The following is a 72,089-nucleotide window of genomic DNA, read 5'->3' on the forward strand; positions in this document are numbered from 1 at the left end:
GCAGCATATGACTTTTCTGAAAAAATCTTATGGCTCAAGCAAAATTTCCTCAGAAAAGGTATAATTCAATTAAAAATTAAAATTTTTTTCCATACTAATAAAACTCCAAAGAACATCTGACAGAAAATACAGAAATGTATTTTAATTACATGATTTTTAAAAAAATGTAAAACAGAGCGGTCTCTGTGACCTCACGTCCCATGATATGTCCTTCTTTCTCACCTCTTCTGTTACGGGTTAAAGTAAAACAACGATTTTTACAAATTTAAAACACTTAATTAAAACACAAACATTTACGTGTGGAAAAAGCTTGCCAAAACGAGACTAGTTCACGCGGCGAGCGAGCAATCAGCACTGAACGAAAATATGAAATTGAATAATACTTGGGACTCTGTACGCTGCACTGTACCTATTGATACATAAAGTTAATTGTTACTTTTAATTGTTTCATAAAACAATTAAAAAAATCAATTGCAATTATTTTAATTGTGAAAAACGATTAACGTACATTAATTCAATTAAATTAATTGCAAAGTGCAATTAATAGTTTAATTGCAATTACTTTTTTAATCAATTAACTAGGCAATTGAAAAAATAATTGATTAATGCCCAACACTGCCTTGAGGAGCAAAGATGTTTGATGTTCGGCCCTATGCTGGAAAAAGCTACACAAAGTTCTTGATCCTCTTTAGAGATGATCTCTTGCTGTTTTTTTATAAGTGTGAGGGTTAAAAAGCTGAGTTCGAAAAGATATGTAGTTGAAAATGGTAGCAGCACATCAATAGCAAGGCAAGAGATAATGGGATACTCATTCTTAACCAACAACCGAAATTCGTCCAGAGACACTTCGCTCAACCCAAGTTTAAGAGTACGGTCGCTATGAGGTCCATAAATTATTCTCGCGCCTTCAAAGAATGGTCTTTAACTGATGCATCCGCAGATGAAGAGAATGGATCGTGAATCCAGTCATACTGTTCTATGTCAGTATTCTTGAAATAGTGCTTAAACTTGTCCTGAAGTAAGACTGAATGCTCTGCCACCACATTCAGCAGCTTTTCTTCCACGACAGTTTCTTCGCATACCATGTTGATGGTCCGTTTGAACACATCCAATGAGCCACGATCTACTTCCTCTCTCCACAGCTGAATTTTTGATTTGAACCCGTTTAGCTTGTCCATATATGTAACCCAAATTCTCTCCTTGTCCTTGCATTTTCCGATTAATTTGTTAAGGTGTTCAAAACTGTCAGCCATTAAGGCTAGTTTTCCCAGTCAATATTTGTCTTGCAACAAACTGGCGTACTGCATTTTGTTTTTCAAAATCAAAAACTGTCGTACCTCGTCCCTCAATTCGAAAATTATTGATATTACCTTACCATATGAAAGCCATCAGCGAATCTTTGAATGAAGAAGTAGGGAGTGGTGATCTGCACCCAATTCTTCACAAAGTATACGGAGAAAAGGCGAGAATTAAGCGGCTTCGATTTTACAAAATTCACGATTTTCACGACTTCAGCCAAAGCTGACTTCAGCTCATCTGGTAAGATCTTTGCCATGAGAGCTTCAAGATGATGGAAACAGTATATGGTTTTAATTTCTAGTTTGCTAAGTCTCAGAACCGAGCTTTGAGAAACTATGATAAAATTAAATTTGTATCGGAACCGGAAAAGAGGAAAACAAAAGTTAAAGCTATGGCTAAAATTCTGGGTAGGAGTGCACGATCCCTGCCTGGGGGAAAGGGCGATAATCCAGTTTGCGAAAGATTAGAAAACATTCTGTATAATTAGTTGATTTCGTGGAAATTAGAATGCGTTTTCAAAAGCTGAAAGCAATAGGATCACAAGAAGTTAAAAGAGGTGAGGCAGCAAATCCCGCCTATCCCCTTCTTGGGTATGTCTTATTGCACAAGATCGATAGGGTGAATTGAGAAGTTACAGAACGATACAAACGCTATTTGGTCGTAACTTTAAAATAAAATACATCAAGGCTCTTTCTTTTTATATAACTACGAAAATACTACGGCACACCGGGTTCCTTGTCGCGGCGCACCAGTGTGCCGCGGCACACCGGTTGCGAAGCCCTGTTCTATTGCAAGCAGAAAAATCCTTCATTTCTCAACTGACAAAAATTAATACAATAAAATTTTCTGTAAGAAAAAAGACTACAGTCGACTGGCGCCTTTTGGAGCGGCGCACCGGGCGTTTGCCCAAATGCCCGCATAGCCAGTCCGACCCCGCTTTCTATATTTTTTCGTAATTTAGTCAGTGCAGGGGGTGAGATCCGACCCCAAATTTCTGGCATCTAGCAAAATCCCAGCTTTTTTGACAATGCATTTTCGTTTCTACCAAAAATTTTAAAATGTTTTTTTTTTCTAAGATAATAAGATTTTGATAAACATAGAAATATGCAACTTTAACTTAATAACTATAGTCTTTCCATCCCTTATATTACACTGTAAAGAAATGAAAAAAAAAAAATTAAGTCGTGTATTTATTATTGAACATAAGTTGCAATAAAAATGTTTTTCTACTTTCACAAGCATTTATTAACTTGTATCATTTTTGTATATACCCCCCCCTCCCCAACGAATTAAAATACAACTTCAAATTTAAATGATAAAATGGAAATATTTTAAAATATGTCTAACTAGTTTTATTTATATTATGAAAAAAATCAGCAAAATATTAATTTCAAATTCGTTAAAAATATATATATGTTGCAATTGGTGCTCCAAATAGTTTTTAAATCTGATGAAAAACTTTGAGGGATGTTTGCTTTTATTTCTTGCTTGAAAATAATTGAATTATAGTCTACATGAAATCCGAACTTAAAGCCGTCAAACTGACAGCTATACTGTTCTGTACACATGGTGGAGAAGAAGTTCTCGAAAGCTAATTACACTGTTAAAACTACAGGTTGCATTCGGCACCTTTCAGGGGTGAAACGCTTGTTCACCAGCGGCACCTAATGCGGAGCCGAAATTGCACCTCTAACTAGGGTGAAAAACAGGCACCTTTTAAAAAATAGGCAGCCGGGGTGAAAAGAATGAACCTTCGGAGAGAGAAATGGCACCCTTACTGTAGATCCTCCCCCCCTCCCCCGTATTGTGTGCGTTTTTGAATACAGTTGTGTATTTTTCTTTTTTTAATAGTTTTGTTTTGATTCATGATAGTCTACGTTTTGCACACTTTTCACATTGCATGAATTCAGTACTGGAAATGATTAAAACTTGTAATTACAGCATTTGACCATATTTCAGAGTTTTCAACATAGTTAAGAAGTGCTCATTTGCTTTAATTCATGTGATCGTTCTCTACATCAGTGTTTCTCAACCTCTTTTGACCCACGGGTCGGTAAAAACAAATAAAAAACATTGCGGACCTGTGAAATTTTTATCCTTTTCTTAAAAATAAATAAAATAAATAATAATAATTATAATAACTCTCGGGGCGGTAAAAAACTTGTGAAAAAATTCTGCGTACTGATGAGTTTTTTTTTGTTTTTTTTTTGTTTTACAAAGTAATATTAAAAATGAATAAAACAATAAATATCTACAGACTTTATTTGGTATCAAAGAGTTGTCACAAATATATTTAAAGTTAAAGACGAGTAATTATTTGAATAATCATAGTTAAGTTAATGATCATTTGTGAGAAATAACCGCACCGAAAGTAAAGTGTAGATGTACTTATGAATTATTTACATGAACAGCCAAAAATATTCTGGGATCTTAAAGTTACGGAAAAAACAAAATCGTTTTCCAAACGTTCAAAATTTCAATCAAAATAACAATAAAATAAAATGCGCATAAAATTTTTCGACAGTTAAAAAATTTAAAGAAATTCCTAACACTATCGAATGACCTCTAACAGGAAATGATTCAAACACTTGAACGAAAAAGCAAAAGAAAAAGATAGACGGAGAGAGATTTCTTTTTTATTTTTTGCGTTCGCTACACGAAGCACAAGAATCATTTTTATTTAGGTTCTCACTTGTTGATTATTGAAAATATCATTGCGGTTACTATTTCGGTGATTAAATGTTGCTTATCGAGTACTCAAGAAAATAATGATAGATACATTTAGTAGCGTTTTGAATGATGGAATTTTCACGACAGTAACGGTAACCTGAAAATAAACAACTAACGGTACTACGGTATCGCAACGGACTAACGGTAACTGAAAAGCATTAAACGTACTTTTAACTATGTTTGAAAGCCCTAAAAGCTACAAAGTGATCAAAAGCTGTACTTACTTGTTATTTTAAAGAATTATCCTACAAAAGTTGAGATTTAATCCAATAGTGTACTTCATTCAATGTGAAAGACGTAGAAGCCACGCGTAGTGCAACCTATCATTCGTCCGCCATATTGAAGTGGTTGAATGGTGAATGTATGCCGGAAGCGCATGCGCCAGCAAGTCATTTAGCGATTGCTTGCTGTTTTGGCACCCCTGTCTACGACTGTCTGCTACTTTCGCACCTCTGCTTTACTTCCTGGCCAGTATGGCACCCTTGGTCACCATGCTTTCACCTTAGGGGGAATATTTTCACTCGTCTGGAACCTTTGGTTATAACAGTGTAGTCATACCAATTTTTTACAAAATTTTGTAAACTATTTTTCCTTTAGGTTCACGAAAAAAATTCTTTAATTTTGGAACTTATTATTTTTTCTGCCCACACTTCATGTTTTAAGAATAATTGTACAATTGCAAAGAATTTAATTTTTTCGAGAGGTCTATAATAAATTTCTGGTTAACTATAATTTAAAAAATGCTATTGCTGTTCCAATTAAAGCAGACATCGGCACGTGTATATTAATAGTGGAATTTATTAATAGCGGACCACACGCGCTTATTATGTGTTGCTTTGCAACACGCTAAAAGCCTCATAGTTCGAAAGGGTCCATTTGAAACACCCTACGCGACAGTTGAAAGCAAATTATAAAAACGCACTTCACTATTTTTTATGGCTAACTCGCTAAGAAAAAAGACAGGTTTAAAATTGAGAGCAGATCTACATTGGTACATATGCGACTGGTCTGGAGCTGTTCTGGGGTGTTTTTGCTGTAACTGAGCAAATTAATCAGCGTGCCTATCCACGTGTACAACAGTTATTCCTTCTGATCAAAAGGAATTCCATTATCATTCCAATACATCTTGAGTTGATCTTGGAATTCGGCAGAACGTTAGTCTATTTAGTCGTTGGCGCTAGATTTTCTTCAAAAGCAATAGTCGCAGACATTTTCGACATCATTCTTCGCTGTTGCTTTACAATTTTGGTTGAGCTGAGCACTCGTGTATCCAACAAAAACCACAACCTCACACAAAGAGAATTTTTTTGAATAAACCTGACGTATTTGAGACATATGGTCTTTTTAAACGTCTGACTCATCCTATATACCAATTATGTGAATAAAGGAATCTGCCATCTATAATTCGCGAGTAGATTGGTGGTGGATTCAAGGCTCTATACGGGGAGCTGCCGCACTTGATTTTTCATTCTTTCTCTGAGAAACTCTTCTAAAAGCGAGGGCAGTTGAGGGGCTTATTCATATATCAGTTGCTCTCGGAAGTTATTATTTGATTCGAGAACAGTAGCAATACTGGCCTGGCAAAAAATTGCATACGACTGAACAGAACACTTTCGTTTTTTAGGGGTGTCCTAAAAGTTCGTAAAAACTTGCAAAAAAAAAAAAAAAAAAAAGCAATTTTACTTGCCAAGAAATTGCAACAACAACAAAAGATTTTCCAAAATGCCTTAAATGCCAAGTGTTTAACAACTTTTGGGATAACCAAGTAATAACCATTTTTTACTTCCTTTTACAAAAAAGGAAGTATTGTATTCGCGAAAAAAAAAATTCACTCAAAAATCGGCCTTAATTTCCATTTTGCTCACCCCCGAATGAATGTTGAGTTTTATTTTCGACCCGACCACACGTGGATAAGTGCCTAAGAACGTATCGACACCCGAAACATCCATTTTGACCATCCCCGAGGTTATTACAACGAGTTTTCTCGTGACGTCTGTATGTGCGTATGTATGTCACATAACTCAAGAACGGTATGTCTCAGAAAGTTAAAATTTGGTACGTAAACTTCTAGGGGGTCTAGTTGTGCACCTCCCCTTTCAGTTGCATTCGGGTGTTTCTAAAGGGGTCTTTTGCCCCTTTTTTGGGGGGAGATTATTGTTAATTTCGATGTTAACTCAAGTGATGTTATAATTTTGCAAACACTTGGCGATAGATCGCCAGTCTTTTGGTCGCCAAGTTTTGTCGCCAACTTGGCGATTTTTTTTAAAAATCTGGTTTCAATTTGGCCACTGTTGGTGATATTTAGAAAGTAAACTATTGAATCGCATTAAAATTGCCGGGAATGGAGAAATGGCATTAAATTGGAGTAAAAGGAAGTCATGTGATGCACACATCAGCTCGTTTCCTTTGAAGTTTAGATTCCCTAGAAAAAACGTCCTGAAATTGAAAGCAGTAATGTTTCACCGACATTTTTTTTTTCATTGTCACATAATTACATGGAAACGTAATTAAATTTTTTTTAAAAAAATCATTCTTGAACTATGTGCTACCTAAAATGTTCAAAAAGTATGATTATGAGATTACAACGATCCTTCTATTAAGAATAGAAGTCTTTCTTTCCACTGGAACTGCGTTTGAGTCACGACGTTTTGCAGACCTAGCGCGATCTAAAGCCCTCGATCGGCTTTAGCGCGATCCACCGATATGATATCCGTTTTTTCATGCAGCACGCCATTCGACGGATGCCATTACCTCGAGTTAATGTTTCTTTTTTATTTTTAACTAGTGGTACCCGCACGACTTTGCCCGCAGAAAATTAGAAGGTCTTTTGGTTCGCCTGTACATTTACAAATAAAGTATGGTAAATTTCTCGCCAATTGGCTTGCCGATGCTACGGTTCCACGTTATGATAACTTGGTAATTTACTCGTCCATCTTATGATAATTTTTCTCGGGAAAATGTTCTTAAAATTGGAATAGAAAGAGAACAAAATCGAATTTTCGAAAAATCGCTTCGAAGTGCACACCCCTAATGCTACAAACTAATTTTGTGCTAAATTTCATGAAAATCGGCCGAATGGTCTAGGCGCTATGCGCATCACAGAGATTCAGACATCCAGACAGAGAGACTTTCAGCTTTATTATTAGTAAAGTAAAGATTCTTTCTTGCCATTACCTAAGGGATTTGGAACCATTATACAATTTATGGGTAGTTTTAAGAAAAAGATTGAATTTTTAAAAGAAAAATTTTGCATTTCGGACACACACACAAAAAAAAAATGTAGATCATAATGCTTATACTTTTATGGGTATATGTAAGCAAAACAAAAGCAGGAATTCATGCAGAGTACATAGCATCTGTCAGAATAGAAAAATAACAACTATTGACAAAGATGTGTAGAAAAATATCAACTACGGCAAAAGCGCTAAACCGCCATCGTCGATCCGCCATATTGGATAGAAGCTCACATGGGAAATCAAGGTACTTTTCAGAATTTATTCTATATATGTTCAGGAACTAATCCCGGAAAATTCAGCTAATTATAAATTTGTGGTGCATCGACCCTATTTTAGGCCTAAATTTACGGGGCTATTAATCCTCATTAATATTATAAATGTGAGAGTGACTTTGTTTGTTACCTTTTTCCCGCCTTAACTACCCATCCGATCACCCTGAAATTTTTCACACACGTTGTCAGGGGATTCTTGGTTTATTGGGCATTTTAACGGAATAAAATGCATACGACTTTTTCTTTTTTCTGACGATGATTTTCGAGTATCGCACGAGATTTTTTTTTTTCTTCTTTTTCTCAAAGCATGGCTTTTTTTCGTGTACAGTAGATCCTCGTTTTAAGCGGGTTTATTTTACGCGGATTTGATCATACTCGGTTTAAGATTTGACACCTTTATTTTATTTTACGCAGACGAGTTTTGATGTTACGCGGATAAGACATTGCAAATAGACAAAATTTTTAATTATTTCAAAATCCAAACTTCTAAGATTGCAGATAAAACGTAATAAACAGCATTTTGAAGTGCTAATAAGCGAGCTTGGGCCACGGGGAACATTTTTGCGATTGGTTCCCGAGCTCTTTCCAGAAGTTAAGTTACTATACTCGCATAATTCAGAACTCACTGGACCTGTAAAAAAGTAAAAACCGAAACGGATAATATGATCTAAATTCATTAAGTTTCTAGCAATGTTTCATTCCAAGCCTAAGTTGCATGCAGCATTAGAATGTTTACTTGAAAATGTCAAGTTTTTTGAAAGTTATGATTTTTGAAGTGAGTAGGTTACTTTAAATCCCGGTTTAAAAACTAAATAAATAAATAAAAATTGAATGTTATGGACCTCTTTCAATTATTAACTAGTAGATATATGAATTAAATCCTATGTTCTAGCTTAAGATATTTTTTAATGAGCTTACGCCATAACAGGCATGTAAAATAATTTTTTTCCCAATATTTTTATTAATTAAAAACCTAATGTTGTAGTGCTCAATAATTACCATTATAATGTATTGTTCAGTTTGTGATTGTACCGATGTCATCCCTAACCATCCATTATTTAGTTAATTAATAGTCAAAAATTAAGAGAGCAATGTTGAGAAAAAGCAGGTTTGTTTCGAGGTTTTTAAAAACTCTTTTCAAGGCAAAAAAAAAAAAAAAAAAAAAGTTGCTCTGCAATTTATTTCTGAACAAAGATCTATGGTTTTACTTCTTTAATAGTCATGTTTTAATACAAAAAGTTAGTAGATCTTTGTTTCAAATATTCAATTGTTTAAAACTTTGTTTGATTTTTTTCATATTTTCTAATGTCTACTGCGAAACATTATGCAAGTTGCTCCTATCTCCTCCCCCCCCCTTGATGAACTGAAATGTCGGATTTTTGTCTATGTGAAAAAATGGTAATTCTAACGATAACACACTTGAGCGAGAATATTTTGTTTTCTCTGCATTAGCACCGTGTTAGCGGACAGACAACTTTTACAGAGTTTATCGACGATTGTAAACCAGTGTAGAAATTCTGTAAAAGTTGTTTTGCTGCTAGCAAAGTATTAATGCAGAGAAATAACCTATCACCTTTTGTTGACCTCAACCCCTGGCGACAACTCTGGACGCCCTTCTGTCAACAAGACCTTAGCATTTCCAAATTTGAATTCAATCAATTCTGCTTTACTAAAGATTTCATGTCAAAAAGGACATCAAACGGCAATTCAGCATTTTCTTTAAAAATATGTTAAATTGTGAAAAAAATATATATATATTGCTTTTAATGATAGGAAAAATTAAAGGTGGGTTAATAACTTTCTAAATATTACCCGACTAAGTACTGAAATGTACTTTTTTGTGTCTGCAAAATTTTACATTCCTGAAGCATAGATAAAATATCAAGCAGTAAAAGAGTACCGCCCTTAATCAGGGCTACAGGTGCGACATCGATGGCAAAACATCAGTGTTTCAAAACATCGATGTTAGAAATTAAAACATCGATACATCGACAAAAAACTTCGATGTTTCCAAACATCGATGTTTTAAAACATCGATCTTTTTATTAATGTATAATATACATTTTTGAATATACTACTCTAATTTAAGCAATACAAAAGAATACGTACCTGACGAATATATTGAAAATACTGAACCTCAAATCATGAATATAATTTAATAAGAATAATTTCGCAACATCTTGGTATTATAGCAGGACAAAAATTGATAATATAAGACAAGCACCGATTAATACAAACTAGTTATAGTAATAAGGAAATATTTTCAAACTTAATGATACTAAACGTAAATTTACATTTAAAAAAAAATCTAAGAAAAAATGTATCATAGTTCTTACTGTCAGTTGAATGATGAGAAAAAGTTGTGCTAATTATTTTAAAAATACAAAATTAGTTCTAGCAATTAATTTTAAGAGCAAGAAATATGTGTTATACTTTTAGTTAATAATTAAACACAAATCGTAAGTAATAAAGGGACGACTTGTTGGGGGAAGTCGATTAGTAACCTCGACTATTCTGCCGTGTGCAGGTAAAGGGCAGTAACTGCAAATTTTTCATTTTTTTTGCATTTTTGTCATCTATTGTACGTTATCTTTATTGTACAAACTCGCTTATTTGGTTTCCGCTGAAAAAAAGGCGCGAAAAAAGACGTCTAATGCCAACGTTTCCCTACTGTTAGTATTGAATCCAAAACGCGCTTCTTCAAATATCTCGAAACCTCATTTCTGCAGATACTGCCGTTTACCTGTACACGGCAGTGTTGGTGTTGAGTTTGGAGAAAAGAAGTTTGTTTACTTTGTCCCCCAGAAGCACATTTCTCTTTTCGCAAACTATCCCACCAGTCGGAGAAACATCTCTTTCCGATGGAACAGAAGTTGCCATCACTATCAAATTTTTTAAAGCAACCTTTTACCAGCTCGAAATTTTTAAAGTTATAATTTTCACCGCAGTAACGTATAGGATTTTCCTTTAGTTTAAGAACTGAAGCCTTGAAATAGAATGCAAGTTCTGGCACTAGACTACAGGGCCTGATTACCGCACAGGCCTACTAGGCCTGGGCATGGGGCAAGGACGGATACAAGGGAGGGGCGATGGGGGCGATCGCCCCCTCCTTGAGCCGAGAGTCAGGCAATGTTTCTTCATGTATATTTTCAATACTGAAGTTTCAAAACCGTAATTTTACATAATGTTCGATGGTGTTAGAAGAAAGGGGACTTTTTCCAGGAATTCTTCCGGAATTGAAGTCTTTAAAACGCACATCTCTTATTACTCTGGGGATAGAGACAGGAACTTTCCACAGGAATATTTTCAAAATTGAAGTTCCGAAATCTCAATTTTAGACGATAGATGATATTAGGGATAGGTGAACGAGGGGTTCAATGCACTGCTTTGAAAATTTTTAGAAATTGAAGTTCCAAAGAGTAAAGAGTGAAAAACAATCGCCCCCTCCTTGAACATTTTCTGGATCAGCCCTTGGCATGGGCCCCCCTCTTCGTAAGGGGCCCCAAATTACTTAAAGAATTATGCATATCATCACAACTATACAAAAAATACACACATTTTTAAAATAATAGCATTCAGGGGGCCTCAAAATTATTGTGGGCCTTGGGCCTCACTTTTAGTAAGTCGGGCTCTGCTAGACTACTAGTGTCAGGTTCTTCCAATTGCTTTGACCTCTTCCTCACTCTCTAGTTAATCTACTATCTTGTAATGATCCTCTCAAAAGTCATCCTCTACACAGAAAAATTGATCTTATAAAATGGGGGCAAAAAATTGATTTTTTTTTTGCAACTCCATAAGTAAACTTAATTACATAGCGAGAAAATTGGAGCAAATTTTATGATAATTTTCAATTAAAATGCAAAAACATCAACATCGAAAAAACATCGAAACCAAAACATCGATAGTCCAAAAACATCGAAAGTAAAACATCGATGTTAAAAACATTGATGTTTTAACAAAAACATGGATGTTTCCAAAACATCGACATCGATGTCGCACCCCTAATCAGGGCTGTTAAGCAAACTAAAAAGACTATTGTAAAGTCAAGTTTGTGTTACATCAGAAATGGAATAGCATTTAAATACAGGGTGTTTATAAAATCTGTCACTGATAAAGAAAAATCATAAAAATAAATTAAAAAAAAACCTCTTCTCGCTATAAACATAACTCTTATTTTGATTCTTATCTCAAAAAGTTTTTTCGCCATGATAACGTGTGTAATTTTTGTAGTTTTGAGAAAATGTAGACGATTTTCAACTTCATGCCAGGCACTATAACAGTCAGAGTTAACTTTCTGCGGGTTGAAGGTTTGGTCATTGCAGTCCTCATACGGCTATAAACAGTTAAAATCAAATTCGGATTGGCAATATGTGTTGAAATCAAAGGTTCTGGTGGGCTGACAATCAAAACCCTCCTCGTTGTGCTGCTAGGAGTTTTTTTTCTTCTTTCAGTTTTCAATGTTAGCGCCACCTGCGTGCCTTTAGCCAGTATTATAACAATGGAGGGAAACGTAATAAGATAAGGGTTTTAAGAAATGTAAAAATCTTTAAGTTTTCTTTTAAAAATAAATTCTCTGTATCAGTCAAAATTTGATAAACCCCCTGTATTTCAACTGAATTAAATATTTCGCCACGTAAATACTATTTTTTTATATAGATAAGTCATATCAATTATTTTTGCTAATGCCCTTTTTTTTCATTTGTAAGTCATTTTTAAATAGTCAGTTGAAACACTCAAAAACGGTGCTCACTTATTAAATTGTAATTAGTAGTACTTAGGGCAGTTGGATCAATGAATGAACATCTCCAATTCATTTTGAAAGGTGTGTCCCTTCCTCTAAGGGCAATGGTGCAGCCCCCTTAATGCTACGGTGCACCCCCCAATAACAAGAGAACCCTCGAAATGAGATTAACATTTTTTTTAATAAAATATCTCTCCCTAAAAATGTTAATGGCACAGTCTGCACCATGAACTCTCCCCCCCCCCCCCCCCACTTCACACGGACACCCTCGCTTTTTGAACAAGGTTCCAAAAGATTTTTCTTAAATGAATTAGCACTTGCAACTTTTTCCGATATTATTCCAAAACGAAAACAACTTTAAAGATTTATATTTCTCCACATGTCAGACGTCATCCTTTACTGCTTTGTTGAACCTTTTCTCAACTAGACCATAAAAATATAATCGTAAAAATCTATTCAATTTCTTGTTTCACATCTACGCAACTGAATAAAAATGATTACAAAATCATGTGCAAAATGCTACAATTTCAATAGGGTTAGCACGATTTTGCCAAAAATGAAATAAAACTGCAAAAGTAGTCGCATGGCAAACATGTATTTTTACCATCATTTGCCAAAGTGCCTAAAATAGATGTATTTTATTTAAGGGGATCGGGTGCATGTAATTTGTTTAGTAATTTTAACTCTAAATATTTTTATGTTTTTAATCTTAAATAATTCAATGCATGTGTGAAACAGTAATCAAAATAGTTTTAGTAGTATCAGTAGTTTTTACTCTGTTAAATAAAAGGCCTTTTTTAATGTGGAACAGAAAAAAAAAGGAAAATAGTTAAAAATAAAACACCTCACTGAATTTCTTTTGAACTATTAAACAACAGTCATAACTATTGAATATAAAATCCTTTCCTCTTAATGAGTTTTTCACAAAGAAATAATACTAGTTTGGATATGTTATCAGAATGATAGAAATTTGGAGATATAACATATGACTATGATCAGAAGGTAACATGAATAAGAAAATAAAAAAAGAAAACTTATACTGAATTTTAACTTTATTAAGCAGTAAGTTACTGAAGTTAAACCAGGGCTAAGGCAGAACTACACGCAATACCCGAAAGTCAGGGCTGCCCCTGCTGGTGAGCTGAATTTACTTTAGCCACCAGTTTATTGGCACTCTCTGCTTCAATGAGATAACATCTGCCTTCAGCTTAGATATTCACTATTCCAGACTGATGAGTTCTGATAAGAACGAAACTGCAGTCTCTGGATATGATACCCAGACTGTCGGTATATTGTGTGTACAACTTTATTAATGAAAATTGCACGTAAAATAGTTCAATCTCATCCAAATTCAGTTGAATTATCTACATCAGAACACATTTTTTTGTTTTCTTGCAAAAAGGGAGTTTCTACACTGGTGTCCAAAAGTTAAGCAAAAATCGTACAATGCGAGAAAAATCTTGCAAATTTTCGTAAAACTATGTAAAATTACTTACGAAGATTTATTGGTTGAAGAAGAAGCAGTATGTTTATGCAAAATATTATTGTCCATGACGTCATGCGTGAAACAGGTGCGATAAAACGGCTTAGAGACGCTCTCTAACGCTTTAGAGTTCAGGCGCGTTTCATGCCATTGCTGTATCAAGGAACATTGGTTTTGGTGAAACAGGATTAATAATGCACAAAGGTGCCGATTGGACCGAAGTATCTCATATTCTTAATGTGCCTCAGTGTGTATTCTCGCGACTGTGGCAAAGGTTTCAAAATACGGGAGAGGTTACCCGACGGCCAGTATCAGGTCGACCAAGAGTCACAACCACTCGCCAAGATCGATTTCTGGCAATTTCTGCGCGACGGCATAGGGACAGCTGCGCCAGAGAACAGGTCGACGCACAGTGCTGCCACAGGAATAGCAGTTTCGAGGCAAACTCTTTACAAGAGACTCAATCATGTTGGTCTGTATGCCGGAGGAACAGCAGTTAGCATTCCTTTCACGTCAGCGCATAAAACGCGCTCGTTTCAAATAGAGACAACAACATCGACATTGGAGTGTAGGACAGTGGGCCAATGTGATGTTCAGTTATGAGTCCCGCTTTACTCTACAGAGTGATTCTCATCAGGTAACAGCATGGAGGATAAAAAAGGAAATCGTTTCCCACCGCGAAACATAAGAGAAAGACATCATTTTGCGTCAACTGGAGTAATGGTGTGGGCGGGCATTATGTTGGACGGCAGCACCGACCTCCATATTTTTGAGACAGGCTCAGGCATTGGTCAAAGATACAGAGACGAAGTTCTTGAGCCTTCCGCTCGCTTGTTTCAAGGTGCTGTGAGTCCTGACTTCATATTCATGGATAATAACGCGGATGATGTCACCGTATAGCTATGGTCGATTACTTCCTTGAATCAGAAAATATCCAGCGAATGGCTTGACCTGCGAACTTACCTTATCTGAACCCGATCAAGCATGTCTGGGATGTGCTCTGAAGACAACTTACAGCCGTTCGCCCCCCACCAAGCTCCTTTACGGAGCTAAAAAGAGCTCTCCAGCATACCAAAAATATAATGGTTTTTTTTTCATTGAAATTCAGACCACTTGCCAGAGTAGAGGGAATTAACCCAGAGATAGATAACTTTACATAATAATTTGTGTTAGGAATTGACAAAATGAAAGACAAGTCCGTTATTTCGAATTTTTCTAGGGGGGAATAAAAGATGTGGACTCGATGAAATTTTATTGGAAAATCACAAAACAACACCCACTTATATTTAAAAAAAATTTAGTTTTTCAAAGTAAGTGAGGCCATTTACACCTTCCCCCTATGTTTATGCAAATTAGCTTTTTTCCGGAATCAAAACATAAAAGAGTATTATGCTTTCTATTGCAAGAATTACACATTGATTTTGAAACACAATTTCTTGACGAATGATTTCTATCAAAACACAGAAAACATAAGTTGTGCTTCTTAATGACTTTTACTCTATCTCTTACGCTTAATTTCTGAAATTGATAGCAAGAGGAAATGTTATGATTTCCTTTACCACAAATTACGCACTTTTACAAAACGTTATCTGCTACACCGGAAACCATTGCGGCCGTTTTTGCCTGGTTTTGCTTAACATTTACATTTGTTTTTGAAGCATTTAACGTATGCGCATGATCTTCAAAAAGTCTAATAATTCCGATACCTTCGGCAAATTATCTTTTTTCAGATTCCTTTTCCACCATAGCTTAGTGTTTGCATCTAACTTTTGACTTAAAATAAAAGTTAGAATTACAGACGAAAAACCCTCTAAATTTTGGTCTAACATTTCTAAAGCCCTCACACACTCTGTGCTTATATCTATCAAATTTGACATTGCTACGGAAGATTCATTTTGAATTGCAGGAATCCTAAAAAAGCGTTTTAAATGAGCATAACCTTGTTCCCGAGAATTTGAATAACGTTTCTCTAGCAGAGACCAAGCTACTGCATAGTTACTATCTACAATTGAAATAGATTGAACAATCCGAAATGTATCGCCTTTTAACGATGATTTTAAATACTGTAATTTCATCGCATCAGACAAATTCTTGTTCTGATGAATGCTTGCAGGAAATATATCTTTAAAGGAAAGCCACGCGTGCAAATTTCCTAAAAACGACGGTAAGTTCATTTTAGGCAACTTAACATTTGTCTCGACATAAGAGTTCGATTCAACCCTCGAAGTTACCTTAAAATCACTTCTGGCTTTTGAATGCTTTCGATGTAATTCATATGCCAATTCATCTAAAACATCGTTAATTTCTTCTTGCTCTTTTTCAAAAGACTCAGTAGCCTCTTCATTACATACAACATAAATAAATTTAAAACCAGCTTTAAATTCCAATTCTAAATCTGTAAGCTAAGGTTCTAATAGTTCAAAGTCACTAATTTCAAACTCTGTTACAGAGACTTTTTGTTTAAATTTTGTAAGTTGCATTTTGAGAACTCGCTTTCTCGATAATAGTTCTTTAAGAGTTTCAGACATGGTACAATCGTATATACATTCACTTACCTTATAACGAGATACACGTAATACTTTCTCAACTAAGTGGACTGTATATCATTTAAATTTCACCGATTCCATGGAGCGTATATCCACACAGCTCCTGTGAGACGGACCATATTATGTTGGCCAAAATTACCAACTTCGATAGCTCTAAGCCAAAAAATGCCCTTAACACCTTGGGCAAAAAAACACCTTTATTAGCGACACTCTGGCGCTGTAAAACACATTACATTCTCAAAAAACAGAACATACACCGATTGAATTGGCTTTCAGTTATAAACTTGGGCCGCGTAGCGTCGGTTACAGCATTCTATGCTAATTTGCATAAATACCCAGAACCTTCTAAATGACCAGCCTGGTTCAAGTGGTGGTCTGATGCCATTGATGTGATTTAAAATTGGAAGTATTACAGCGTATTAGGTATGTAATACTTTGTAATGTGTCACTCGTATTTTAGGAATTATTTAAAACAATCTCAAAGTTCAGGCCTTTTACCAGAGAAAAAATAATTAACTCACAGGCTTGAAATATTTACGCAGTAGTTTGTGCTTGAAAGTTACAGAATTCCCGCACTAAAGCTTAAAGTTCTGTGGAATATAAAATATTTTGTAAGTTTTCATTTTATTTGATCTTTTTCTAAAAATTTCAAAAATTCATGACTTTTGCCCCGGCAGAAGAAATTAAACTCAGATTCACAAAATTTTGCATATTATTCTGTGTTAGGGAGTATACAAGCTTTCCAGTGCATGAGCACTAAAAAAAACTTGCATTCTGTCATGAAAAAAACTATAAAAAAGTTTATATAAAAATACAATTTATTGAGTTGATTGGATTAGTCTTACAAAAGTTTTGACACATACATATTTATTTGATAGAATTTTTAATTTTTGCATCTAACATAAAGAACAAATAATCACAAAATCTACCAAAAAAAAAAAAAAAAATCTGGAACAAAAAGAAGGTTTTAATTAACCATAAATAACTTAACGATGTAGGGAACGTAATCCCTGGTTTGTTGATGAAACAAAAATAGAAGGAGAGGGAAAACCATATTTCCCAAAAGAAAAGTTGTGAAGGATGACTTTTTTCTTCACTTACGCCACACAGAGAAACACTGATCTCGGTGCACTTAACATTAAAGCATATTTTATGTGCCACCAGATGTTCGTCAAGTTCATAAGTGCCAGAAATGATGATACATTTTAATCATTAAGCTACAAGTTAGCGTCCCATAACTTACTAATCCATGACTTCGAGCAAAGAAAGACAGCTCGATACGACATCCAGTGATAGCAATTTCACGCTTATTCAGGATCATCAATCTGGAATAGCTACTGTACTAAAACGTCTCACATGCGCTAAACTTAACGCTGGTAGTTAAATTTAAATTTAACTTATCAACAAGACCCACAGCCACTGGCCGCCGTTGGACGCGCAAATCTTGAACTAAACGGTAAAAGTGTTTCCTACCCAGGATGCAACTGCAACCACTGATCTCCAGTGGATGCAACGCTATTGCGCAATGTTGTTTGTGCGCATGTGCTTTTTGCACGATTGACCGTCTATTCAATTGCCTTTAAAACTGGTTTCTTGTTGTTTATCTAGTTAATACTACATCTATGTTATATTCAGTAAATTACCGCCCATATTAGCCAGAGCAAAAGCAGAAATCTAGTCTGTGCTAATTTTATATTAGCTACCAGTTTGTTTGGCACTCTTGGCTTCCTTAAGAGGTTTTCCAACTCCAGCTCAGCCACTTTCCTATTCCAGGCTGATGAGTGCTAATAAGCACGAAACTGCACTTCTCGGCTGGAAATGACTGAGCTGGCGGTGTATTTCATATACTACATCTATGGGTCAACCAACATCAGTCTGGATTAGCTATAACTACCCTACTGTGGCTATTACAGATTGATGAGCCCAAATGAGGGCTGAACTGCAGTCTATGGATGTCGGAACGAGCTTTTTAGTACATTCTAACCCTGTTGTGATTTCTCGCTAAGAAGGAAACACGTTAATGAAGAGCTAACTCATTCAGGAAACGCCATCGATTACTATTTTCAAACGCAATCTCTGGATGCTGTAACGAGCTGTTCGGTATTTACTTGCATCAACTAAATTCTTAAATGCGTTTAAAGATGTTTTGAAGATACATTAGGAGAAAAGAAGACATTGCACTCCATAAATACTTCATGTTTGGGTACAGTGACATATTTGTGCTCTCAACTTTTCTCCCTGTAGCTCTCCAAGTTCGACTCGTCACCATTCAGTCTGTCGGAAGATCAGCATTCGAGGTTCTTTTCCTCTCTTTGTAGTACTTTGAGAAATCCATATTTTGCTTGTTGAGCGAACCGTTCTTCTTGATCTTCGATTCCCTCACATAAGTCTTTAAGTTGGGAGTTCTTCAACAAGCCGCCATATTCCTCTGGCAGGATTTCAGGAGGTATGACAGCGTGCAGTTTGTCCCATGATTCATTTGTAGAATGGACCAATAGCTGCAATGGAACATAAATGATGTAATCATTCATACACTTGCATACTGTCACGCATCAAGAGCGACCCTACTTCTACTTTTGGAGCGGTCTTTGAAAAATATGCTCACTCAAAACGGAAAGGTGGGTAATAAGTGTAATGTTTAGCAAGACAAAGGTGTTCTGCCGCTCTCCCCTGCTAATTTCATGAAACTGAAGCCACTTAAACGCAGCTTCAAATATATTTAGGGTAAGACAGGGCTATAATGATCCCCCTGGATCCGCACTTCCCAAGCTCTGATAATTAATAGGAAAAAGTTATTAATATCAGAGCCGAATTTACCACCTATGCCGATTATAGACTGACCATAAATCTACTGACGTCCTCTTATCTGTGGGGAAAAAAAAAGAAATAGAAGAAAAGAAGTAAATACCCCTTCTTTTCCTTCAAAAAAGCACATGGTTTCCTCCTAAAAAAACATGTTTTCCTCCTTGTCCTCTTCCTTTCCATTTTAAGAAAAGAAGCAAGTTTACTGTCTGACCACTTTTCATGTGGAAAATTAGCATTCTGCAGTAAAGGAGAATCGAAATACCTCCATCTAGCAAGGAGAAAGAATTGGAATATTCCTAGTAGGGGGGGGGGGGGGATCATTAATTTGATAATATGCTTCTAAAATTTGCTAATTCTTTCGCAAGCATAGGTTTTTTTTTTTTAAACGCAAAATGGCTGAAGCAAGAATTACTCGTTTAAGGGCATTATTCAATTGTAAACACTTAATTGCTAACGTGATTAAACTTATGAAGCAGAAACGTTTACCCTTAACAACTATTGGATGCATACTCCCCCCTACCCAGCATAGGAACCAGATACATGTAGTTTCATCTTACATGTTTAAAAAAAGAGAGCATCTTTCTATGTATGTATCTACGTATGTAACTGTAACTTCTTCCGAATGCCAGAGAATCGACGATCGAATGATATATCGATAGATTTGTAATTTTTCGGATATCATGTTTACGCAACTTTCGTTTTCTTCAACTTTAATTAGTGGAGATATTAATTAAAAACTTTTTCCTCCTCCGATCTTCCTCCGAAATTTACTGATAATTCGTTTTTTCATTTAACTTTTTCACTTCTCCCTTCATTCCTTTTCAAGGCCATATTGCTGGCAGAGTGCCAGCTTCTAGCGGAAATGGAAAACCTAATAAGGCGCGTTGTTTTAATGATTTTGAATTGCTCCACCCTGACCGTTTGGGGGAAAATAAAGGAGCACGCGGACCTTGGAATGGCTCGTGAGGTTTCTGTGTTCTCAACGCCAGAAACAACCGCCTAGTATATGCGGAGTAAGTGCTCGAAGAATTTTGTGGGTTTAAATGTCGTGGGATCGGTCAATAGTAGTTGCCTTCTGTGCAAGATGCTGGAGACTTCCTTTTCTTTCAGTTCTATGCTGAGTTTGTGAAGATCCCAGTGTTTGACTTGCCTTGGTGTGGCGCGATATTTACACCCTATTAACCATTTAAATTGGTTATTGCGGAGGTAACAAGAGTGCAAGTGCCACGTAATAGTTCAAAACAATAAGAATATAAGGCGATTTACATTATGTACTATATTGTAAGCAAATTCATGGAGACCACAAAATATTATTGTTATAGAAGGTTTTCTTTTGTGTGTCGCCAGAAAAGTTTTTCTGTTTATCCAAGAAGAGATGGTTTTCAAACATTATTTATCGCCACCAATATTGTTGAATTGTCTAAAAATACTTACTCTACTTTTGAGCTTCTTTGAAAGTACAGGATAGAACAGATTGAAGATCAGGGTAAAAATAGTTGGTGCATTCAAGAAAATTATTGACTTGAGACGCACAGGAAAAGAATTCTGCAATAAAAAAAAAAAAAAAAAAAAAAAAAAAACAAATAAATAAAATGAAATAAACATAAAACGTAGTTTCAAAAAATATGTTCATAAAAGTGATACACATGTATATAGCTGTAGGATTCTGCAAAGAACTTTTGCCTCCTTGTCCCTAAATATCCGATTTGAATACACCTGTCTATTTTTTTAAATTTATCTATCCTATCTGTCTCTACATTTATCTATCGCTAAAGCTTTCAATACATCAATACATGTAGATCTACAGGGTGTTTCAGAACTCTTGGGCAAAACTTTAAGGGGTGCATATCAGGATAAACAATATAATGGCAAAAATAAGGGTTCCAAACGTCTTCCAAAAGAGATAGGCACCATTAAAGTTTAGTGTCCGAAATTTCAAATGATCATAAAAAACGGAAAAATTGGTCGATTCGTTAGCGGTTTTCGCTAAATTTTTTTTTATCAGTATTTTCTTGAAAATAAATTTTGAAGAAGTAGTTTAAAAAATGCCGATAGAGGGTACTTTAGACTTCGGAGTAACGAACAACTATTTTTTTACCGCTATTTTTGAATCTCATTGAATTTTGTCTAATGCTTGGACTTAGACTTAAATTTTCAGCTCAAAATCAGACTCATTGGGCGTGATTAAGTTGCGCAAACTGTCTTCAGAAGTTAAAATACACTCTGTCACGAAAAAAAATACATTAACCCAGAAGGAAACGAGCGATCTTCATGCAACTTAAAATGGATGTGGCCTATCACAAGATAAGAAAATGACAACAAATTCAGAATAAAATATTGTTTTATTAAGAAGTTATGACACAATAAAGGTTACAAAACCGTAAATTGTATAGCCTCCTCTAGCAGCTATACAAGACAAAACATGGCGTGATATGGAGTGAAATAGGTTACCTATAACCACTGGGACCAAATCGGGATTCATTGTTGAAGGTAACATTCCTCCGTACTGTCACGACCCAGCTAGTCAAGTGCAGTGAAAATCTAATCGACGAAAATCCAATCCATCGTAATGGACGCCGGTTCGAGATACCAACGTCTTTCAGTGTACTCAAGATTGTTTTTCTTGGTACCATCAGTTTCTTGGAAAGTGTTAAACGGCATTGAACAAATGTTAGCAACCTTGTTGATACAAGTGGCCGCTCTTATGATGTGCGATCTTCGCGCTCAGTTCTGTTTCTAGAATGCTTTAACCGACCGCAATGGGGAGTGATTCATTTATTTTAAGCTACTACCATATCGCTCCGACCGTGGTGGCGGCAGCTACTCGTATAAACAACCTGCTTCTGAGACCTACTGTACGTCCCTTTAAAAAGTCCAACACTTGTTCGTAAGCCTCTTAAAGTTCGTCATAGTCGCAATAGCGTCTGTACAACTCGACAATTTCGTTTGAAGTGATCTTTGACATAGGCTTTCACACTTTCAATCGTATCTATCTACGCATCTTGTATGCGCATAGCGCGCTTACCCTTTCATCACTGGCGACGAAATTTAAATTATCTCTTGCCAGACTACATTCCTGCTGAGTTTTTTGGTTGCAGCTCAAATTATTCTTGATGCATACATTTTTTTTTGTGACAAAGTGTATTTCAACCTTTGAAGACAGTTCAGTTTTTGCTACTTAATCACGCTCAAATGATTCTGATTTTGAGCTGAAAATTTAAGTTTAAGTCCAAGTATTAGAAAAAGTCCAATGAGATTCAAAAATGGATGTAAAAAATAGTTGTTCGTTACTCCAAAGTCTAAAGCGCCCTCTATCGGCATTTTTTAAACTACATCTTCAAAATTTATTTTCAAGAAAATACTGATAAAAAGAATAATTTTAGCGAAAATCGCAAACGAATCGACCAATTTTCCGGTTTTACTGATCATTTGAAATTTCGGACCCTAAATTTTAATGGCGCCTATCTCCTTCGGAAGACGTTTGGGACCCTTATTTTTGATATTATATTGTTTGTCCTGATTTGTACTATCACCCTTAAAGTTTTGTCCGAGAGTTCAGAAACACCGTGTTGGCATAGGTTGATAATACTAAATATTTGAATTGGTAAGACACAATGCTTGAGCGTCGTTGATTGAATTAACTTTTGTACTTGTAAATTTGTTTGAATTATTCGTTCAAAATCTAAACTCGGATTTCGTCATTTTCCCAAATTCGTAACCCGAAAAAAAAAAAAAAAAAAAAAAGAAAAACAAGATAAAAAACATGGTCTACTCTTGATCGCTGTGTGATTAACATCTAGAAGATGCGTTCAAATGTAACCAAATTTTACTGAAGAAAAGATATGAGAAGAATTATGTGTTAAAGATAAAAACTTCACATTGTTTTCCATCGAAATAATTAAAGCCCTGTATGCTCAGAGCTCTGTATGCATGGTTATACAGGACTTCGGAAATAACAGCCCCGTCTACCGCCAATAAGAGATAATATCATTTAAACCATTAGCAAACACCAACAATCAACAAGTATTTTATTCGTTTAAAATACATTTTTTTCATTTTATCTAAATATATTTCTTTATTATATCAGAACTTACAGATTTGCCTAAGCAGCTGACTCAAGGTTTCATATAAAAGAATGACACTTGAATTTTTTCAACTGAGTAAAGCATCTATCTTACCTGCAGGAATTCTACGTACATGCGAACGACTTGAGGAGTGAGGGCCAGCATCTTGAAGAAAGTGAATCCTTTGAAGTCGAGGATGACGTTGGCACCACACATTTGAGTCAAAGGATTGTCCAACCCCCTTTCGGCTGCCATCATGTCCAACGCAAACTTCTCTTCCATTGGCAAGATGGATGGATCAAACATGCCTGAAAGAAATACGACAAAACAATTTGAAGTTTATACACTGACCATCACATAATTCTGTGTCATATTATTGGGGGGGGGGGGTCAAGGGCATTGTCAAGGGCATCAAAAAATATGACTTATGCCCTTTCTGCAATAATCGATACAAATTATTGCAGAAAGGGCATAAGTCATATTTTTTTTTCGAAATTGAGTTAGCTGTGGTTTTCCCATATTTGTATGTAGAGGCATCGACTAGTGTAGCAGGGAAGTCATTCCTTGTACAACAAAGCACTTTATTTAGGGGTCACATTTTTCGTTCAGTCCAGAAAGGGAATAAGTCCCGGACTTATGCCCTTTCTGCACTAAACGCGGAAGAAGAAATAGTAAGACGCAACGGCAAGATCATAGAAGAACTAGACTTTTTGGCGTAATGAAGTACGTAGGCTGTTCAATAAGCAATTAGACTAATTTTACTGCCGCCATACCAGTCATCGGAACGTTAATTTCTGTGATATGAAAAATGTCTGTTGTCTGTATTAAAAGCTACCAATAGATGGCGTATACAAACTCATGTCCCTGGTTGGACCTGCGCCTACAAGACGCAGCCAGTTGTCAAAATAGAAGCGTCGTTGGAACAAAGTTATGCGATTAATATTTGTTTTCGTCTGCAAAAATCAACATCGGAAATCTTTGATATGATATGTGAAGTTTTCAACGATGAAGCAATGTTTAGAGTCAGTCAGTGACTTCTGGCTGTTTCCTCAACTTAAGAAACCATTACGAGGCAACCATTTTGAAAGCAACAAAGCATGTGTAAACTCTGCGGAGGCGGTTTTGAAAATGCTGCCAAAAACGTAACGTTCACAAGTTTTTAAGAACTGGATAGAACGTCAAAATAAATGCATTTAGTCCTGCAGAATTTATTCTTAAAAAAACCATGTAATTTATGACGATTTAAGTTGTTCTGTATTTTTTATAAATTTAGTCTTATTACTTATTGAACAGTCCTCGTTAAAACAAATAACTCCTTTGATCTAGTATAATTTCGGTAATGGTAGGCTCATAAGGTTGAGGGGGGGGGGGGATTTGAAATCAAGGAATCGGAATGAAATTCGTTAATTTCTCAGGGGTTTTATTAACATCACTCTAGGAACTGAGAAAAAACTGTATGCTTTCAGCGAGATATGCGCTTTTCAAAATAAAAACAATACTGCAGGAGACTTTTTCTAGAAATAACACTGAAGAAATTTACAATGATTGCTGATGATTTTCCTCTGAGGACGTTTGTTTGTCTTTTGAGATCGGGATTTTAGGACAGTAAAGCGAATGTTAAACAAATTTGACAGTTATTATCATGTGAATTCCAATCTCTTATAAGTGAAATTCTAAAATTACATCAAGATTCACCGTCACATCTGTTGAAAACAATGAAATCTGTAACTGCTGAAACAGGGCCCTTCATTTTTTAAGAGGACTTATCTCCCAAATCGAAATTTTGGACTAAGATTCTACTGGGCGACAAATGTTTTCAATTATCAACATCATGACGTTTAAATATTCGATAGAACATCAAAGGAACGGTTCAGGGTAACTATTCAAAAGAATATTGCAAAGTAACGTTTGCCGGCTGAACTACCTTTGCCAATATAGAGTATAAAGGGAAAATGTTCATATTGTTGGAAGAAATAGCAAATATCAAGATGATTATTCAATGCAATTTTGAACATAGTCATACTAATACTCGTCTGTACATCGAACTTGGTGCACAAAACTAGACAAGAGAAGGATAGAAAAAAAGATTTCCATGGCGGATGTATTTGATGAATATGAATATAAATATAGTTTTATACACATGTAAAACTTTTGCTTTTTAACTCAATTTGTTAGTTTTTGTATTTTTTGTTTATTTTTTTACGCCAGACTTTATTATTTAAAACAAGACGAGAGAAAGAGGAAAATACACGATGTATTTATTTTCTTAAGATAACGAATTTATGAACACGGACTTCACTAATCATTTTTGTCACTTTGTTATATTATTTTTTATTGTCATAAATCAAGTTAAAACAAATCTGTTTCATTTGATTTACATTTTCAGCACTCTAAACTAGCCTTTCAGGATATTTATTGCAGAAAAGGCATAAGTCCAAATTTAAAAAAAACTTTATTTCAGTGACAAAAACGTAATTTAAGGTGAGGTAATGATCCTACTTGTGGTTAGATTAGTCGTAATAAAATTTCGTAGAATTTAGTTCATTTCTGAATGAAATGAACTTGAACTGGAAATGAACACTTTTTATTGATTTCTGGAACGTTGCATTCGTTGGACTTATGCCCTTTCTGAAATAATCGATTCACTTAACGACATAGCCCAGAACCATAGTGCTTACCAGGTCACCATAAGAATGTTTCAAAATGAAAATAAATCCACATACATAAATAATCGTTTGAATTTTGACTTCTGGAATTCAAATTATGTCTTTCTTAATCACGTATTGCGATAGGATCCTAATCGATGAGTTTCTTGTTTCTACAAATGGACTGGAATGGTAACGGAGAAGAGATTTGCATCCGTCGTACTATTACTGGTGATTTTCTAGAGAGGTAATACGAGGCATATCCACAAGAAAAAGAAATGGTCATTAGGGTGCGGTAATAAAAATAACGATTTTTTTGGCATATATCTACCATACACTTATCATAAAGATTATTTGCAGCCCGTTGTGTATTTTTATTTCTTATCAATCTTAAGTGATTAAATGATGGGAATCAGTAATCTGGGAATTGTGTATTTAGATGAAGTAAGTATCTTACTGTTTAAGTTCATCTCTGTTGATGTTTTTCCTGAGAAAACGTAATTTAAAAAAATCGTTTTTAGAAATGAATCGCCTTCAGTAGCAATCGAAAGAGCGTCGTAAAACATGTTTCTAGCCGCCTAAATTATTTGCCCTCGTGCGCCCGTTATCGAAACATGAGGTCTTAAAATCTACCAAAATTTTTAAAAAGTCGCTAAATTGAGTGCTTGGGTGAGCAATTGAAGGCATCTTTCACAAGCTTTGTAGATGGATGTACTGTCACCTGCAGATGGTGAAATCGCTGGATTTTTTCTATCTCTCACCCAGTCTTTACATTTGGCGCTTATCTCAAACTTTTGGCTGACTTTCAGATCTTATACATCTTGATAACGGGGACACGAGAAAAAAAACAATTCTTTCGTCAAAAGAAGACTTTATATGCTCTTTTGATTGCAACTTATATCAACATTTTACATTATTACACGATTCGTGTGATTTCCTGGTTAGAAAATAAGAAAATATTTCTTGCTATTTATTTCGCACACAGTTAATGTTTATTAAAGAAAACCTTTTAAAGTCATTTGTTATAAGTATTGTGCTCTTTTTGTACGGTCATGTATTCGGAGCCCTTATATTTACTACTCGGCTGACACTGGTTTGAATGATTTGGGTTTTGGAAAATATAAAGTCGCATTTCTAATAAACTATAGGAACGTTGCTGTCACTGATTAATGGCGGCTGAAAAAGGTAAAACAAACAAATGCCGCAACTTATAACCTGCTTTTAAGCTTAGTGAATGGACAGTAATATTTCATCGTGTTTATGCGGATTTTTCCTTTTTATTCCTTGGAAATTACGTTACACCACAAGCTGCCGGAAGCCTATTATTTTACCACAGAGGAAAAACGTGGAACGGAATGTTTTACCTCTTTCGGTAGTTTCTTAAATAACCGCAAGGTAGCGTATTCAAGCTCTAGAATTTCGAATTGACTTGAGATACGGTGTTAATGAGAATCTTACCATGGTAGTTGATGACAACCGCGCTGTGGTTCTTTGCTCTGTAAGGCGAGACGTGGAAAAGTTTGAGCTGCTTCGCCATGCGGGTCTTGCTGGGTAGGTATTTTCGAAAAAGGTGTGGAAACTTCTTTCGCAATCCATAGTATCTCAGTATGCGATCGTATGCTTTGGAACAGTCAAACTTGGCTACTCTTAAGAATCGCAACAGAAAATCGTCATCTGTGCACGGACGCAAATCTTTATTTTCTGCGGAAGAGACGCATGGTTAAAAGTAAAATACAAAATAAATAAACAACAAATAAATGAATACATAAAAAATTAATAACAAATAAATAAATAAATAAATAAGCACAATGAACTGAAATAAACTAAATTAAAAAAAAAAAAAACTCTGTATACACTACTTGACTTCATGCTCATCTATTCAATAATGTACACATGGATTCATAACTACAAAAATATTTCATTTAGGCAGTAAGTTACCGCCCCCAGCCAAGGCTACATGCATTGCACCAACAGCCCGTTATCCCACCTAAAGACTAGTTTCTTCCTGGTTATGAACTCATCTGTCTGGAATAGCGAATAACCCAGGTGAAGGAAGATGTCATCTCATTGAAGTCGAGAGTGCCAAGAAACTGGTAGGTAAGCCTTCAATTTACGAGTTGAACCGCACCATGTCTGCGGACTCTTGCTAGTACGATAAATTTACTTTATCTACTAATTTGTTGGAACTCTCGGCTTCAATGAGAAGACATCTTCCTCCAGCTCGGTTATTCCCTATTCCTGACTGATGAATCCATGTAACAAGGACGAAACTGCGATCTCTGGAAGGAATTACCGGGCTGTTAGTATATTGCATGTTTCACTTAGTCTGAAAGTTGTGACATTTCGCCACTTGGCGAGTGTTGGGTACACAGACCTCCCGATAGCTCAGAAATACATTAATATCCAGTTAAAGAAGTTTTTTGGTGTGCATGATTTTGGTCTTTAGGTTTCAAGGGAAATCATTTTTTAGTTGTTAACCAATCTATTGAATGGGGTGGCAGAATATTTAGCCATGATTCAGAACAAAATTTAAAGCACTACTTCTAGTTGACTGAAGAATATGACAGGGTTCGTGATCCGATGGACGCTTCAGCAAGGAGCTTTCTTTGGATGCAAGAGAGAAATATTTAGACCTCAAAAGCGGCCACTTCTTAAAACTGGGGTTCAGCGAAGTGACATTGAACACCTATTGACAGTTAGTAAAATGAGTACTCTAAGAATATATATTTGTGACGTGGACGTGGGGTTATTAGCATTGACACTTTTCAAGACCAACAAAATATCTTTTCTAGATCCTTGATTTAAAATCTCTTCCCAATATAAAGTTGAATAAAAAGCGCCACTGTCCTTCAAGACAGGCACAAGTGTCTCACTCGGGTTAAGTAAAAAATTTTGGGACTTGCTGGCCGTAATAAGCACTGAAATTCACGATGAACTTTATTTCAACTTCTAGAAACACTGAAATAATTAAAAGATTTCAAATATTTAAAAGATTAACTGTTTTATCCATACGGACGCGCTGGTTTTTTCTCTTCCTTGATTTGAGTAGTGAATGAGTAAAATATTGTTCATACTGACATAAGATATCTGGTTCAGAGTGCCGCTAGGATTGAGCCAACTATCAAGTGTGCCGTAAAGTCAAAAAGGTTGAGAAGCACTGGTGTAGAGCAGAAGTTCCCAACCGGTGGTTCGCGAACCACCAGGGGTTCGCGAGGTGCAGGAAGGGGGTTCGCGAAAATTTCGGTGCAATGGCGGATTTTTCCTAGTTTGGTAAAAAATTATAAAATATTCAATTTGCACACATAGTTACTAAATTTTTTTTTAATTTGAAAACGCGCCAGACTCTTGTATTGAGCTCAAAAAAAAAAAAAATTCTTTCAGCGGTTTTATAATCTTGGTTAAAAAGACATGTTCTCATTTTTTTTTTCGATAGACAACAAAAAGAGATATCCTTCCTTCTTTATTGCAAAGCGCCATGCAGAAACGTTGTATTAAGCTGTGGCGGGGATCACGATGACCTTAAAAAGGCGCCATCGCGTGGAGTCAATCAAACAATATACATAATATACATATGTCGAAAAAAATAAAGAATTCTCAAACAATGCATCATAGGGGTATTATTTCTAATCTGGTTGAAATATAACTCGGTTATTTCCGTCGAATTCAGTCATCGAATAGCAGACATGACAGCAAAAGGCTCCAAACTTAAAATTTATTACTGGATTTTACCCATCTGTTCGTTTTCAAAAATATATAACATCAGCATACTCATAGTTCTGGGGAAATAGTTGTTAACAGACGTATTTAGAGATACTTTAGAGATGTTTGAAAACAAGTGATTTTGTTTGCAATTGGTTTTGCTACGTGAACTTGCTACTCTGTTTGTGAAGTTATAATCGTGTTGGTAATTTTTATGATTTAATAACTTTCTGCTGTTATGGATCGATGGTTGAAAACTGGTAGTTTGGTTGAGCGACAAATGGACAAGCAGTCAATCTATCAACCCTTGGACACAGGATATTGAAATAGATAGCTGTAATGAACTGCCGCCTCCCCCGACTAAACAGAAAAGTGAACTAGGGGAGAAAAAAGGAAAAAAGCGAAAATATGACAGTGACTATTTACAAATGGGCTTTTATTTTACTGGATAAGAGTCTGAACCTAGCCCGCTTTGTCTTCTCTGCAACGAAGTTCTAGCGAACAGCAGTTTGAAAGCGTCACTTCTGAGAAGACACCTCGAAACAAAGCATCCGACACACAAGGACAAACCTATCGAATATTTTAAAAGAAAATTGGAATATAATAAAAAGTGTAGCGTCTCTACGTTCCTGTTAGAATCCAACGAAGATAGTAAAATGGCCCTTGAAGCTTCATATCGAGTCAGTTATAGAAGTGCAAGATCTGGACAGCCACATACAATTGCAGAAAATTTAATTGGACCGTGTGCTAAAGATATTGCTAAGTGTATGCTGGGAGAAAAGTCAGCAAAAAAAATTGACCTGGTTCCGCTATCAAACAACACAGTATCACGCAGAATTACTGATTTGGCAAGTAATGTGGAGAAATAACTTGTGAATAGAATAAAAGAGAATAATTTTGCGATCCAGCTTGATGAGTCAACTGATGTAGCAAACGCTGCAATATTACTTGTCTATGTTAGGTATATTTTTAACGATACAATTACAGAAGATGTACTATTTGCAAAACCTTTGAAAACCAACACAACTGGAGAAGCAATTTTCGAACTGGTCAACAGTTACTTTGAAGAAAATGGAATAGATTGGTCTTTGTGTGTGGGTGTGTGCACGGATGGTGCAAAATCAATGACAGGAAAATTTGTTGGCTTTGTGGTGCGAGTAAAGAAGATCAACGAGAAAATTGAATGGACTCATTGCTGCATTCATAGACAAGCATTAGCATGTAAGCGTATTCCCGCAGAATTATCCACTACTTTGAATGATGCGGTAAAAATTGTAAATTTCATAAAATCACGTGCCACAAACTGCCGTCTATTTCACGCGCTTTGTGAGGAATTGAGAAGCCTTCATGTTACTTTACTTCTTCACACAGAAGTTAGATGGCTTTCCCGTGGCAAAATTTTGACACGCTTATTTGAATTGAAGTAGTCAGAAGTCCAAGCATTTTTTGTTGATCATCCATTTCACTTGTCCACTTGCATATTCGATCCTCTTTGGATGCAAAGGCTTGCATATTTAGCTGACATCTTTTCAAAATTAAATGAATTAAATCTATCCTTGCAAGGTGCAGTTGTTAATATTTTCGTTGTATATGATAAAATTGAAGCTATGGTAAAAAAATTGAATTTCTGGATCCAATGCCTGGAAACGGGTGAGTTTTCTTGTTTCACTTCTCTTAGTAGTTTTTTTTATCAGAAAACTCAATGAAACTTGATGAAAGCGTTAAAAGAAATGTATGTGAACATCTGCAACATCTTGAACTAACTTTTGACGAGTATTTTCCTAATAGGCGTAACGTCCCTCTCTCAAACAACTGGATACGCAATCCTTTTGAAGGAAATCCATGCTTAGAGAACACCCGGACATTACTTGAAAAGGAAATGCTCATCGAGTTATCCTGTGATAATTCATTGAAAACTACCTTTAAAGAGCTCTCGTTAATTGACTTCTGGCTCAGTGTAAGAAATGACTCTACCGTTTTGTCCAAAAAAGCAATTCGAATTTTATTACCATTTTGTACAACATATCTGTGCGAGAAAGGATTTTTCTCCTATACTTATCTCAAAGATAAATACCGAAGCAGATTGAATGCAGAGCCTGATTTAAGACTCAAACTGTCAGACACTGAACCAAACTTTCAGTTTCTTTGTTCCGTCAAACAGCCACAAATATCGCATTAAGGATTTTTTCCCCAATTTAAAGTATGCTTAAAAAAATAGTTGGTTTATAAAACTTCTTGTTTATAATTTTTCTTGTAGATATAGTTTTAACTTTTTATTAATATTTGCACTTAATGATATTTTACAATTATATTTTTGTTTATTGCAATCAAATGCTGCAAAAAATGGAAAGCAAACATGCTGTTTTTTTTATTGTTTCTTACATGTTACTAATTTCAACATCAGGGGATTCGCGAACTTTTTTGCCTGTTCCAAGGGGTTCGCAAAGAGAAAAAGGTTGGGAACCGCTGGTCTAGAGTAATGAAAATGGGAAAAAAATTTTTAACAAGAATTTTTCTAAAGGAGATTTGTAAAAAGGAACCCGGGCCCTTCTAACCTGTTAACATGTTCCTGAGTATGGTGAGGCCTTTGCTTCGGGTCTCTGGAGTTTCGTTAACGTCCTGCCTGACTGCTTTCATCGCCTCTTCGCCGAGATAAGTGTCTTCAAACCGTGAGAATTTCCAAGGTTCGGTGCTGGTGCCGTGGACCAACATATTTCCTCTGAAATAAAAAGATGTATGAAATGGTTTTTTCTCTGTGGATGTAAGATTCTGCTCATGAATTTTGAAATCGAAAGTGAGTACAATGCAGAGAATGTGAGACTTCAGTACATCGAAAGCTTTAAAGAATTTTTAAGCATCGAGAGCGAGCTTCAATGCCTTGCTAAAAAAGATTACGATGTAACAATTGTTTGCTCACACTTCATCAGAACATAAAACAGAAATAGCCCAGACAACCACAAATATCTGTTAGACATCCAAAAAGATCCACCACATATCGAGATATCTGCTGGATATTTTAGTTATCTGGCAGACATCCAAGAATATCCAAGTCATGGATTTGGAGTTTCTAATATCTACTAGATATCCAGACTGTTACATATTTTAGATATGGATATTCGGATATCCACTGGACATCTGGGAATATCCAAATCGTGGATTTGGATCTTTTCCACATCTGTGAGATATCCAGACTTTTACATGTTTCAGATATAGATATTTGGATATCCTGTAGATAACTATTCGATAACCTTCATGTTACATAGCAAATGTCTAGGATATATCTTTTTCAAGATATCTCGTAGATATTTGACTCATAGATATTGTAAGGTTTATTTACATTCAGACATCTGCGTGAAATTGTTTTATTTTCCATGTTTTAGTTTAAAAAACAATATTTTTTATTGCATTGATGTGTGGCATAGTGTTAATTAACTGTAACTTAAACGCTTGAGGCCTCGTGCTCTCCACATTTTACAAAACGTGGTTAATCAGTTAGAGTCGAGCAGCCACGCCACTTCTCTGGCTTCTTGTGTTCTGTTTTGAACGCAAACGATCGCTGTGCTCGATACTTTGAGTTTGTATTATGTATCAATTTGTATTAGTTTATTTCTTCATGTTATTGTGCATATATTTTTGATATACGTTGGTTTAATTTGCATTCTAATTATTTTGAATTTTAGCTGTGATTTTATGCTTTGCTTTGCTTAATAATTTGTATTAATAAAATTTATAGGTGAACAATTATTTAGCATCATTTCTTTTCAACCGTTATAGTATGTTTTTGACATAACTATGTTCTTTTTTTAGCAAAACTAACATAATGGTTTAACGATTGAAATTTTTTTCTAGCATTAACTTGTTTATTTTTGTATCATAACTAGCTAACTTCATGCGCCATGCGAAGGCCAGGCATAATTCAAAGATGGCTGGTCAAAGATCAGGTGTAGATACTAGTCTTCCCAATCTATTATTTATTTATTTTATGTACAGTACTTGTTTATGTGTATGTAAATAAAGATCTTTGAGCTATTTCTGTCGGTTTCTCTAAATTTTTAATAAAAGGATTCATTTCACTAAAATATTTGTCATAAGATATAATTTTTATATATTATAAAATTGTTATACGATATAATTTTTCAGCTTCTCAAAAACTAGAATGAAGTCAAGATTACAGTTCCAAACACAATGTACATAATTTGATTATACAGGGTTAGAGAAACCTGAAAAAGCAGGGAGAGTACAGGAAATTCAAAAGTCCTGGAAATTTTAATAATTTTTTTACAACTCTGGAAAATGCAGGGAATTTTTATTAAATTGAAGTTGCAAAAACCAATGGCCAAATATGTAAACTTCCAAAAAAGAAAATAATAATTGAAAAAAGAGTTATCTCAAGAACAAAATAAAATTAAGAGATAATAATTTTTACTTTGAAGTTTTTTTTTTAATTTTAATTTTGCTTTAGTACGTTTTTAATTGTCTAGCATAAAAGCAAACATTGTTTATTGCTTTGTTTGACATAAATCTTGAATTTTATGCTAAAAGACCTTTTTTATTTTAAAATTAAACATTACCTAAATTCAGTCACAATGCTATTATTTCAGTTATGATTACTTTTTCTTTATATTATTGGAGGAGAAATGAGGGAAAACTCATCCTTTGTATGAAAGAAAAAAAAAGGAAATCTGTAAGTAATTACTACAAAGTTTAAGACAGATATAAAAACTCAATTTTTTGTATTAATAAATAAGTTATTTATAAATAACTATCAATAACATGGCTGTTATACTGCATTGAGCCTGTAAAATTGTATATATTTATAAATAACTTATTCATAAGTTTAAAAAAACTTCGATTTCTAAAGCCCTAAATCTTTACAACTTCATAATTCTTCTTTACAACTTCGTCTATTTGAACAATAAGACATCGTTTATAATATTGTGGAAATTAAAAATATTCGTAAGAATATACAGTGAAAGACATGTTACTAATTTGTTTAATATTTTAAAGCTGTAAGAAAATTTACAGGTTTAAAAATCTTAACTTTTTGTATTAACAGATGAGTTAGTTATAAATATCAACACTTTTACTCATATTATCAGCAAATGGGCTGTTATAACTGCATTGGGCCTTAAAAATGAAGATATTTATAAATATAATTTATTTTTTAATACAAAAAAAATGCGATTTTTAAACCTGTAATTTTGCTTATAGCTTTAAAGTATATTTAAAAATCAAATCCAAAGAACGTCGCTTTTGATATCTCATATACATCTACGAGATTTAAAATGCATATCTATTTCATAACTATACGATATCCTAGAGCTATCTGGATATAATATCGTTTGAACATGAAAGAGATATCTATAGCATATCCAAGAGCTATCCAAAATCTCCCTTCCATATCTCCAGCATATCCAAGGGAGATCGAGATATCTCGACGTCGCTTGGATTCCAGACGTTGCAACCTTTTTACCTCTGGTGGATATTCTCTTGGACATTCGGATATGCTATAGATATCTGTTGGATAAGGTCAATGTTCAGCTTGTTATCCCTTAGATATCTATAGGAAGTAGTTTGGAGATATGTGGCTGTCTGGGAGAAGACCAGTATAGAAGAAACATTTTTTAAACGTCTTTTAAACCTTAATTCAGACTTCCCTTTTATTGACTTAGGGAGGAACGAAAGAGTTCGGAGGTTCTCCCAGTATTTTTCTTTCTTTCTTTTTTTTTTTTTTTTTTGGAATCGATGAAATTTTCGGAATTTCCTTTAGAGACTTCAAAAAAAGATCTCCGGATCTTTTTTTTTTCTAAATCTTAAAATCAGTCTTAAAATCAGTTTTACGCTATCTAGGGGATTCTCTTCCTGATTTTCCCCCCTCAAACTGGAGTCTTTATAACAAAAATTTAGTTTCATCTTTGAATTAAAAGGGAGAAGGGAGTGCGCTGGGAAATTTTCTTCCGGAAAATTTTCAAAATTGAAGCTTTAAAACTGAAATTTCAAACACTGTTTGGTGACTTTAATGTTCGGGTAATCTCTCCCAGAATGTGTTGAAATCGGAATCTTAACGTTAAGGCAATGTTTGATGATGAAAAAAATGCGAGGGCAGTCGCCCCCTCCCCTTGCCCCCCAAATCGCCGCCGCTTATGGTCAACAATAAACGCAATCTACTGGGCGATTCTTGAAAAAATGTCCCGTGCGTAACGCTAAGTTTTTAATTTTATTCAGGTAACTATTAATTAAATATGAGATTTACTGTTATATTTTGATAGTATATTAAAGCATATATTTTTCCCAAACAGCAATATTTTTTTAAAGCTGGAAAAAATAAAAACACGGGACATTTTTTTCGGGAATCCACTTATTTTTTTCGGAAATTTTTAGGGTTCATCCACTTAAAATAGGGTTGAAATTTCAACTATCAAAATATTATCAAATAGGTCATTGCTTCGTTCAAATGTAGAAGCAATTTCCACTCATCATATCTTGAAAGGCGATTTTTTAATAAAAACAATGATAACTGTGTGAAAAACTTACCTATTTATTTACAAATTTGAATGCCTGTAGTTTGTTCGTTTTATTTTGTTTTCTTTCTTTTTTTCTCTAGGTAACTTGCAATCAATCATCAGCATGTACGGTGATTTAAATATGTTCTGTGATTTGTGAAAAAGATTTCAATTTCATGTAATCATTTGCACAGATCACGGTGCTCAGTTTTAACTGATACATTTGTTATTAATTGTTAGTTTGTTGTATGTTTCCTCTTTGAAAACTTAAAGTTTCCAGCAGACAGACTTTTAAAAACTCTCGAAAACTCTTAAAAGCAGTCTCCGCTTCTGTATGCTATCACATGTTTTTGAACAGCGATTTATTTTCATTTTGCATTTCAAACGCTAAGTTCTAAACTTGGAAAGCCCGGAAAGTATCTGGTACTATCATTTAGCTATCTTTAAACGACGATTTTACCTGAATGCTGATACTGAACTTTTCAGTTGTTAGATAAAATAATCAAGTACGCCACTGCAGACGCATAATGTCCGCACGTGTCAGCAATTCAATTGACAAACTGAACTAAGCTTTTATCTCGTTAAATTACACCGTTGATAGGGAAACAATGAAATAGAAAATTAAATAGACAGTCAACTCCGACTACAACGCGATCCGACTTATAGTCCAGTTGCATACTTAAGGTTAAAGACCCTCCGTGAGAAATTTCGTGAGGAAATTGTGAGACCAATTTTAATGCATTCCTTAAGGCTATGTAACTATGCCTCACCGGGTGTTTTGCTTGAATTTGTGTCAGGACCGCCTGTGTGACATCATTAGTCCAAGATGGCGGCTGCACTAGATGTTGATGAACATTTTCGTTTTTAACTCATTTTTGAGGCATATTATGAAATTTTTTCAACTTATATTATATATTTAACACTTTAATACTATTACATTTCAAATTTAAAAACAAATTGTTTATATAAAATAAGTTATTTATTTTGCTATTTTTGATTTTGATACAGATTTTATGAACTTTTTTAGTAACCAATAGCAGTTAAAAAATATTTTGGAAAGCTTGTACGATTGAATCAAATTTATTATTCCAAAAAACCTGTAAAATTATTTACATGTGTTTTGGGGTTATAAGGAGCATTTTTTTTTTTTTAAATGTAGAAAAAATTTACGACTTCCGTTACTTAATATCGGAAGCAATGACAATTTTATTTTTTACATTTTATGTATTCTACTAGTGGCATCCGCACGGCTTCGCCCGTAATAGAAAAATTAAAGGTCTTTTGGTTCGCTTGTATATTTACAAATGATGTATGGTGAATTTTCTCGCCAATTGGCTTGTACCGACGTTACAGTTCCACGTTATGATAATTTCGTATCTCGCCAATTGGCTTGTGCCCATGTTACGATTCCACGTTATGATAATTTCGTAATTTATGATAGTTTTCTTTTCTGAAAATTTGAATAAAAAAAGAACCACATCGAATTTTCGAAAAATCGCTTCGAGGTGCACACCCCCATGCTACATACTAACTTTGTGCCAAATTTCATGAAAATCGGCCGAACGGTTTAAGCGCTATGCGCGTCACAGACATCCTACGGACATCCTACAGACATCCTACAGACATCCTCCGGACAGAGAGACTTACTGCTTTATTATTGGTAAAGAAGTAATGAATAATTTATTTAAGCTCTGATTTTAATTCAAAAATATAGATTTAGAAGCAAACAAACAGTCCTCACTTAAAGTTCTTCATCTGAAGTGTCATCAATATTGCTTTGTTGGCTGGGCGCTTTTCACATAAGTCCCATCACCTCCACACACACAAAGTTCAGTGCATGAAATGTTTTGAGATTTGCATTTGCATGAAACAATGCATTTGCCTTTTACACAGCTGCATCGAACTAGTTTCAAGATAGACTCAGATGCACAAGGAAGTATACATATAACTGAAGCATAGAAGGTGTCTTTCTTTTCCCATCCAAAGTCTAACGGCGATGGTGATTTCGGGTGCTGCTGGTCACATCATCACACATCACACCCGAAGGCTCCCCTGTTCCAATCACAGTAGTGACTTGCCCAGATTAGGGAGTGCTGCCGGTCAGCAAGACGCCACTCTAATACCTGATAATGTGCTCTTAAAATGTATGGGGACAAAAATGCTCTTGCAGGAGGCAAATTTTCATTTTGAGCCTCTTCCTTGGAAAACATGAACCAACGAAGTTCTTTAATATCTGAAATCTTGGTCAGCGGCACATACACGGAGCAAATAAATCCTTCAATAGCAACTTTATCATTTTTGGGTGCTGCTGGTCACATCATCATACATCATTCTTCGGTTGACCCCAGATGACACAACTCATCAAGAATATTTTTGTCTGCCATCTTATAAATTTTCCAAAAAGATGGTTTCCCTTCTTAGCAAGTAACCTGTTGTATCACATCCTGATAGAGCATGGAGTCCTACTATTCCTTTAGTTTTTTCTGGTCCTCTAATGCGGTCATAATTCCCTTAATATCTCACTTTCAGTTTTCTTATCTTTTAATACTTCCCCAAATGCTGAACATTTGGGTTTACTTGTCTTTGCAATTTTATAGGACGTTATTTCAGTCAGGGACTGAGGTAACGTCAAAAGGGAACGGGCTGTTGAAGGTGTGGTAAGAGAAAGTGGAATTTTTTTTATCCGAGTCTTTTTTCTGTTGATAAAGTACCATTGCAATGCCATGCAAAGTACCCTTCCCATAAGATGTGTCTTCAAGGAAATCAATGTTACCTGCAGCATAAAATAAAAATTTTGCTTTTATCAGATCAGGAGGAATATAGATTCCGCCATTTTCATACATGCGCCTTTATTACCTCATTCGCTATCTGTGTTTCCAAGCGTAGAACTTAAGCATAATCAATCGAAACACCTATTTTATGTAAAAAAAAATCAATTATGTATATATTTGCTTCGGGTAGCAGAGTGCATATTAAGGCCAACACCAACTTGGGAAGGCATATCCCGGGCGTGTCGATGAACAGTTTCTTTCGAAGCTTTGTACGGAGACAGTATTTTATACATGAATATGTGTGATAGTCTTTTAGCTTTATTATTAGTTATAGTATAGTTATTTAGCCATTTAAAAAACTGATCAACTTCGATTGGAACGGCATCAACTATCTGATTCTGTTCAAGAGATCCTGGATCCTGTAAATGTCCATTTCTGATCAGATAAAACTGCTTTGTGTAAAATGTTTGCAGCTTCAAAGATAGTTCTCATGTTTTTTCCAATGTCTATAAAATCATCTTCTGAATTAGATAGGGTAATATCTACAGTTGTCTTTAAAGATACGCGTTACGACTCATTTACACTTTTTGGATTACTAAATATAGCATCATCAATTTCTTCTTGAATGAGATTTTTAATTCCTTTTCACGTTTTATTTTTTCCACCACTTTTATTTGCAATTGACTGATAATTCATTTCAAGTCTGTTATTGTAGTAACATTTCCCTGAACAAGAAAATTATTTAATGCACACAGAAATTCTACGTCTGTTGCTTCATTAGAAACGCCTTGTGACTTTGTTACTACATCAGGATTGCAATTTTTTCGTAAAACATTAAATACATGTTTTTCCCAGCAAGATTTATGGTGTAAAATGTTTTTTGCATGAGGGTCTCCTGGATCTGTACAGTCACTGAGTTTAATTTTGAAATTGGAAATTTCAATGGCTTTTTTTAATTGCTGACCTGCAGAATCTTTTTTATCGCCACCAAAGGTTTTCTTACCCCGCCTTTTCCGAATAAGAAGAAACACTTATTTTTGTCACCAGTGGCGGATACAGCCAGCGGGCAACCGGACATTTGCCCGGTGGCATGCTTGGGGCCGATCAACTAACAGCAAAGTCTTTCGGGCCTGTCTACTAGCAGCAAAATGTAAATTTTGCGCGCATGTGTTTAGAATAACAAATTCGCAGGCAAAACACAGCCTCAGCTCCTCTTTACGCATGGGCTAAAGCTTGCGGGTGGAGGGAGGTAGGGCCGTCACCACAAGAGGATGGGGGGGGGGGGATTTCTGAAATGGGGCTGCCCAGGGAATGATTACCACACGCTCACTAGGCCTGGGGCCCCATGTTCTTAAGGGGCCCACATTTTTTAAAGATGCATAGCATTGCAACGATATGAAAATTACATGTATTTTTAAAAAATAAAAATTATGACTTATTAATTGGAAAAAAACTTCTTTAAAGGGGAATTTTTAATCATTTTGCCAGTAACGAATTTACTTGGCCAAAATTATGAGGGGGCCCAAAGAGGATTCATAAATGCACATTAGTGATTTATACATAGTTGTGTGATTAGACAAAGAGGTCTTCGAAAGTGCATTCGTGTTTTAAAAATGTAAATCAAACACTGCATAGTCTTCAGGAGGCCTCCAAATTAATGTGAGCTTAGGGCCGCACTCTTAGTTAGTCGGACTCTGGGGCTGCCAATATATTTTTAGTGGTATAATAAAAATAAATGAATAAATGTAAAAAAAAAAAAAACAGGGAAAATTTGCGGTTGAAAAAGTTAAAATACTTTTGGTATCTTTGACTCTTTTATTTGTAAATGACAATTCACAATTGCTATAAAATACAACTTACAACAAGGGCCGACTTGAGGTCATGTCAGCTAAGTTGGAGAATAGGGGCCCGGCTCGAAATTGAACTCGTGCAGAGGGTAAAATATCCTAATGGTGAAAGGTGTAAAAGGAGGCTTGTGAAAAAATTGACATTGTCATTTTTTTCCTTGGATCCGCTTTTGCTCTCGGCGACCCGCTCTCGGCGAATTGGAATAAAAGTGACAAAATATTTTTTTCCGTACAATTATTTAAATATATGTAATCTTAAAATACCATTGAGGAGCATCCAGTTTCGAAAATTTGCTGGAGGAAAGAACTCAAACCTCTCTCACCTATTTAACATTCCCAAGGATGGTTTAAATACTGTGTTTTTAAATTAATAGTATCAAAAATTTTCTGGGAAAGTGTTCCGTCCCCTCCTCTCTCTGGGCATCATCAATGAAGAACGTTTTAAATCTCATTTTTAGTGCTTCAATTTCAAAAATTTTCCGGCGTGAGCCTCCCGAAAACTCTTTTTTCTAACATCACTGAAGGTCAGCAAAAATATCGCTTTTGGAACTTAATTTTCGAGTAACTGCCGGTATCCTAGTCTTTACCAAAAAAGGCTTTTAAGACTTCAATTTGAAAAATTTCTGGTGGATGGCCTTGGAATCGACTTAAAATCACCAAAGATCTTCTAAAACTGCGTTTTCAGAGCTAATATATTTTTCAAAATTTCAAAGGAGAACCCCCCGGAATTGCTCTTCATACCATTTACTCGAAGATAATTTAAAATTATGTTTTTGGATTTCCACTTCTGAAAAATTGCAGCAGGAGAAACCCTGAACCTACGCTCCCCTAACATCACCAAATGTTGTATAAAATTGAGTTTTTAAGACTACAATTTCGAAAATTTTCCGGGGGAGAGGACCCCCCTATTTCAGACTCAATGTTAATCTTTCCATTAAGTTTATTATTGCTAATACTTTAATGTTTCCCAGAAGCCAGAAAGCTAGGAGAGAAAGCTCTCTCTCTTTCTCTTTGTATTGATACATGCGTTTTAAAAAATATTAAGGGGCTGCCAAACTCGTACCCGACCCCTCCCACCAGGTTTTCGACCTTGCATCGAGTCTGGGGGTCGTCAGGATATGGCAGTATAAAAAAAAGGGAATGTTTATGACATTGCCCAGTAATGTATGTTTGTGTCGAGGGACCCATCACGTTCGAAGACGGCCCTAGTCTTTTACCCATGAACATCGCTAGATCAGTTTCATATAACAGGGCAATTAAGTTACTTGTTATGACTGCAGAAGAGGACATACTAGCCAAGCAGTGTTATCATTAAGGAAATATTCAATCAAGTTCCGGACATTATAAAAATACTTAAAAATGGACAATTACAATCAAAATTTTCCCCAAAAATAAGGTTTAGCTAATACTGAATCGATTTATTCACCATTAAAGCGCAGAAGTGTTCATTTCTGTTAAATTTCGTTTGAATAAAACATGTTTAGTTGTTAAGAATTAATTTCCTCATAATAAAGTAATATCCCAATCATTAGGTAAAATTTAATATTCTATGGGACCGCTACACCTCCTAATGCCAGGGCCGATTTTTTCAACCAATCCGCCACTGTATGTCACCAACGACAATTTTGGATCTCGTTGTGTGTAGCCTGCAACATTTTCTTAATGAATGGACGTAGAACAAGATGTTTTTTTTTTTTTTTACATTTCGTGTAATTTCTTACTTCTGTCCATACTTGCTTTATGCGTGCACTTCTTGTAGCACTCTGCATCCCATAATGCGTTTTCATTTTTCAATTCTTCTACGGTCACATTCGTTAATCTATCAGTAAGTAATGTAGGTACTCTTTGTCATTTCATTCTGCTCTCTTCTTGATACATTCTAACACCAATGGGTTTAACTAATGGGCACATCTTAATCTGACAAAAAATACATAGTTTATAATTAATTTGTAGACTTGCTTTTTTTGAAGATGGAGGCAAAAAAAACTTGTAAATGAGTTTCTGGGAGACATCGTGAATAAAATAGCAATGATAAGTTACGGAAAAATAAACGTACTTGTAGATTTGCAGACTATTCACCAACGAACCGGCAAACAATACTTTCTTTACTCAGAAGCTTTATCTTCTACTCTCCCTACAAATTCCATAAAAGCACCCTGTATGGGGGTGTACGATATTAAGATCCGGCCAAAGAGTTTAGGAGGTCAGGGGTATACAGGTTGTTAGAATTCTGTTTAACGATTAAACAGTCGAACCTCGTTAAAACGAACTCAAAGGGACCTTCGAAGTGAATTTGTCTCAACACCAGCTAGTTTTATCCGAAAAACAATAGTGTTAGGAGTGTTAAGTGATTTTAAACAGAAGGACGGAGATCGCAAATGTAGTTCGCTTTAGCTGTAGTTCGTTGTGATCGTGTTCGAATTAACGAGGTTCGACTGTACTAATGTTTAGTGATCTTAACCTGAAAATTAAAAGTATTTTTAACTGCGAAAGCTCACTCGAGGTACTTTTAAAGCAGCTAATTCTGAGAGCCAAAGTGAAAAAAGATTTATCACATTTTTTTTTTAAATAAGTTAATAAACAAATAAATTAAATATTTTGCTTTTAATTTACAGTGAGAAGATGAATTGAATATTAATCAAATAAATTCACCAGAAAATTATCGCAAAATATCCAAAAATTAACTCATAATTGCAAAAACTCATCATAGCCGCCATCTTGGATTGATGACGTCATACAGGACGTCTGACACAAATTCAAGCAAAACACCCGGTGAGGCATAGTTACACAGGCCATAAGGAATATAAAAAAATTGGTCTCACAATTTCCTCACGAAATTTCCCACGGAATGTAGTATACCCCCCTACTATTACGCGAAATGGCTATAACGCGAGTTTTTCAGGTGCGACGAATTTTAGAGCTAAAGCGAATTTCTCGCTCTCAATCACGAAAATATTTGGAAAGGAATCCTGATGCTAAGTTTCGATACTCCTCATTTTCTCTAAATATGAAAGGGGATGAAATATTGTGGCACCTTGGCACGCTGTTTCGTCTAAAGTTTGAAGATGGGAACAAAAAGCGGGAGTTTGCAAGAATTTAAGAAAAGGTTAAGATTCTTGATAGCTGAACAACTAGAAAGTGGGTCGAAGGTAGCACGACATTAGGTATGAGTGAATCTTTCATACGTATAATTAAAAGTCAAGAGAAAAGGCAATTCGTATAAGTCCAGACCTTAATTTTAATATGAAGCTCGCAGTGTAGTGTTTAAGCAAAATGCAAACAATATGAAATTGGAATCTGCTCTTGTATTGTAGATTTTAGAGACTCTGAAAGAGGGGTGTTACCATAGATGCAAAAGATATAACAGTAAATGCGAAGCTACTGATTTAAAAATATATTAGAATGACGATCAGATTGCGCAGCATAACTCATCATCTTTAATAGGGAAGTTGCAACCTACTAAATGTTGATATTTTGGCTATTGGATATTGTTAATTGACCCTCAAAACTAAAAAATTCACCATCGCCGAATTTTAAAACACCGTGGTTGATTTTTAATGAATTTTTAAAAATCCACGCGCAAAAGTGCGCGCTTCTGAAACGTCACGAGCCTACGTCACAGGGCGCGAATGGGAAGCCTTCCGCCGAATATCCCTTGTTTTCGCTAGGAACATTTTGAGCGCGCTGATATTTTTATTTTTTAGAAATTCAATAATCCTTTTGAACACACTATGGAGGCCAGATTCGTTAAAGCACAATCTAAATAATCTTCCTCAAGTAACAATAATGAGATATTCGAATATTTCCGAGAGGATGAGAGGTTTAATGTTCCAGAAACGCGAGGAGTTAAATGCGAGGATAAAGCCTTTTACGTTTCTTCTTCGAAGTCGAATGCGTGACCTTCGCTTCTCTCCTATCGGAAGAGGGGATGACGTCACTTCCTATGCCATTTGACGTCACAAGCGATTGAACTTTAAAAATTAATTAAAAAAAAACTACTTATCGTATCGCAAAATTTTTTTCACCTATGATGTTCATACATGTTACTCTATCATATAAAAATAAAATTGAAAAATCGAAAACTTCCCTATTTTTAAGTTATAAATGTAACTTATTGTATCTACTGTATAGTACTCTTAAAATGTAGTGCTTTATTAATACTACATACTGTACGTACCGTACTGTTTTATTTTTATGTCTCCTTTCTCCCACTGACCATTGATTCTGTGCATCGTAACAGTGTTTTATGTTGAATAATGCAGTTTTTTTTTTGAATACGGTAAAAATTCAGATCTTTATGTAAGAAACGGTAGTAGATGGTCAAAAAACGGTCTAAAACAGTTTTTAAATGTCTAAAATGATTGGGTATGTATAAAAAAAATCATATGCACAACTTTTCTACAACGCGAAATTTCGACTTATGTGAGGAGTCTTGGAACGCATCCCTCGTGAAAGTCGAGATCCGACTGTATAACTAAACTAGTATGTTGTGGCCATCACGAAACGTTCTTTTATATCTTTCTTATAATTCTGATCCCTTCCCATGCTTAACGAGGAAGCAATATTCCCAACAAAAACAAAATTACACAGGCCAAAACTTGAACATAGCATTACTTCTTGAGATATGGCACTCACAATGGAAAAAAAAAAGAACGTCCGATTGCGCCACCCCCTTTTCAGCTCTTGACGCCAAAATAGAATCAGCTCTTATACCCTCTAAGGGCAACTTTTTGAAAAATTTTTGTTTGATTCCGTTCATTATTTCTTGAGATACAGCAGTCACAATTGACGACAAAAAACGTTCTATAGCTCAAACCCCGTTTGAGCTATTTGTAACATTACCACTCAATCTTAATATATAAAAATCAATGTCCTGAGATAACATATATATATATATATATATATATATATATATATATATATATATATATATATATATATATATATATATATATATATATATATATATATATATATATATATATATATATATATATATATATATATATATATATATATATATATATATATATATATATATATATATATATCAACGCACAGCCAATACCACTGAAGCCTCAGACTTGAAATTTGGCAGGCATGTCCACATGATTACGAAAGTAACCACTAAGAAAGGATTTTTCGAAATATCAATTAGTTCAAGAGAAATTAATTAAAACCCCTTAATTTCTGTGAAATTAAAACCTATCATTGAAATCAGTGGCGCCGACTCCATGGGGCCTGAGGGGCCCGAGCCCCCTCAAAAATATTTTTGAGGGGGCAGAGCCCCCCCAATAAATCAAGAAAAGTATTAGTTATATTATGTTTCCTAAACTCATAAATTTATCTTTTATTTTCCTTGTTTGAAGATAGTTTACTTTGTAAAATACTTTCAGTAATTAGTTAAAACAAATAATTATTACGGTAGTAAGCAGGTTAACTGAAAAGGAGTAGTGTGAATAATGATGGTGTTATAATGCTGCAAGCACACTTAAAATTTGTCCCAGTGCTCGAACTTACGGGTCAAATCTGTTGCCGGTGGGCAGCGCTGCGGCGAGCTCATCTAAGTGTTGCTGATCTGGAAAAAATATATCAGGGTTTGATTTGTATATTAAATGGGAGGCGTGATTGTTTTGAGTACTTTTGGGAATTGTGTTTAAAAGAAAAATCTTCACAAAATGATCCTTCGCTTCCTCGGAATCGACATATACCAAAGTATGAAAACAACGAAGGCAGTTCACCGCATGCTTTCAAAATCCCAAAGGCACTTTACATTGAGGTTTGTGAAATGGTGCAATCTTGCATTATTGGGCGGTTTACATCAACTGAACTCGCACAGAACATTGCAGTTGAACAAGAGTGCTTGCTTTTATTAAACAGAGGTGAAACAAATTTTGAAAAATCAATTGAGTTTTCAAAAATAACCTAGACATTGAGGGACTGCGTTTACACTTGAATATGTTAGCCGGTATAACTAATGAAAAAACTGGTCTTAAAAAAAAACATGCGTAAATTAAATTACCTTTTTACGAAAATACTGTGCGTGTTTGTATTTATAATTCCTTTTTTCAAAGCCAAAAAATATGTGTCAGGCTTGTCAAGTTTTGGGGGTTCTAATGTTGATTATATGACTTTAAAATGCTTTAAAAAAACTTTAAAACTCACTATTTTTCATCTCAAATTTAGAAAATTTCCCCCGGTTCCCCCCTCCCCCATTTTTTAAAAAGTCTGCGTCTCTGGGAGTGCCTTTCCATTCAAGTCAAGTGTCCTTCCTACGTTATAATATCAATGCTTAACTACGGCACTGCACGGCTCCCCATAAAATAGAACAAAAAAATCTCTTACTAAGACAAGTGATAGGATTTAACAGTTGAACCAGAAAATTTGTAAACCAATTTTTAGATTCTTTTACTTCGAAAACGCCGTGTCACATACTGTTTATTTGTTAAAATTATACACACCAGAAAATATGGCATTTTCAAGGTACAAAAATCTGACCTTTATTTGGGGTGGGGGACCTCAGAGGGATTACATAACACCCTAAACCCCCGGTGATGTCCGCCCCCCCCCCCCCAATAATTTTTGCAAGTCGGCGCCCCTGATTGAAATTAAAATCCCTTATTTTCTCAGAGGCTTTCCTCCATTCAAATCATTATTCAGTACTTCATCTCAACTTTTGGTCGATAGCGAATTTTAAATTTGTTATTGTATTTGTTTCTCACGTGATTCTTCGAGGTTTTTCTCAAGTCAAATAATAATCTTTCTGTCTTTTGCTTTCATTTTTTCAAAACTAGAAACGAAGTTTTTAAGAACATCATCGCAGGTGGACTATCCTTTTGAATTTAAAAGAGTGCAGTTTCCTGTAAAAGTTTGCTTTGCAATAACCGTTAATAAGTCACAAGGACAGACATTAAAAGTAGCAGGGATCAATTTAAGAGAAGACTTTTTTTCACACGGCCAATTTTATGTAGCTTGCTCCAAAGTCAGTTCATCAAGCAGCTTAATAATTTTAGCACCAGAAAAAAAAAGAATAAAAATGTTGTATACAAAGAAGTTCTTGCTTAAACATAGGTATAACAATAAAATGTGGATGGCCTGTGTTTGCAAAGATAATCAATACTTTAAAAGGATCGTTAATAACAGTTAAAGATCGGTTAAGGACAAGGGCATATATGTAAGGAGTCCAGGGGCCCCGGGATCCTCCCAAAATTAGAAAAAAATATAGGTAATAAGTAATTATTATAGGGGACTTTCGAAACTAGGTGTACGAAGCACTGTTAACCCCTGCTAATTCCATTACCCGAGCAATACCGGGTACGGTAATGCTAGTTGTGTATAAAATTTCATTCAACTATGTTGCTTCCTTCACGGTGTTGCAATTTTCAGAAACAGGAGTGTATATCCAGAATATTTCGCTGAACGTGCTTATTTATTACAACAACTCTAATATTAGAAATGGTTTTTAAACTATAAAAACCGACATGAATGGACCCATTGACGGCTTAATATCTCTCATCATTAATCATCTCCCCCAACATTTCGACTTATTCTCCCATAAAATTGCAATATCATTTCTTCCATCTATAAAATTTGAAATTGGACCTAATATTATAGTTTTTAGCCTACTTCCCCGTAAGAGAAAAGAGAAAGAAAAAAAGTATGAAAAAAGGCTTAATGCATCTCAAAAATATCGCTGAAACAAAAAAAAGTCAAATAAATAAATAAATAAATAATCGGAAAATTAAAAATTGGAAAGTGGGGTATTGAGATCTGTATAATGTATGTCTGTCGATCTGTCCCCCCCCCCCCCTCCCACAACTTTTGAGCGAATAGTCCGATTCGAACAAACCTGTTCTTGTTCGAAAAATCTCGTCGAGAATACCTCTTTCACTTTTTTGGAACAATTTTTCGATCAACTTAGAACAGTTTAAAAAAAACTTAACATTAGCGCCTACGTGGAAATTTAATGCAAATATAGATCCTATATAAGCTGAAAGACGGATTTGCTTCAAACAAACTAGGTTGGAAAAGGCTCTTGATGAAGAACATACTCGTATATAGAAAAATTGTTTTTGATTTGAACAATTTTTTGTTCAGTTTTGAACATTTCAAAAATCTTAAACATTTGCACCTACGGGGAAACTAAAGTTCATAGCTCTTGATTAGGAACATACAGTCGAGTCTCGACTTACGCGAGGGATGCGTTCCAAATCCCCTCGCGTAAGTCGAAATTTCGCGTTGTGCAAAAGGGTTGGTATATAAAATGTTTTATGAACATACTTCATTATTTTCATAATGAGGTGCATTCATTAAGACCCTTAAAACTGTTTTGAATGAGTTTTCAAATATATATTACCATTTCTTACATAAAGAATTGAATTTTTATTGAAAAAAAAGCAGTATAATTCAACATGAAATACTGTTACGATGCACAAAATCAGTGATCAACGGGAGAGAGAGACATAACATAAAACAGTACAGTACGTACAGTTCGTAGTAACAATAAAATTCAGCACCATAATAGTACTGTGCAGTAGATGCAGTAAATGTATCTGTAATCAGTAACTTAAAAATGAAGGTGATGATAATTTATGATCGATATCAGATTGTTATCAGTCTTCCCTTGACAGCGCACGCCGCATGCACATCAGGGAATGTTTGTGTTCCGAAAATTTATGGTTGCTGTTCCCGAAAATAATGAGCTGACAACACATTGTAAAACTAATAAATAGTTAGAAAAAAACTTTTAAAATGGCTTTTTCAATGATTTTTGTAAGCATATTTGAAGAGTTTTTACGGAAGTCTGAGTTTCCTCATAGTTTCCGAAAATTTTGTTGAGTCAACTATCAGCCCTAATGCACATCAGTCAACTCGTCAGAAGATGAAAGAATTGATCTACTCTCTACCGAAAGTTTTCGTGTTGTTGGCGAGGAATTCGCGAAAACTCTGAAATTCGTTGCTTGTGAAAAACTCGCGTTATAGTCATTTCGCGTAAGTCGAATCGCGTTGTAGTGCGATTCGACTGTATACACATTTTTTTTTATTTAACTCTTTTTAGAGTATTTTCCAAACTATTCAAAAAATTTTAACATTAATGACAATGCGAGAAATTATTTTTAGGCATCAAAAAGTTGAAAATGTTGTGTAGATTCTTAATATATTCTCAAATCTTGGTTATTCAAGAAATGGAAAAAAAAGCTACCACTAAAGATCAAAATACAATATTCCGTGGACTTAACATTGACGCAAGTCAGGTATAAACATGACTGAACCAAAATAAAATGAATTCAAAGTTCAAAGATTTTGACCATAGCTGTAGAGCCGATGGGAAAATATTGGTCAACTCCCGACTCCGCCTCCTAGAACTTCAGGGACTTCGAATTCGACTCCGCCTCCTGTACCCCAAAACCAATCTAACTCTGTAGCGTTGGCCGAAATACAAACTTGGAGGTGAAATGACAGATTACGACTCCTCCCGACTTCGACTCCTTTTTATCAAAATCAGTTCGACTCCAACTCCGCAGTGCTGGTTTTTACCAGAGCTGCGGAATCGAAGGGAAAATGACCGACTCCGACTCTAGAAATTTTAAAGCCTTAGACTACGACTCCTATAAACCAAAATCAATCTGATTCGGACTCCACAAGCCCTGTAAAGTTTTGACTTGGAGCGAAAATGTAAGACTCCGACTCTTGAAATCTATATATATAATTCTCTTACGTGCCGGCAAATGAAGGGGTGAATTTCTAAACCTCTGTTGGCAACACTTCGCCGATAAATCATGTAAACAAACTTCTACGTTGTTTTGAACGTTCGGTTAGGGACCGAAAGATTCTGAAAGCGTCAGGGTGAAATAGTGCAATATCTTCGCTTTTCTACTTGATTTTCTTATCGTTCATGCTGCCATCTAGTGAATAAATGTACGAGTATCGATAAAAAATATTATAATATGAATAAGGTTGCAAAGCCCTATTAATGGAGGTTCTCCTTCTTTCTTTTTTTTAGTATTCATTTGTTCTTCATAATTAGCAAAAACATAAATATTCGAATAATTAAAATGGTTAATAATTTTGTTTACGGTGGAAAAAAAATGAAAAAATACTTTTTCATTTACGTGCATGATTATTTAAATTAGATAGTGCAATCTTATAAAGGAAAGAGAAGAAGAATGCATCATTTTTGGCTACTCTTGGTATGAATGGGTGAATAAATACATTTTCAAATTCAGTAATATTTTAACATGATAAAATTCAAATTGCCAGCAATTGTTAGTAATAGTAAAAATATTCAAATAGACAAGAATATGGTAGCATTACTAAAGGTTTTTTTCATTTGTGTTATTCTGAATAAGTACATTGCGCATTCACATGAAATAGACTTAATATATTTAACAGCTACGATTCATGAAAACAGTAATTTAAAGTTGGACGAAAAAATTACAAACATTGAACGTTCTTGGGAATTATGGTATTTGTTACATTTGGAGGATGTAAAATTAATCCTCTGAACAAAAAAGTTCATGTAACCTCAACTGATGAAAGTATTCAGTCAAATTCGCAAAAAAGTATTTTAGAAATGAAAAAAAAAAAGCATTAAAATAGAATTATTTTCTTTCTATTCATTTACTTTTTACAATTAGCATTCATATGAATTAATGCCAGGTGAAAAATAACTACTTACTAAACTTTCTAACGTAAGTTTCTCTCTAAAACTTACTAACTTTCAATAAAAGTTATTAAACTAGTTTGTTGATAATCATATTTTTAAAAATGAAAATGGTGCTGAAAAATGTCTGTTATTTAAAAGTGAACAACGAAAATTTTTGAATGAAAAAAAAAATGATAAAAATGAAATTAATTTGAATTTTGACCTCTTGAATTCAAATTATGTTTTTTGCAATGACGAGTGTGTGTGTGTATGTACGCGTGTGTGTTTATGTGTATGTGGGGGGGGGGGTTATGTGTGTTTGTGTGTAGGGGTTATGTGTATGTGTGTGTAAGCATGTGTGTATGTGTTTGAGTGTGTGTATGTGTGTGTAGGTGTATGTATGTGTGTGTTGTGTGTATATGTTTGTGTGTGTACGTGCGTGTATGCATGCGTGTAAGTGTAGGATATTGACGCAACCTGGAGACGGTTTTCGCTATAGGAGCAGCATCGTGAGGTGGCCGGTCGACGGTGATGCTGCAGAGGGTGCTGGTGGAAAAATAAAATCACAGGAACGCCAAAAAACAGTCAAATAAAAGCAATAAGCAATCGTGATTGCTCAAAAAAAAAAAAAAAAATCAAATTCGTTTACAACAAATTTAATGATGATCATATCAGTTAAAAATATGAGGTTCAGTTTTACATCAACTACAGACAAAAACCCTCAAATATTTTACTATGCAAGACTCTGATATAATAAACACATTTCCTATGTTAAGATTCTATATGAAAATAGTTTTATTGAAAAATGATAAAGGTTAGAAATGACTACTTAACATCAGGGAATGTGATTTTTTAATTTTTTTTAGTCAAAAAATTCGAATTTTTTTATTCAATTTTTTTTTAAGTCTTGAAACATTTGTAGATATCAATTATCATTATTGATCTTTCAGTGCGAGTTCAGAGGCATAGTTCATAGCAAACTTTTATCATAAAATGTTTGTACATTGTGCATAGCAATCTAGAATTTTTCCCCCAGTCCCTTCTCTCCCCTTTTTCACGCAGCTTTCAAACAGATTTTTCTCTTTTTATTAAAAGAAAACTGTCACACATGATAATAGAAGTTTTACAATGACAATTAGAAATCCTTGCGAACAAATTTCGTCACCACTAGGTTTCAACTCTAGCTGGATCCCCCCCCCCCCTTTCCCCAGCTACTACCACCAATCATTCAACTGTACTTCTAGGAAACATTGGTACTACTATATTTCCTAGAATGATAACTTTTATACTTTTTTCAAGATAAATTCTTAACATTTGACAATTTTCTATGTTTATCAGCTCAGAGTTGACTCAAGTTCTAAAATAAAATCAATTGGGGGTGAATAAGGCAATTGTTAATTAATTAAAAAATTAATACTTAAAATGAGTGAATAAGTAAGCGACTTCAACTATGTCACTTTGCCCAGCATGCACTTGACTAATTTAAAAAAACGTTTAAAAAAAAAGTTCTTGACTGACAATAAGATATTAAAATATGAGCACCATTTTTTTTAATCCTAATGTTATCATTTTTTAATACTCAATGTGTTCATAATTTGGAACCGTACACGCTTATATTGAGCAGTGTTCGTTGATTTAAATCAGTTTGATTTAAGTTTATGATTAAAATCATGATTTAAATTAAGTAATTTAGAAAAAAAAAACCCGTTGATTTAAATCAAGAAAATTTTTTTAACAAAATCATTGATTAAAATCATTTGATTTTATTTTTATTAATTAAATTTGAATTTTTAGAATGTATTGCTCTCAATGTGCATGCATTATACAATATTAACTTCAACTTGCTAAACTACATATAGATTACTCTTGCAATATTGCTTTTATTCCAAAATTACACTTCGGAAAAAAGTATATATAAAAAATTGCATTTTTTCTTATAACACCATGACTTTAAGTAAAGTAATTAAGTAAACTTATTAAGTAAAGTAATTGTTTAACACAGTATTTTACACTAAAAATGTACAAAATGATGGAAACCGTATCATTTAGCCAGGGGGTGCCCACCAAGGGAGGGGAAGGGGTCATGCCGCAGACTGATCCATTGAAATTTTTAGGGGTGGGGGTGTTTTTAGGAGTATTTTTCTCAATTTTGGGGAGCTCTTGATCAGGGGGGGGGGACTTCGTGACATTTAGGGGGGGTGTGCTCTTTCCCTTTAGGATGAGGGGCACCCCTGATTAAGCAAAGCGTAAAACAAAATCGCATCTTGTCCAAACGTTATAACGTTTTTATGAATCTTCAGAATTTATTGAATATTTAGAGAACTAATGCTAATTTTAAGAGTAAGCTGAAAGGTTCATCAGTTCAGACTGCTTTATAATCAAGTTTTAAAAATAGCCTTACCCTCAACCCAATTAAATCTATTTCAGAACTTTTGTCGACTCTAAGCTGATAAACATAGAAAACTGCCAAATTTTAAGATTTTTATCTTCTAAAAGGTATGAAACATATAATAATAGGAAATAGTGGTACCACTGTTTCCTAGAAGTATAGTTGTAGGATTGGTGGTAGTAGCTGGGGAAGGGGGGGGGGGGGGGGCAGAGCAGCTAGAGTTGAAACTTAGTGGTTGATAATCAAAATTTGTTCTGAAGGATTTCTAATTGTCATTGTAAAACTTTTATCATCATGTGTGACAGTTTTCAGTTTAAAAAAAGAGAAATTTTTTTCTTGAAAACTGCTTGAAAAAAGGGGAGAAGAGACTGAAGGAAAAATTGTAAATTACTATGCACAATGTACATGTACAGAAATTTTATGATAAAAATCTATTATGGACTATGCCTCTGGACTTGCACCAAAAGATCAAAAATTAAAATTCTGTGAACCTTTTTTTTAAATTTTAAACGCTAAATTTATTTTGAATCATGCATTATTTGTGTTTAAAACTAGTCTACTTATACCTATTATTCAAACATAGCTACTGCTATGAAATGAAAATAGCTAAAAAGTTGCTGTTTCCCCAATTATGTGGGAAATATATTATGTTTGTAAATGTAAAGTATGGTTGGTTGGGGTAAGTGGGATTCCTTTTGAGAATAGTTCGTTTTTGAAGTCTTATGCATAAAGTTTTGAAGCAAAAAATTTTAAACTTATTGTCTTATTTTATCTTACATATTATTAGTAAACAAAAATTCTTCATTATTTTCTAAAATAATGCTTTAAATATTCTTAACGATTATATATTTTAAAAAATCGGATGGGGCTCCCACTTACCCCACAGTAAGGGCAGGGCCGGCTCTAGAAGTTCTGTCGCCCTAGGAGATATTGACTAGTGCTGCACCCCTATCACCCCCATTGAATAATAATAATCATAATATAAAATAATAACATGGGTTTTGCATATCCAAGCTGTGGTACACACTTTAAGTTGTCTTTTTCATTAATAAAGTAGTGCATCTTATATCATTGAAACGGAAGTTAATATTTTCAAAAGACTTTTAAACCACGCAATTTTCCGCCCCTAAAACTAAATTGAATTTTTAGTTATATTCCGAACTATGCTTTGCATGTCCAAGCACTGATACACACTCTAAATTATTTGTACTTTTAGCCTTGAAGCAGTGAATCTTATGGCGCTGAAACAGATTTTAATACTTCGAAATTTGCTGCCCCTAAAATCTGCCACCCTAGGCGGCCGCCTACCCCAGGAGCCGGGCGTGAGTAAGGGGTAAATGGGTCCCCCCCTTTAATTTAAATTTAAATAAAGCATATCTAAAAATGCGGTCTTACATGATAAAGTATGTACATTTTTAGTGTGAATCTTTTTTTTTAATGCATCCATTTATATAAGATATTTACTGTCTTTGAAATCTGTATCACGGAAAATTTTAAAACGAAAAGCAAAGTAATTTCATTTGTGAATTCTATTGAAAGTCTATAGGGACATACATTTTACTTTTACGAATAAAGGTGTGTTTATGAACGGAATACAGTTGATTAAGATCAATTTGAGTAAATTTGCCAAAACTATAAGTTAAATAAAAAAATTGGAAACACTAAATGACTGCGTCTTTGTAAAGTTGGCTAAGAAAAAAAAGAACCATCATCGTTTCATCCTCAGTAATTATCCCAACATCATCTGCACAATGCCAATAAAAAGTGTCACTATTTCTATTCGTTCTTGAAAATACAACACTTTTTTTTTTAATTTGTATCATCAACTTTCCAACATTAGACCTACTTAAATCGAAATGATTTTCTGTCATGTCCGTTTCACAAATACATAATCACCAGCTTTAGCAGTTTTTAGCTCAACTATCAATTCCTATACTAACTCGTCATAGTTGTCTTGTATTTCGCCAATACAAATACTTAATCAGAGTTGCTCTTTATTTTGAAATCCTAATTATTATAGGGGAGCCCAATTACCCCATTGTGAGGGGGTAGGTATAATACCCACTTAGTAGATGGGTATAATACCCACTTACAGCAAAAATGTACAGGGTAAGTGGGACCCCTCCTCTTAAACACTTAAATATTTTATTCAAAAATTCTTGTTGCTGTATGAACTTTAAGTTATACTATAGGTGAAAAATTAATTATCATAAAAAATAATAAAAACTAACCTGGAAACACTTCTTTGAAAAATGTTGCTTAAACTCGCAAAAAAAAAAAAAAAAAAAAAAAAAAAATCAGAATTTTTTTTTTTTTTTTTTTTTTTTTTTTTGACTAAGTGCTATGACTTAGAAAAATTTCACGAATCCCAAATATATGTTATACCAATTACTGTGATGAAATTTAACATGATTTGTGGAAAAGAGTTTGAAAGAGTTGAAGAGAGTTTGAAGAGAGTTGTTTATCCCTATTTCAGTTTTAGGGGGGGGGGGGACCCACTACCCCCAACCAACCCTAATATACGAATGTTTCAAGGTTTAAAAAAATCTGAATGAAACAATCCGAGTTTTTTGATTTAAAAAGAAAATTAAAAAATGTTAAATGATGTCATGTAGTCATTTCTAATAACCTTTATCATTATTACAATAAAACTATTTTCATATAGAATTTTAACGTTTAAAATGTGTTTCACATATGAGCGTCTTGCAGACTAAAATGTTTGATTGCTTTTTTTTTTTTTTGTATTTGATGTAAAACTGAAACTCATATTTTTAACTGATATGTTCATCATATTATTTGTTTAAATTTGTTGTAAACGAATTTGATTTTTTTTTCCAATTAAAAATTTTTGCTGCTCACTTTTAATTACCTGACATTTTTTCAGCAACTTTTTCACTTTTTAAAGATATGATTATCAACAAACTAGTTTAATAACTTTTATTCTATTGTACATAATTATTTTTCACCTGGCATTAATTAATAATGAATACTAATTGTAAAAAGTAAATGAATAGGAAGAAAATAATTCCATCAAAACTTTTTTTTTATTCAGTTCTAAAATATTTTTTACCGAAGTTTATTGAGTACTTTCATGAGTTGAGGTTACATTATTTTTTTGTTCAGAGAATTAATTTTGCATCCTCCAAATGCAACAAATGCCAATTCCCAAGAACGTCCAATGTTTGTCGTCCAATTTTACATTACTCTTTTTATGAATCATAATTCTTACATATCCTACGTCTATTTCATGCAAATGCGCAATGTATTTATTCAGAATAACCCAAATGAAAAAACGTTTAATAATGCTACTTTATTCCTGTCTCTTTGAATAATTTTATTATTACTAACAATTATAGGCAATTTGAATTTTATCATGTTTATATATTACTAAATTTGAAAAATTTTTTATTCACCCATTTACACCAAGTGTAATCAAAAATAATACATTCTTCTTCTCTTTTCTTTATAAGATTGCACTAAAGTAAATAATTATGTATGTAAATGAAAAAGTCTATTTTTCATTTTTTTCCACCATAAACGCTAAATGTAACCTTTTTAATTCTTCAAATATTTATATTTTGGCTAATTATAAAGAATAAATGAATACGGAAAAAAAAGAAAAAAACAACCTTCATTAAGCGGGCTTTGCAACCTTTTTTTATAATTAATATTGATTAATAGTCATACATCTGTTCGCTAGATGGCAGCATGAACGATAAGAAAATCAAGTAGAAAAGCGAAGATATTGCACTATTTCACCCTGACGCTTTCAGAATCTTTCGGTCCCTAACCGAACGTTTGTTTTGAAATCTTGAATCACAGAATACTCAACGAACTTTTTTTTTTTTTTGAGATGAGTTTGAGTCGGGCTGTGGCCCATTTCAACCTTAATCAGCAAAGAAAAGCTCAAAGAAGGCAGGAAACCGTTCTTGAATCCAATTTAAGACGAGCCATTTCCAGAGTTGTATTCTCTGATTCGCTGCCGATAATTTTTAGCGGCTGGGGAATTTTCAGTCAGCAGTTCCTTCAACAGATCAGGTGCGTCACACAATGCCGGTAACCGCACCTTTCCGTCATGGCAACATTTAGTATATTTATTTGCAGTATTACGCTCTTTCTGCCAATAAAGAGCACCACAAAATTCGCATTCTTCACACATTGCTCCACAATCATGTTCATCGGCAATGTTGTTTTGAACGCGTAGGCGCTTTGAGCGTCGTCTATTCTCTGCTTCAGTACGACAGTTCAGTTCAAAATGAATAACCGAGAAAGAATTTACTTTATTCCTTTTATTCTCAGCTGAAAGGTTTCGCCAAATTTGTTTAGGGTTATAGTAGTTTTAGTATTGTGCAAGCAAAGTAGCCTTGGCGAGTTTTCGCGTTTTTAGTTAAACCATTTTTTGTTCGTGACGTGGCAAGGATTCAGAATAACAACAAGAAGGACAAACGTTTGAGAAAATATGTTTGGTGCTCTCTGAGCCTGTTTTTAGTCATGGCCAGCTCTATGTGGCATTATCAAGAACAAGATCTTTTGAAGCAGTGTCAGTTGTGGCTCCCAAACGGGACATTTTTAATTGTGTATATGAGGAAGTTTTCTCAGATTAGAATATATAAGAGTGTAAATATGTAAATATATAAGAGTGTAAATAATGTAAATACATCCCTCGGGGGAGCCTGTAACCCCTAGAGGGCGCGTCCCCAGGTGGCGGATAGGGGAATGCCTTCATTGGTTTTCCAATGGGTGGTAGAAGGGAAATAAAATACCTTCCGCGGACCAACAGGTAGAAGTGCAATCTCTCCAAAGCAATGACAGACACTTTTGTATCTATAATGGTAAAGTTGTGCACATTGCCAAGGCAGTCATCTTACATACAGCAAAGTTAAACTGTCGAAAATCTGGCTAAAGCAGACAAATTAACATTATGACCGTAATTTTCATATTGGTTAAATGGATGGTGACCTAAATGCAATTACCAACTTTAATTTTTACGGAAAATTTTAGCTAGGCTAATGTATTGGCATACAGCGAGCGAGCGAAGCGAGCATGGATCGCGAAGCGATCCACAGGGAACTGCGTAAGCAGTTCCGGGGGTTGGCGAGCGATAGCGAGCAGGGGGCGATAGCCCCCTAGTTTATAATATTCCGTAGACTTAACATTTGACGCGAGTGAAGGATAAATATGACTGAATCAAAGTAAAGCTTAACAAACGATCCTTATATATTACTAGCAAAAATACCCGGCGTTGCCCGGGTCAGTAATAGTTATGAGCAACAATCGTTACTTGCCCTTGTGTTCTGTTTTAAACGAAAGAATTCAAAACAAACCTTTTTGACGTGATTAAAAATCGAGCTTCTTCCTTACTCATAAAACTAAAATAGCAATAAGTATAAAGAACAAAATAGTATTCATTTAGAAACGAAAGCACGACATTTAAGCGTTATGCAAATTTGAAGAATTTCCGAAATATGAAATTAAACTTTACATGTTAAAAAAGATTTATCTGTTAGTACTTTTTTTTACATCTAAAACCTTCTCTGTATGGCTATTGATGTACGAACTGTTTTAAAAAATGTAGCCGCCCGTGTTCCCCTTACACTTGCTTTAGTTTTTTTGGGAAATTTCAATTATTGTGGGCACTTAGTGCGATTTAAAATGTTACCAAATTTGGGACAATCATTTTGGGACACCTTCGATAATACTCCCACCTCTTACTAATCTTTATTATAGAAATATTGTCGCCAGATGCTGAGCTACTTTTGGTTAAAATAAAATGGGGCTAAACGGTTTCATCCGAAATGTTTCCAAAATAAGTAATAAAATTTGGCGATTGTTTAAAATTGCGTAAAAATAAAAATTTAGGAAAGTTTTTTTTGCTCTTTATGGATTAGCCTTATTTAGTTGCTGGATTATTTTACACAGTAAAAAAAGTTCTTTTAAAAGATTCTTTGGTTGGCGATATTTTGTTTACATGGTGTAAGCTGAGAAACATTATTACGTAGCCTTTGGCTTCAAAAAACAGCGACAGTTGAAAAAACTACCAAATGCATCAGCTACTGAATCTTTCTGCAAAAATTTTGGCGATATTTCTGCTGATTGATTGGATAGTGAGTAAGTGTCCAATCCGCATAAATAATAATAAAAAAACCGTTAATTACATTTAAGTTCCGTTTAAATAGAAAATGATCTGCCAAATCCATAGAATAATAATAAGAGTAGACCGAGCTTTCTCAAACTTGCTGATGAAAAAATTGGTTCATGGATACATCATATGACTGGTGGGAGGCTTGGCGATCACTTTGGCAGCATGATTGCTTGATAGCAACATTATCTATAGTTTTGCACTCGACATATTTTAAGACGTAATGCGTTTTCATTATAAATTTTTTCCAGGTTCAGAGATTGAACTGTTTTTCCTTTAATCAAGGATTATTTTGACATTAGTAATTAGTTTTTGATCAGTTTTCAGTAACTTTTATTTCATTTGGAACTGCTACGTGAGCGTTGGCGTGAACGTAGTGGCGTAAACGTTTTGCTTTAATGCAAAAAAGTACTAATCGGTATCTTAAATTGAAGTTGCAGGTAAAAATCTTACTATTTGCCGATTTTGTTTGGGCGCTTGCATCTTTAATTACTTAAAGAGTTATTGAAATTGGCTAAAGAAAATGCACAATACTATCTAAACGAAAAACTCACTATATTAACAAAATATTTACAACTTAGAATAACAAATTTACAAATCGGACTCCATAAAAGATCATTCTTCCGTGTAAATTTACAAATCGGACTCCATAAAAGATCATTCTTCCGTGTTCCATCAATTATATTTATTTTATTTATCGCGGGCGTTGATCATCTGCTATGATCAACGCCCGTTGCTGCTAGGATATCCACCAGTCACATGGCTTGGTTTATGAGCAGCAAAAGGGTTGCCATAGCTCGGTCTATTCTTATTATTAGTCTAAGGCCAAATCCATTTATTTTTAGCCAATCTTGTGGAAAAACGTTACTTTAAGATTTGACTTGAGAAAAGCCTCAAAAAGTCAGACGAAACACAAAAATATTCAACAATACAACAATTCTAGCTATCGACTGGGAGTTGAGATGATACACTAAATAATAAATTGGATTGATGAAAGCCTTCGAACAGGGAACAAAAAAGCTCATAACTCGCTTTTTATACAACTTAGAAACTTCGAACAGATGCTATCTTTAGCAGAAAAATTAGTGCTTTCGAGAGACACATAATGTTATTATGTGCACTTTTTTTCTACTCCTATATTGGGGGCATTTGTGCAAAAATTGGGACTAAAATTGGAATAAAAAAGGAACTATCAGTCGGAATTTTTTCGAAATGTTCTATAAACCTTCCCAGTACCAAAACGAACAAACGGTGAAAGTTTCAGCCAAATCTGCCGGGTTGTTTCTGAGATCTTAGGGAACAAATTTACCAAAGTCCATTTATACATATATAGATTTCTGTAGCCTGTTTTTTGTTTCCACGCGAGATCTTCCTCAACTCTTGATCGATTTCTTTGATTTACACCTTATTTTAAAGCTTATCGTGCAGGCTACTGACGAAAAATAGACCCGCGGTCTAAAAATTGTTTTTTTTTCTGACAAAAAAAAAACCCCGTTTTAAAGAACCAGAATGAGGTTATCGGTTAAATTCATAACGTTAAATTGCACTTTGATCGGCAGAGCGTTCGCCTGGTAACCAGGAGAATGAGTGTTCGGGCCCATGTCCGGATAATCTGCATCAAAAAATTAGAGAAATATCCCGCGTTTCGTGACCACTTAATAGCAATAAATATGAGGAATAGAATAAATGAGATGGAAGCGCTCCTTGCTGTTACGAGAACTTGAAGCAAAATGATGCTAAATGATCTTTAATTGCAAGGTTTTTTTTAAAAAAAAAAGCTTTGACTCCGGTAAGAAAATTAAAGCATAATGTAAGCAAAAATATAAGCATCAGATTTCAGACTACAATGGAATTGGTTTTTTGTTCAGAAAAAAATAATAAATCGTTTATTGAAATATAGATTCTTCTAATAAGTTTTTGACTCTTTGTACAAATAAAAAAAATACTACCTCAATTTGAAAGGCAATATATATATTTTTTCTTCTTTTTGCAAAAAAACAAATAGCTTATCACATTTTTACTACATTCTAAAAGCTACACTTAAAAAAGAACTTAGTTCAAATCATTTTGCATTTTAACCGTGGTGTCAAATGATGAACACGTGCTGCCATCTAAGGCATAAAGCCGGTTCAAGCAGCCTGCGATAACAAATTGTAAAAATTTTCAAAATATGAACACTTCTCTTCAATATCTTATCTTATATATTACTACAGGGTGGCGACAGATCAGGGAAATCAGGGAGATCAGGGAAAAGTCAGGGAAATTTATTAATCAGGGAAAAGTCAGGGAAATATCAGGGAATTTTGAAAAAATAACAAAAAATCAGGGAAAATTTATTTTATGAAGAATTTTTTTTTTTTTTTTTTTTGCTTTACAAAATTAAGTACTCTAATTCCCTACGCATTTTCTGCCAATGATCTGTTAAAAAAAAAGTAAAATTAATGAGGTGTGATTATACACTGCGGCATATTTGTGCATCTTTTTTCCTCAACGTCAAAGTATTGAATCTTACTTATTAACCAAAGGATGAACTTCCTAAGATTGCTTCTGTGTCTGTTAGGTTGTTTATTTTACCTAGCTTGAAATTTCCTTTTACGCTTTCAATGCTACGTAAAATAAACAACCATACAGGCAAAGAGGAAGCCTTCATTAACCCTTTAAGGACCAGCGCAGGGAAAACGAAGCGCAGCTACGGGACCGAACGTTCCGAAATGGAACGCCGCCATCGGCCCGAGCATTTACAGCAGTTAAGGCTCTTCTATACCGTCCATCTTGGATTTCGACGCTAATGCTTTCTCTACGGGAAAATCTCCTACCTGTGCAAAGCATAACACGAGAAATTACTGGAATATTTTCATGCGGTTTGTTTTAAACGATGGCTATGACACAGAACTAGATATGCGCTTTTTTATTTTTTCTGTAATTATTTTGAAATTTTTTTAATAGCATTTTAAAACTTTAAACGACTATTTTAACACGTTTGAAAAATGATATGGAAAAACTGAAAAAGGAGCGCAAAAGATTGAACATTTCTCTTTAAAAACATATTTTGAGTTTGTTTCTGAGACAATTTGTTCTATTGATATTCTCCACGGAGTAAAGCCTTGTTTTCGAAAAATTGTGAAAAACTGGAAAAACACGCCTTTCACCAGACCACACCCATTTCCTCCCACTTTGAGGGGCCACTTTCTCTTCTCCCCCCAGGGTCTTCAGGGTCTTGGGGTCTTGTCTTCTGCTTCTCCGCTCCTCCGCTTTGCCTCAATGGCAGGCAATAAATTACTGAATCCCTACTAATGACCATTCATTCTTTGTCGTTTTGTGTGTTGGTCTTGTATTTCTGTGACATCGACGAAACTCGTTCTAAAAAGAAGTTTTTTTCTTCTTTCGAGTTCTATTCGATAAGTTTTTGAAATTATTTAGGTGATATATTTTTCAATGCTGTTTTAATATAAGTACCCCGTTTAAATGTAGAAGTTATTTTGTTTGAAAAATCAGTGAAAATTACCGCATCTTATAATGGGAAAAAAATTCGAAATGCCATTTTTATTTATGTATTTCTTTATTAAATTATTAATTTAAAAAATATATAGCCAAGTACAGTGATTGCGATTTATATCTCGATGTGAAATTTGCAAAAATATAAACGAATTCACTTAAAATACACTAGCCACATTAGGGGAAAAGCGGCGAGTAAATCATGAAATTTCCCACTCCTGAGTGTATGTGCAGTAGAATGAGATTAATCTGGCGATTATACATATTCCCCAGAGATTATTCAAAATGGGGTTGTTTCCTTCAGTCAGAAGTACTATTTTTAGTCACTGAAATTGATAGAATAAGCAAAAAAAAAAAAAAAAAAACATGAAGCGAGAAAAAACTTTTATTTCCAGATGCTTATTTTTTAACATGTCCGATTTTGAAAATAAAACGTGGTCTTTATGACGTCACAAATGATGTACTTAGGCGCATCTGTGTATTGCGTTTTCACGTTATTGTATTCAAGAAGCGAATTAAATATTGCGCTCTACGTTTGCTATCAACCATATCGTTGTCATTACACTTGAGTAAAGATGCGAATTAAATATTACGCTCTACGAATGGCAACAGTGAATGGTATTTCATCATTTGTGATGTCATCGGCAGAAGCGTACATAATAAAAGCGTACCGATTAAAATAAATTTTTAAAATTATTAAACTTAGTCAAATTATTTAAAGAATGGTCAGATTCTATTTGCAACTCCAGAGCTCGAATACGCTACCTTGCGGTGATTAACAATATTAAAGAAAAAGGTAAAACATTCCATGCCACGTGTTTTCTTTGGGTAAATTACAGGCTTCAGACAGTTTGTTGTGTAATGTAATTTCAGAAGAATAGAAATGAAAGCTTCCCACAAACACGATCAAAAATTACTGTCATTCACCGTCAAAGCAGGTTATAAGTTACGGCATCTGTTTGTTCTACCTTTTACATCCACTATTAGACAGTGATTGCAGCGCCCCCTATAGTTTATTGGAGTTGCGAATGTTTTTAAGCATGCTCTTTCAGGGAAAAAAAAAAAAAAAACTTTTAATTTTGGAATCAACCCCATTGCCACTAAAGTTGGGAAATAGTCTTTGTTATAATAAAGCTGAAGTCTGTCTGGATGTCTGGAGGATGTCTGGTTGTCTGGATCTCTGTGACGTTATGTCCGTCGGACGTTTTGTCCCTCGGATGTTTTGTCCGTTGGACGTTTTGGTCATGGATGTTATGTCCGTGGACGTTATGGATCTGGACGTTATGTCCGGTTCCCGTGACGCGCATAGTGCCTTGACCGTTCGGCCGATTTTCAGGAAATTTGGCACAAAGTTAGTTTGTAGCGTGGGGTGTGCATCTCGAAGCAATTTTTCGAAAATTCGATTTTGTTCTTTTTCTACTCCAATTTTAAGAACACTTTCCCGAGCAAAATTATCATACGACGGACGAGTAAATTACCAAGTTATCATAACGTGGAACCGTAATATGGTAAGCCAATAGGCGAAAAATTCACCATACATTTTTTGTAATTATACAGGCGAACCATAAGACTTTTTAATTTTCTACTACAAGCAAAGCCGTGTGGGTATGACTACTATTTAATATTTATCAAATATATTTCTTGACTCGTAGTGGTGAATACAATAAAAGTCCATAGCTTTTCTAAAAATCAGGTCAGTTTGTATAGAAAAAATATTTTGCTTGACAATGTTCCTGAACTAGCAATATTAATTAAAAATAATCGTCTCTTTCTGGAAGGATCAGATATATCACACACAACGATGCCTTTGAAAATGAAGTTTAGTAAAAAAGTTGCTAATAATTCGGAAAGTCACAGCAGAATGAGTCTGAATAGGTTATCTTACAAGAAAATGTTTTTCTTTAGAATATTGGCTTGGTTTGCTTTTTGATATCGAGGCTTTGTGTGTTATGCATTTACTTTCAGATCTTTAATTTTCAAGACTTTGACATTATATAGAATTCTAAATATGTAATTAAATTTGAAGTTCCGTTTTGTTTAGGTAAACATTAAATAGTTAATAATATAAACTTTTTTTTTATAGAATTAAAACTATTATCTAATATACATTTTCCACGGCAAGAAATGAAAGTAATGTACAAAAAAAAGGCACATTTCAGTTTTTTAATTGAAATATTATTAGAAATTTTAATTGCAACCGAGACATTTTTCTTTTTTTAGACGATTGAGTTTTCTGGTGTTGCTTGAAAATGTTCAGTTTTTGCAATTAAGATCTCATTACTCCACAAATAATCCTAATTTATTGCATTATCCACGAATAGGAAATTATGTGAATAAACTTGTAAATTTGATAAACATTACATAATGTGTCATATTTACCAAGTCTATTGAAAATTATGAATAATCGTCGCTAGTTATATATAATCAACAGTTTGTTTCCGTTACACACACACACGGCAGGGAGGTACTTGGGCACCCGAGTAGGAACGTAGGTGGTTTTTGGAACGCCAAAAAAAGAACCAAACCGTTCCAATTTTAATTTTAGGGCTTTACGATGCATCGATGCATCGTAAAGCCCTAATTCCCAGACATCATTTCATTGTTCTTTAACTTGAATTTGCAATAATTATTTTTACATTTTAAAGAAATTGTCTGCTTGTATTTTTACATTAATAAAATTTTTTTTAACATCTTTTATGTGTCTCTTTTTTCAACAAATACTTGCCTTTTGCTTTAGGCGGAGAGGGGGAGTGCAGGCCAGTCATTTCGATTTTTTTTTCCAATTGTGGAAAAAGGTGTACACTCTTCAAAATTTTTATAGAGAACCAACTAAAACCACGGCCTTTCGTACGTAAAGAATAAATGTTCAAAAATCAAGGGGGGGGGGATGTCAACCCCCCCGTAAATGACGGGCCTGTGAGTGTGACTATGCGCATCAAAGTGGGAAATTATGGTGGTAAGATTCTGAAGTGAAGATTTGACTAAATCTTATAAGATACAGTCGAACCTCGTTAAAACGAACTTTAATGGATCATTAAAATCGATTATTCTTAACAGAATTCGTCTTATTCGAAAAACAAAAACAATGGGACAGAGAATACAAAAAAGTCCGCTTTAGAAGTAATTCTTTTTAAGCGTGTTCGAATTAACGAGGTTCGTCAGTATTGTCAAAAAAAAAAAAAAAAAAAGAAAGAAAGAAAACTAATCAGCTCAAAAAAGAAAAATTAAAATAAAAAATAAACTCAAAAAATTACGAAATTAACATACTCAAATATGACGAAATTAATTTGACGAAACTAATACTCTCAAAACTACGAAAATGATTGTCGATTTGACGAAACTAGAATGAAGAAATATTTCGTTACATTTGACGAAATTCGCATCTTCAAACCAGAGACGAAAGCAGTTTCCTCAATTTGACGAAATGTTCGCTCGGAGCATATCCCTGGAAGCGATTTCGTCAGAAACGAAGAAAATTTCGTCGAATATGAAAGTCCATTTCTGAGAGTGTGTTAACGTTGTTTCACTTGCTTTTAAACATTATTTACGTTTGGCGGACTAGAAGTATGGATTGATATAATTTGTTTTAATTCCAACTTGATTAACACTACCTTTTATGTATTTGTTTATTTTTAATTTAAAAAATAACTTATTTGTCAAAATTATTGACAGAAACAAATCTTTTCAATAATGCGCAATTAAATTTCGGCTGGAATTTTGTTTTTAAAACTATTATTTGTGTGTGTGTGTGTGGACATGGAGGTATATACTACTCTTCCACTGACCACTGAGTTCAAAATTCGTCACGTGTGTGTCGGTGGTTCTTCTTAAAACATAATTGGAACTTGGAACTCGATACTCGACCAAAGTGCTACTCGGTACGTCTCTAATGCATGAATTACTGAAAGGTTCTTTTGTTCAATGAAATGATAAAAAAATATTTCCTAACATGTTTCCCTTCGACATACTGGGTTGATAAAATTAGAATTTTTATCATATCCTCCTTGAATGTACGCGAACCTTTTGAACCTTTTTTTTTTTAATGCCTGGTCTGTGCTCGGCAGTTATAAAATGGCTTTTAACAATTTTCCAGTGCACAGTTCACCGTTTTTGTGTAATGTTAATTTTTGTTCTCAAGGTGTCCATTATTGTACTTAATGATATTGATCTGAATTATTTTCATTACTGCATTAAAAAATTCAAACCCTGAGCAGTTTTAAATCGAATGAAAGAAGTAGAAATACCTTTTCCGTCGGACTGCGATCTATTGTTTCCACTTTATATCATGTAACTTGATTTTATGTTATGTTATTAGGTAGTTTTTATTACTTGCTCCTTTCTTCGGATTGAAATGTTGCGTTGAAAACCCGAGTACAGTCAAATACATCAGTTGATATGAAAAAATAGATTCAAGGAACGGGAATTTATTTCTAACTTGTAGCATTGTGGAACTGATAAAATTTTATTCAGGGCGAATGACTAATGTCTGAGAATAACATCCATATTTATAGTGGAATATGTTTTTGTTTTTGTTAGTGATAGTTCTTGAAATTGCGCCTTTTATCTCAATGACTATTATACATCCCCCTCCCCCCTCGCAACGTTAATTTCTGTTCCCGCCCTCCGCCCCTGTTTGTAACTGAAAAGGGAAAAAAAACCTTAGAATGTTCCTATTTATTCTCAAGTATCACTTATTGTGATATGTGCAGTAGTTTCGGAAATTCGATTTTTAAAAATTTTGTTCATCATTTGTGCGCACCATGTTCAATATTGAAATTTAGATGATTAATAAAGCACTTGAATTTATATTATAACTTTTCTTTTCTCTCTTTTTTTTCTGCCTTCATTTCTCAATTCTATTTTCTACGCATTTTGCAAATTTTATAGTTTGCAGAATAAGTTAATTTCCTGACACATGGTCTTCTTTCTTCTTTTCTTCTGTCACCCTTTGGCGGGAGAACTTGAGTGGAAAACTCAGACAGCTTTCCCTGCTATTCCTTTCGCTGAATACTAAATTCTCGGAAATCGTAAGCAGTCAGCTCTAGAAACACTTTGAAACGAAAACACATGTTTACTGATTTACGGAGGGGAAACAGGCCGGGTGGGAAACATGTTTTGGAACAGGATCCTTCGAATCTTTCGCAGCTCTCTCTGCCCTCGTCCGATCGCAAAGACAGTACCTTCGGGCACAGCTTAGATTTATGGCTGTCCATTCACGTACTCAGTGATTGACGCTGTCCATCATGAAATCTGACCAATTAGCAGTGCAAAAAAAATCGAGTTAGACCCTCCCAGAAACACCCTCTGTGTTGCCACAGATTTCGTGATTTCGCCGTGTCAGATTTTACGGAGAGGTTTAGAAGAGCCTTAAGCCTAACTGAACAAAAATATTCATATAAAATCAGCATTTCAAAATAATGACTTGAAATTTTAAATTTGCTTAAACAATGTACTACTGATTACTAATTATTAATATAAAGACTATTACATTATTAGAAGGGAGTGAAATAAGTAGAATACTAAAACTTTAACTATGTGCACGAAGTTAAATAATATGTGCACAAAAACAAAGTTGGAGTTAGACATCGTGAGTGTGCAATCAAAGAAAAAGAAAGGTAGCAAAAAAATATGTTCCTTATGTAATTTTAATTAAAACAACTTAGGTCAAAGAATTTACACTAGTTAAATTCTCACGCAACAAGTCTCAAAATTGCTTCATAATTCTCTCGAAAACATTCCCTTTCACTCACTTCGCTAATCATTTTTATTGCAATGTTCCAGTCTCCAAATGAAAAAGAATAAATAAAGAAGAACAATATCAGAAAGGATTCAAAAATAATCATAAACTTCAGTGCCGCTTGAAATTATTCCTGTACTCTCATCGAACGGGGAATCCCAAAAGTCTGGAACACATACGCAAAAATATTTTAACCTTCCTCCCCATAATTTATTCAGCTAGATGTATATCTCTTTCAATTACTCGTAACAAAAAAAGAGAAGCAAAGATATAAACAAGAGCAATTGACACCTCATAAATCATATGCGCAGAGCAGTGATTCACTGTTGTTTACATAAAAAAATCTATCCCATTGAGAGGCCCAAATAAAAAACTAAAGCCTGTACATGAAGGTCAAATACCATGTGACTCGAATATGATCAAAGTTATAGCCATTTAGCGCCATCTATTATCGTTTAAATATTCAATTCAATCGTTCTATTTCGAGAAAGCGTATATGTGACGCTGGGACGTCAGCGTCGATCTGAGCGCGTAGCGGTTACGTGCCGCTGGGCTGATAAGAGAGAAAATGTTGCGTAGCGTCCGCGTGACGCTGGGTGCGAACGGGTTCATTAATGCCTTAGCTTCTTTGCCTTTATTCCGTTGTCTTGAAGTGATTAGCTTACTGTAATCACGATCTCAAGAAGAAATCTTTGGTTTTTGAATTAATACTATAAAAGCTTGAAACTTATCACTTCTTTGCATTTTCAATTTAATTGCTAAAACTGAACTTTCAATAAAAAAAACTTTGTTTTTTGCCGTTATACTATTTGTTGCCACCGCAGATTATAAAGGTTTTCTTTTCTTCAGACTTAAGTGATTCTTTAATTTTATAACCAAGTTGTATCCTTTTATATGTTTTAAAATTAACTAATTGCTTTTTTTTTTGTCTTTTTTTTGTCTTGCATTTCAAAGTTTTTTGTTACAAAAGCAATCTAAGATTTTTGTTTTCATTACATACTGAAATGATTTTAAATAGAGTTAACTTGTGTGCTTAAGAAAATTTTTTTATATTGTTAAAATGCTGTATTCATTCATTGAAACCTATGTTCTTGATTAGAGAAAAGCTCCCTATGAATGGATGTCAAATGGTTTCATCTGTTTTGCATAAATATTCTATTCTTTCACTATTACTTGTTATTCTTGCAACAATTATTATACTGTTTGAAAACTTAGTTCAAAATGACTTTAATTACTTTTTAGTTCTATCTTAAATACACATATGTTTTTAAGAGTAATTTTAATAGTTTCCTAAAATTCTCATGCTAAGTGGTTTCTGGAAGTGAAGTTTTTTTTTTTTTTTTTTTCTATAATCTTTCCATTGTAGAAAAATTTAATGTACTGTTTTGTAGGTTCCCCCCCCCCCCCAAAGATTGACTTGATATATTTTTTTAACCATTTTATTTAAAAAAAGTAACAACTTTTGAAAATATATCTTTAGTTCAACAAATTTAAACAGCTTAAAACGTTAAAAATACTGCATTTTATACAGATATACAATGGATTTCAAGTAGAGCAAAGAAAGAAAACCATTATCATTGGTAACGTAAATCAGGGAAATTTGGTGAACTTAATCAGGGAAATCAGGGAAAAGTCAGGGAACTTTTTTTCACAGTTCCTGTCGCCACCCTGTACTAGCCGCCTTCGGCGACCAGCTGGTCCACCTTTTTACACCATTCGCCTTTTTGCGCCAGGGTTGCCGCCTTCGGCGGCTGCTTAGACAATTTAGTGACGGTATTAATGAATGTTTTTCTTTATGTATCAATATTATCATTCGCCTTTTTACGCCAATGTTGCCGCCTTCGGCGGCTGCTTAAATAAATTTCGTGGCGCTATCAATCAATCTATATCTATCTATGTCATTAGTAGTTTGAATAAAATATTTTCTAAAACTTTCTCCAGTTCCGTCGTTTAGAATACTTTTAAAGGAGGGGAGGGGAGACACAAACGGCGTACTCTTCATGCAAATTTTGTCGAAAAATAACAAAAAGCACTCCCACTTTTATGTGAAAGCATTGTTTTTTTCAAAGTCATGGTGTGTGTGGGGTGGGGGACTCTGACATACCGTTGAAGTTTTTAAAATGATGATCATGTCTCTTTCTTGCTGTCCATCTACTATATCGACCTCTATATTTGTCTATCTATCTATCTATACGATCTATGCATATCTACTTCTGACAGTAATTAACAATCTTTTTTTTTATATATAAGTATTAATTCGAGGAAAAAAAATGTTTTTGTCCACTCAATCTCTATTTCTGTATCTACCTAACCTAACCGCCAATTCGTAACAAAAACACAGATCATGCAAAAAATTGAGGGGTTTATTTATTTAATCAAAATAGCCCGCAAAAAAAGGCTCTATGTTCCCCGTAGTGGGGCAAAACTTAACGCTTGCAAAAAAAAAAAAAAAAGGTGAAGAGAATTCAAACGATTTCAGTTGGATCACGTGATGAGGTAAGTTCGGAACTCAGCCGGCAAGCGAACAGCTCGCGTTGCGTTCTGCATTAAAAAAATTGTAAAAAAAAAAAAACTATTGCGTATTTTTAAAAACCTTTTTCTTCTGAAGGGGGCAGGATGTTTTTATTATTACCAACTAAAATTTTAGAATTCAGGGTTCAATACTTTTCGTAGGATGGGTTTCGAAAAAAACTAATCTCAGAAAAAAATGCAAATTAAAGGTTTTTTCAAAAATCTATAAAAAAATACAAGAATTGCTCTATCTTCAAAATTTTTTCACTTATCATATTTAAAATTAAATTTCCTACACTATAGTACAACAATATTCGTCTGGCGTGGTTGGTTCGGGGTCTGTGAGGTTGAAAGTGCTAAAAATCACATAAAACATTAAATAACTTTTTTTCTAATTTAAATATCAAAAATCGAAGCCCGAGGTGCACATCTTCAGCAAAAACCGCACCTGTATACCAAATTTCATCTTTCTAGGCCTTACCGTTTTCCCGGGATGCGCGCCACACACACACACAAACATCTTATTTTATTA

General features: G+C 34.4%; 1 protein-coding gene across 1 annotated transcript; it reads right to left on the minus strand.

Moving 5' to 3' along the window:
* Positions 1–16,498: 16,498 nt before the first annotated feature.
* On the minus strand, positions 16,499–36,164 carry LOC129220488 (alpha-tocopherol transfer protein-like). Its single transcript, XM_054854907.1, has 6 exons — positions 36,055–36,164; positions 32,076–32,239; positions 27,280–27,522; positions 23,291–23,484; positions 20,547–20,657; positions 16,499–18,805 (listed from the first exon to the last, which is right to left on the minus strand). Exons 2-6 carry the CDS (start codon positions 32,230–32,232, stop codon positions 18,593–18,595), a joined length of 918 nt encoding a protein of 305 aa, XP_054710882.1. The 5' UTR covers positions 32,233–32,239; positions 36,055–36,164; the 3' UTR covers positions 16,499–18,592.
* Positions 36,165–72,089: the final 35,925 nt, after the last annotated feature.

This window comes from Uloborus diversus, chromosome 4 (genome assembly GCF_026930045.1).
Source record: "Uloborus diversus isolate 005 chromosome 4, Udiv.v.3.1, whole genome shotgun sequence".
In the NCBI taxonomy this organism is placed as follows: Eukaryota; Metazoa; Arthropoda; class Arachnida; order Araneae; family Uloboridae; genus Uloborus; species Uloborus diversus.

Bases quoted from the DNA above. Each gene is read 5' to 3' on its own strand.
- LOC129220488 (XM_054854907.1), bottom strand. From the start codon at position 32,232: ATGTTGGTCCACGGCACCAGCACCGAACCTTGGAAATTCTCACGGTTT. The intron at 27,523-32,075 runs GTTAGAAGGGCC...TCTCTTCCGCAG, and splicing joins ACTCAGGAACATGTTAACAG to AAAATAAAGATTTGCGTCCG. The intron at 23,485-27,279 runs GTAAGATTCTCA...TATTTCTTTCAG, and splicing joins GGTTGTCATCAACTACCATG to GCATGTTTGATCCATCCATC.